The sequence below is a fragment of the Mercurialis annua genome, linkage group LG7 (assembly GCF_937616625.2).
Source record: "Mercurialis annua linkage group LG7, ddMerAnnu1.2, whole genome shotgun sequence".
Taxonomy (NCBI): domain Eukaryota; kingdom Viridiplantae; phylum Streptophyta; class Magnoliopsida; order Malpighiales; family Euphorbiaceae; genus Mercurialis; species Mercurialis annua.
In genome coordinates this window covers 34,029,047-34,101,135 of record NC_065576.1, presented here as the reverse complement: position 1 = coordinate 34,101,135, position 72,089 = coordinate 34,029,047, and the positions used below count along the sequence as shown (strand labels likewise).

General features: G+C 36.1%; 1 protein-coding gene and 2 long non-coding RNA genes across 3 annotated transcripts in view; 2 read left to right on the top strand and 1 right to left on the bottom strand.

Moving 5' to 3' along the window:
* LOC126655422 (uncharacterized) overlaps positions 1-8,955 on the bottom strand; it is a 12,331-nt gene extending 3,376 nt beyond the window's left edge. The window contains exons 1-2 of the long non-coding RNA XR_007633012.2: positions 8,760-8,955; positions 7,190-7,276 (exon numbers count right to left, since the gene is read on the bottom strand). This is a non-coding gene — a long non-coding RNA (uncharacterized LOC126655422). The remainder of the gene's footprint in view (positions 1-7,189; positions 7,277-8,759) is intronic.
* A 19,839-nt stretch (positions 8,956-28,794) lies between these two features.
* On the top strand, positions 28,795-31,320 carry LOC126655425 (uncharacterized). Its single transcript, XR_007633014.2, has 3 exons — positions 28,795-28,946; positions 30,018-30,103; positions 30,969-31,320. It is a non-coding gene; the product is annotated as an uncharacterized LOC126655425 (long non-coding RNA).
* A 4,821-nt stretch (positions 31,321-36,141) lies between these two features.
* LOC126657063 (uncharacterized) lies at positions 36,142-42,775 on the top strand. The gene is made up of 5 exons (XM_050351686.1): positions 36,142-36,195; positions 38,175-38,304; positions 38,613-38,729; positions 40,369-40,714; positions 40,822-42,775. Exons 1-5 carry the CDS (start codon positions 36,142-36,144, stop codon positions 42,773-42,775), a joined length of 2,601 nt encoding a protein of 866 aa, XP_050207643.1.
* The last annotated feature ends 29,314 nt before the right edge of the window (positions 42,776-72,089 follow it).

Here is a 72,089-nt window from a genome sequence, read left to right as displayed (position 1 = left end):
ACCCAACCATAAAATTTGGGCTTGGCTATAGTCACAATCCCTCTTCCTCAAGTGTGACTACTTTTGTGAAAGCTTCTTCATCTCAAACTTCTTCTATAGAAGTTCCTCCTTCTTTGGTCAAACCAAAAGAGGTGAAAAAGAGGTATGCTCAAGCTCTCAAGGCTAAGCCTTTTGTGGCCCCCAAGCCTAAGAGCAAAGTGGGTACAAGACCCCCTAGACATACTCATGCTTCTCAATATAGTCACGAATGGGAAAAGAGAAGTATGAAAAAGAATCATGTTCATTCATATCCTTATGCTCATTCCCATAACCATGCTCATGCATACACTTATGATCACTCTTGTGCACATTGTTATGCCCACACATGTGAGGCTCCTAGAGCCAATACTTATCCATCTTATGCTCACATGTCCCCTAGACTTCAATGCGTTTATTGCATGAGATATGGCCATAAGAATGTTGATTGCTATGTTAGAAAAGTCCAATTGAGGTTAATTCCCTTGGACTATTCTAGTGCTAACTTCCAAGGACCCAATGTGATTTGGGTACCTAAAGTTTGAGTTATTTTGATCTAGGTGCCAAAAGAAACCGGGGTGAATAAAACCAAATGGTATGTCGATAGCGGTTCTTCTAGGCACATGACCGGCCATATCTCCAACTTCACTCAATTGGAACATAAAAAGTTGGGAAATGTCACCTTCGGTGATGATGCCAAAGGTCAAGTTGTGGGGATTGGCAAAATAGGTAACTCCTCTTCTCCTTCTATAGAAAATGTGTGGCTTGTTAATGGTCTAAAACATAACCTTTTGAGTGTAAGTCAATTGTGTGATAAGGGCTATAATGTCAACTTCGATTCCAAAGCTTGCTATGTTATCCAACCAATAGATAATACGGTTATCTTTAAAGGGCATCGAAGGCAAAACACTTACATAATTGACTTGGATACGCTTGAAAACCGAGATGGCAAGTGTTTACTATCACTTAGCGATGAATCTTGGTTGTGGCACCGTAGACTTGGTCATGCTAGCTTAGACCTCTTAAATGAGGTTAGCAAGGATGAACTTGTCAAAGGTTTGCCCAAGCTAAATTTTTCAAAAGACAAAGTGTGTGGACCTTGTCAAATGGAAAAACAACACAAGTCTTCTTTTAAAGCTAAAAATGTTGTTTCTACCACTAGACCATTACAATTACTTCACATGGACTTGTGTGGACCTATGAGAGTTGCTAGCTTGCGTGGCATGTCCTATGCATTTGTTATCGTTGATGATTACTCTAGATTCACTTGGGTTATATTCTTGGCTCATAAGAATGAAGCTTTTAACGGTTTTAAAAGTCTTGCAAAACGTGTTCAAAAAGAAAAAGATTCATCTATTTCAAGTATTCGAAGTGATCATGGAACCGAATTTCAAAATGATTCCTTTAAAACTTTTTGTGAAGAAAATGGTATTTCACATAATTTCTCTTCTCCTCGAACGCCTCAACAAAATGGGGTTGTTGAAAGGAAAAACCGCACTTTGGTTGAAATGGCTCGATCTATGCTTAACGAGTATGACTTACCTCATTACTTGTGGGCCGAAGCTATGAACACCGCTTGTTATGTTTCAAACCGCATCTTTAAAAGACCTATTTTGAATAAAACCTCTTATGAGCTTTGGATGGGAAGAAAACTCAAAATATCGTACTTTAGAGTATTTGGATGCAAGTGCTTCATATTAAATACCAAGGATGCTCTTGGAAAATTTGACTCCAAAACGGATGAAGGTGTGTTCTTGGGTTATGCCTCTAATAGCAAGTCTTTTAGAATCTTTAACAAGCGTACTTTAGTTGTTGAAGAGTCCATGCATGTGGTATTTGATGAGTCCTCCAAGGAATTTCCGGAAAAGGACTCATTTGTTCATGATTTTATAGGTGCATTTGAGGATCTCACGATTGTTGAAAATCAAGAAAATTCAACTACTAATGTAGAAACTCCTCAACAAATTCAAGGAGTGGATAAAGTGGAAACCGCATCCCCTCCTCCGACTCAATCTCATGGTAATACCTATAATCTACCCAAGGATTGGGCTTTCAAGAAAAGTCATCCACAAGAATTGATCATTGGTGATACATCAAAGGGAGTAAGTACTCGCTCTCACTTTCGTACTTTGGGTAATCTAGCTTTCCTATCTCAATTTGAGCCCACTAAAGTTAGTGAAGCTCTAGTTGATGAAAATTGGGTGATTGCTATGCAAGATGAACTCAATGAATTCACTAGGAATAAAGTTTGGGAGTTAGTCCCTCCTCCAAATGGTCAAACCATTATTGGAACAAAATGGGTCTATCGTAACAAGTTAGATGAAAGCGGAGTAATAACTCGGAACAAGGCCCGATTGGTTGCCCAAGGCTATAACCAAGAGGAAGGCATTGATTATGAAGAGACTTTTGCTCCGGTTGCTCGTTTAGAGGCTATTCGCATGCTTTTAGCATATGCATCTTGCATGAATTTTAAACTCTTCCAAATGGATGTTAAAAGTGCATTTTTAAACGGTTTTATTGAGGAGGAAGTTTATGTTAAACAACCTCCCGGTTTTGAAGATTTTAAACATCCCAACTATGTTTACAAACTCCACAAAGCTTTATATGGCTTAAAACAAGCTCCTAGAGCTTGGTATGAAAGATTGAGTGGTTTTTTTACTTAAAAACAGTTTTTCCAAAGGCAAAGTTGACACGACACTCTTTACAAAACATCATAAGCATGATATCCTTTTTGTTCAAATATATGTTGATGATATTATTTTTGGTGCTACTAATGAACAACTTTGTGAGTATTTTGCTAAGTGTATGACTAAGGAGTTTGAGATGAGTCTTATGGGGGAGCTCAAATTCTTTCTCGGACTACAAATCAAACAAGACAAAGATGGAATTTTCATAAATCAATCCAAATACACCAAGGAAATGCTTAAGAAGTTTGGAATGGAAACCTCATCTAGTAGCAAAACACCAATGAGCACCACAACAAAATTGGACAAAGACGAATCGGGTAAATGCATTGATATCACAATGTATCGAGGTATGATCGGATCCCTTCTTTATCTTACCGCTAGTAGGCCCGATATCATGTTTAGTGTGTGTTTGTGTGCTCGTTTTCAATCTTGTCCAAAGGAATCTCATTTGCATGCCGTTAAACATATCTTTAAATATTTGCATGGCACTTTGAATCTATGAATTTGGTACCCTAGAAATGTGGACCCTAGGTTGCTTGCTTACTCCGATGCCGACTATGCGGGTTGTCTTATTGATCGTAAAAGCACCTCCGGGACTTGCCAATTCTTAGGTCATAGTTTGATCTCTTGGAGTAGTAAAAAGCAAGTATCCGTGGCTTTGTCAACCGCGGAGGCCAAATATGTAGCGGCCGGATGTTGTTGTGCTCAAGTCCTTTGTATTAAGCAACAACTTAATGATTACGGTATTGCACTTGCCAACATTCCCATCAAATGTGACAATACAAGTGCAATTAACCTTTCCAAGAACCCCATTCAACACTCTAGGAGTAAACACATAGACATTCGTCATCATTTCATTCGTGATCACGTGCAAAATGGTGATGTTGTGATTGAATTCATCGACACGACTAATCAACTTGCGGACATTTTTACCAAACCTCTAAATGAAGATCGTATGAATTTCATTATTAGAGAAATTGGTATGCTTGATGGTAGCTCTTTACCTTGATCTCTTTTATGTGTTAGTGTTGTTCATGCCTTGTTTGATACTTTTGTTTAATGCTTCGTTTTGCTCATCTTGTCGGAAATTAAATTTGTTCAATATTCAATTTTTTTTGTGAGTATAATATCAACCAAGTCCATATGTTCTCTAAGTTCTTGTGGTGTTTTCTTAATTTTTTTTTAAGTTTTCCTTCATAAAACTCTTTTTTTTAACTTCTATTTTTTATAACGATCGTTCATAGTGATTAAACGATCGTTCATGTAAGAAACGATCGTTTAAAACTTTCAAAATGATCGTTTAAAATTTCTTTTCAGCACACCTCGTTTCTTCAAGTTACAGTCTGTTTAACGATCGTGTAAACGACCGATAAACGATCGTGTAAAACTTTCTAAACGATCGTTTATTTTTTGAACGATCGTTTACCGATGTTTTTCTGGGTTTCAAATAAGAACAGCCCTTCATCTTCTTTTCCACTCCTCTCCGCCGCTCTCTCTCAAGCCACCACTTAATCCTCCTTGTTTCACCATTTTCCTTCAATTTTAAACCTATCTTACTTTCTCATACTCCTCTGTTTCGTTTTTTAACCTTCAATTTCAAGGATTAATTGATTTTTCTTGGGTTTTTGGAAACCCTAGCTTTTGGGGATTTTCGGTTTTTTCTTGATTTCTTGGTCTTCTCCATCTCAATCCGGCTTCCATGGCTCCTAAGAAGCGAAAGACCTCCACACGCGCTCCTCCACCGCCCCGTGGTCCAAACCCGCTCAATCTTGACGCTAATGCCCGTGCACGGTATGAATATCTTTCTAAGCGTCCCTTTCAATGTTCTCGTATCCATTCCATGAATACCATTGAATCTCTAGGTTTTAGGTCTGAGTTTGAATCTTGGGTTGATAATTTAGGGTGGCATACCTTTTTGAATGTTGAAAATGTCCACTTTGATTGTCTCTAAGAGTCCTACATCTACGGGTCTTCCGTATTACACCTTGACTTTTAAGCTCAAAGGCGTTGCCTATACGGTTTCTATGGAAGCTTTTAATGAGATGTTTGGTTTTTCGGATGAGGGTCTATCTATTATGAGTCACACCGTGTTTATTGTTCGTGGTGTTTATCGTAGCTTGATTTCTGCCCCTATTGAATGGGATGAGCGTAAACGTAGTTGCTCTTTGTTCAAATCGCTCTCTCTTTGGTATTTTCAACGTGTAATCTCATACTCTATCAATGCTCGTGGTATGTCGCATGAAAAAATGACTAAGCATGACTTATTTTTTATGCATTGTGCGTTGGAAAATATTAAGGTGCAAAGTGGTTTGTTTTTTATCGATAGACTCCTTAGTATTGCCTTAGAGACCAAAGTAAGTAGTGCGATCACAATTGGTCGATTTGTGACTCGTATTGCTTGCCGTGTTGGAGCCGCATCTCTCAATGATCGGTTTCCGCCTCTTCGGGATCAATCCATTTCCAATCTAGATACAGATTTTCTTCTTAATGCCCATATCATTGTTCTTGATCCTGTGTCTCAAGCTTATGTTTTTCGTGGTACAACGGAGGATAATGATCCGGTTCCTCCTCCCGAACTTCGCGATGAAGAAGCCGCTCATAACGAGGGTTTCCGAGCACCTTCTCCACCTATCTCATTCATGCCAACTCCTCGTCCCTTTGATCCCGCGTCTTCTTCCTCCTCTCAAAATGATCCTTTAAACTTTATCCTTTCGAGTCTTCAATCCTTTCGGTCTTCGGTTGAGTCTAGTTTTCAACTTATGGATACTCGTTTTGAGTCGCTTGGTACGACAATCACCAATGCTCATTCTATGTATGATCGACGCTTTGAGAGTCTTGAACGGGACATGCGTGCTTTACATCTCTTTCACGGTATTGGCTCAACGTCCGCCGCTCCGATAGATGACAAATCCTTGGCACGTGAAGTGGATGATTTTGATGGTGGTGACGCTTGATTTTACTTGGTTTTATGTTTTTGTTTTTGGTGATTTCTCGTTTTGAGACGTATGGACACATGTGTTATTTTGATAGCTTGTTTTTGCTATATCAAGTTTGTTGCCTTTTTGGTCCATGTTTAGACCTTTCCGAGCATTGTTTAGCTCGTGTTTATTTTGCTTCATAGGCGTATTTTCTGGATTTATGTTTCGTGCTTGGCCTATGACTTTTGCCTTATTATATGTTATGATTCTATTTTCTTTTCGTGGCTTATCTATGTTGATGATTTACACCTTGCTTGCTTGCGGCTTTTTCCGTTATTAATTTCGTGCTTTTCCGCCTTTGTTGCATGATTATGTTTTGATTTCCTTTTTGCATATAGCCAATCGGGGGAGAACTTTTAATTGTTTCACTTATTAAAAATGTCTAAAAATGAATTAATTTTTTTTGAAACCCCTAAATTGTTATCATCTAAAGGGGGAGTTCTTTAATATTTCGTATTTAATTCGTTTTTAGGCCAATTGCTTGTCTATATCAAAAAGGGGGAGAATGTTGGACCGTGTGTCTTTTAACCTTATTTTGATATATTCAATCAATTGGCGTTTATTTAAGTCTAACTCATTTCAAGCTTTGTGCAGCGTTTTTCTGATCGTTCCTATGAAATTTTTATTATGAACGATCGTTCAAAATTATAAACGATCGTTTAAAATATTTCACACAACGTTGTCTCTCCGTTTTCAAGACAGTCTAGGGAACGATCGCTTAAACGTTCTATAAACGATCGTTCAAGACATAATGAACGATCGTTTATAATGTTTAAACGATCGTTCACAGGCCAAAATTTCAAATCTTTTCTTGACCGTTATAAACAAACGATCGTACACTTATTTAAACGATCGTTCAGATTTTTCTGGCACTTCATTAATGAAGATTTTTATTGGAAAATAACGGGAAGAAAATGGCTTGGACCAATGGAACATTGACACATCATCAAGAAGCCTTTAAAGACTTGTTCTAACTCTTTGAGCAAAGTTAGAACAATTATTTGCAAAATCTAAAAAGCTCTCAACTACCAAAAACTCTCAAAAACTTATTGTGCATTAATTCTTCATATTGATTGCTTGTTGTTCTAGTTAGTTAGAGCATTTATTGTTTCTATTTGTGGGTTATTGATTAAGCCTAGTAAAAATCAATTAGTTGTAAGTTAGGAGTTTTAGCTTTGGAAAAACTCCAAGTTGGGTGTTTAGCTTTAAAGCACCATTTTTGTATCTTGTAATCAAGTTAATTTTTTAGTGGAAAATCTCAATCTTTAATTGAGTAGTGGATGTAGGATTGGTGTTTAATCCGAACCACTCTAAAATTTCTTTGTGTCTTCTCTTAAACTCTAACTCCAACACTTTCCTTTCTAATCATTTTTAATTAGCCATTAAACCTAATTCACCCCCTCTTAGGGATTTCAATAATAATAATGCTTTATGCGATGCATTTATAATAATGATATTTAAAATAAATAGCCTTTACTAATAACACACAAAAGTAAATTGTAAACTCACCACTTGCTAACCATAATCTTCGAGAATTCGTAAAGCGGTATCGCATTCGTCACGTTCCGAGTCCCGTTAGTAATCGTCTCGCCGGGTCTACGAAAATTTGATAATTGCACTAATTAATAAAAATCTAACTAGACTCACTTATCTAAAAATTGGGTTTGTAGCCAACTTCGGCTATCGAAACCGCTTATTTGAAATAGCCCATACTCAAAACAATTTGGACGTTTCCATAGTCTGTAACATCGTCTACGACTTTCATTTAGATTCAAACTTCATTTGACGTCTTTAATGTTTCCAAAACTTTCCTCAAAGATAGCTCTTTAAATTTTTCCTATTTATTTCGTGTTTTTGGACCATCTTTGAGCTACTAAAACTGTCAATTAAAGTGGTCCAAATTCAAAATAAAATTGACATTCCTAAAGTTCGGAATGTCGTCTAAAACTTTCATCTAGACCTCAGACTGAAACTAGCACCCGAAAGTGTCGGAAATCAGTCCTGAAGTTGGTACCTCAAATCTGGAAATTAAAGCTGTTAAAAACAGCCTTCTAACGCTGTTGTTTCAGTCAGCGGAACAGGGTAGCTACAGCGGATATTTTCTAGAACAAATCTGACATTCTTAAATTTCACACTTACATCTACAATATCCGTGAAGATTTTAACTAATCCCGACTTACCATTTGCTCACAATTTAATTCCAAAGTTGCCCTTTTATTATGTTTTAACACTTAGTTTATTTTTCTAACTTATATTTCAGTTTTTGACTCAACTTCAAACACGGATAATTTTTAATCCGACTTAACAACACCACGTTTATTTTCCTTGAATCTCATATATGCAACACCATTTATTTATTCTACTCACTTTTTGGTTAACATTATTACGGATTGGGGTCCGTTTTCATAGGCGAAGTAGCCTTCGCGACTTGATTCCAGGATTTCCAGATTTTAATATTTTCAACTCACCTCCTATTTCAATCATTCTAATTATTTTTATTTACTCAAATCTTAATCTGATCATCACGTTTTTCTTCCCGTATATCCCTTACGATATACTACTCAAGCTTTCTCAAAAATCATTGCTCGAGGACCTTCGTATCTTAATCCAAACATAGCATCATAAACTGTTTTTAACTTTCATTTTCTGCATTTTACCAAATCAGTTTTAACCCACTTTAAACCATTATTTTAACTCCAATTCAACACGTCATGATTTAGACTCGATGTATATTCGAAATATAACATCTTAGAGGGGTCGGGGACTGCCCAAACAGTCCCCATGGGCTGCTGAACTGCTGCGGGTTGCAGCGGTGTTGCTGCAAAATTGCAGCAGCAACACGCTGCAATTACGGCAGCTAAACGCTGCTGTTCCGGCCCTTAATCCTCACTCCGACATGCTAGCTTCTACTCCTAACAATAACCGAACCTTAAACTCCATTAATCAATCACAAACAACTCAAAACATAACCCAAAACTCAAATTAAATAACAACTAAAAACAGGGCAGCAACTACACCTGATTTTAACTAAGCAAAATACCATCAAACTCACAATCAAATCCAAAACTAAAGAGGTTACCTTGTTCGTGTGTGTGTTAGCTCTCCAACCGAGCTTGAATCGCTGGATTTGGTGGCCGGATTGTGAAGATATTGGTGCCGCCGTGGTGGTTGCGCAAGATGATGAAGATGGAGAAGATGGCTTCGGTGGAGAAGATGAGAATTGGGTTTCTAATTCCTATTTTCTGATTTTTAGATAGCAATTCAAATGATCAAGAGGTGGGGGTTTTGGTGCCCTTTTCTTATTGGTGTTGTGGGAAATAAGTCCATATAAATGCTTAAATTTGGCACTTCTTCCCACTAAATCCTTAGGTTTTCAATTCTTTCAATTTAATCCCGATTCCTTTTATAATTAAACGGATGCTTGACGATTTTCATTTATCGATAAATAATGGACTTCATATTATTTATTTATCCGGGTCCAAATAATTTATATGTATCCTCTTCATTTTTCGATAATCAAATTCCGCTTAATTAAAATACTCGTGTCCAAATTGTATAAAGTTTAATCCTAACTTCTTGATTTTATTTTACGAACTTTATCGTAAAATTTATTAGTTCGGGACTTACCATTTATTTTTCTTAGTCCCGCTAAATTCTAATTTATCAAATAATAAATTCCGCTTAATTTATTATTCTACGATAATGTTAATAGACCCTCTTCGGTCTAAATTCTTATTTCTCAAACTTATTTCTGACGTCCTTGATTAAATTCTCGCACTTACACCTCGTGACACCTTACTTGATACTTTAAAAGTACGGGGTATTACAAGCAAGTCAATCGTAATTGTTTTGAGAGCAAGCAAACATAGTAAATATAGAAAGGAAGTGGAATAAATATGAGCAATTGTTTGAAATATAAGAATATTAATAAAACCAAACGGTTCAATCAGGTTTTCAGTTTCCGGTTTTCACGGTTCGGGCCAGTCTAATCCATTTCGATCGGATTTCCAGTTCAGAGAGGCTAATTGGACTAGACCGATAGTCGGATCCCGGTTGAATCAGTCGATCCGATTTTTAAATCATTTCTTTCAACTATTCCGTTTATCTTTTAAATTTGGTAAAGTCAATTTTTTTTGATAGAATTGAATAAAAGTCTGCCATATAACAGAAAAATTCCATATACATTACGCAGTAAATTATTAATTTATGAAATATTTCTTATTATATAATCACTAAGTTGTAACCCCTTATTAGAAAACAGCTTTTATAGTAACAAATTAGTATATATAAGTGGTAATTCTTAAAAAATTAATCTTATAACTAGTAAAGATGGTTTCTATATAATGAAATGTTTTTTTAATATAAAATGACAAAATACTTACAAGGCATGTAACGTCAAAATAAATGGCTAAAAAATCAAGAACTTGCAGTGATGGTATTTTGATTTCAAAACTATTTTGGAATGAATTCATGCGTCTAATATTTACTACCCATAATTTATGCTTCCTCCATTCCAAAGTTTATGATATTTTGAAAGAAGAGGCACATATTAAAATATAAAAAACGATTTCCTACTTTATCTAAAATATCCTATATTTTTGTAATGTCTAAAAAATTTGAATAGACATTAATTATTTTTAGTTTTTTTATTATTAATTGCTTTTAGTTTGTTTTCGATGTGATCTTTTATCCTTTAAGAGAGTGGACCAGAAAATATCTCATTGGTTTGGTATAAACATCAAACAATTGGTTAATACAGTCCCTGAATTTCTTATTTGCGAGTTTACTTACATCGTTTTGATCAATTTAAGAATAATACTCACAATTTTTATATCAATAAGAAAATATTTGTTATTTTTAGAAAATTTGAAGACAAAACTAAATAAAAAAATGTAAGAGTGAGATTCTAATTATTACATTTTTAATTATATGTGGATAGACCTTATAAATTTCTTCAAGATAACACCATTAATTTCACATAAAAGATTAAGATTAAATCCTCAAATAGTCAATTTCACGTAAATGTTTGTTTTTTTCTTAGCTTATGAAAATGTTAAATAAGTAAAAATATAGCTCAAAGATTTTCAAACAAAATTATGTTAGTGACTCATTCAGTCATGAAATTGGAGTCGTAAATTAATCTTACCGTCTTGACATTGAAGATGATTGATATATTATGAGCTTTCAGTTAGTACGACAGAATATTTTGCTCATCCCTTACTGATAATATATGACCATATCTTGTATGAGGAAAAATATTAAGTATAATAAATTACAATATATAAAGGATAATTTTTTAAAAAAAAAGTATAAACTATATCTACGATAAATATAAGTAGTATAAATTTATATTGAATATTTATTGATATTAATTTTAAAATTTTTATTTTATAATTTTAATTATCAATCAGAAATATCGTAATGAATGTAATAAGAATACGACAAAACTAAACACGCAATTTTAATTTATTATCTGAGTAACTGTAAAAACAACACAACTCTATTGGTTTTTTTAACAAGAGCATTCACAAGAAAATGGTGCTGATTGTCCGGGTCCATTTCCTTTGCAAAACCCTCTTGCTCCTTTAACCCACTTATCGCAGTCGCTCCAACATTGTTCAATAACACATCCTGTTGGATATAACTCGTGAGGGCATTGTTGAGCCTGAACTTGAGGAACTATTGATGCAACTGCAAGATAAATAACCAAAAAAATTATTTCTCTATTTATTATAATTTATAGTCCTTTTTATTTAATTCCAAGTTTTAAGTATATTAAAAATAAAATGAATTAATATAAAAATATATACCTGAAAAAATGAGGAACATGAGGAAAATATGAGCAAATGAAGCCATAATTGATGAGATCTTATCTTTAATATAAAGGAACTAATTGTATGGTTGAATAATATTTTGGTCTGTAATTTTCTTATAACAAAAGGAGATGTGTGTGTGGTATTTATATAGTGTGATTATATTTTTATGAGCATGAATTGAAATTTTTTGAACTTATGAAAATTAATGTAGAATATTTTAATTTAAGGTATTAATGTAAATCTTTTGAATGATCAATATATTTATAGAATGAAATGATTTCCGATATTCTTATTTAGTAAAAATAATTATTACTATTAAATATTTACCTTAATCACAAAGTATTGGTCTAATTATATTAAAAATTATTCTATAGAAATAGTATCAATAAATATGATATCTTTCAACCAGTGTTTTAAAAACCGAACCGGTATGGCCATCGGTTCGCAGTTCAATCTATTCAACCGATTTAACAGCCAGTTGAACCGATTTTGTAAAATTTAGAATGAAAACAAAAAGACAATATAGATTAATACTTTCTATTAAAATATATTAATTTTTTTTTCACATGCATAAAATGGTTGTTCTTCTCCCATTATTTAAAGTAGCAAAAATAATTAAACTAAGATATCAATTTTAGTAAACAAAAAAATATAACTAGCCATTTTGATTTAGTTGACCTTATCATGTTAATTGGGAGAAATTCTTAGGTAGACTCGGTCTACCACGTCATCTGTAGACTAAGCCAATGATATCATAACACCTCATTAAAATGAGGGTATTCTTGTAATATCATTATTCAAAAGTGTATGCAAATAAAAAGCAAAATTACAAGAATACCCTCATTTTAATGAGGTGTTATGATATCATTGGCTTAGTCTACGGATGACGTGGTAGACCGAATCTACATAAGAATTTCTCGTTAATTGGAGGTTTCAGAATAAAAAAAAAGGAAACAATTAGCTGGGAATGTTATTATAAAGAAATAATAAAAAAATATAAAATAACAGTTTTAGTATATAGAACAACATATTGCATTACTTGAAAACATTTAGTTGAATTTTTTTCTGTAATATCCCGTATTTTTAAATTATATATTTTAAAAACAAAAACTATAATTTTTGAATTTCGTCAAGCTTTAACTAATTTATTATTATTGTATATTTTTATTTAATTTTATTTTAGTCGCTCGTTGATTCGATCGTGGTCTGATTCGTGTTTAGTGTGTATTAGTTAGTGTGTATTATTAATTTTTAATAAAAAAAAAACAAAAGAAAAGCATTGTTAAGTGTTGTATGAAAACCCATGAAATGGGCCATTCTTTGTGTCCCACGTTGGTGATCTATTGGGTTAAATAGCCATATTATCCATTCCATATGAAAGCCCATTGGCTTGTAATTTGCCATTACATTCATCCCTTTCACGCCATTCTTCTTTTCTTTTGGTTACAGTATCACTGCTGCTCACGACTTCTTCTTTTTCTAACCTAATATTTTCCATCACTTTAAACTAAACCTAGCCGCCATAGTCACATAATCAAATCTGAAACTTCTTCGATCATTCATTCCTTAATCCTTTCAATTCGAATCCGGTAAGAGTTAACGTCCCTTTTCATTTATTCTTTATTCGATATCGTGTTCGTCGTTGTAACTTGCATTGTTCTTAATGATAGCTTTAATTCTGAGTTGGGAATTGTTCGTTCATCTGTTCCGCTGTTCTTGTTTATTCTAACGCTTCGAAATCAAATTTGGTACGTATATCTTTTTCGTTCTTTTGCCGTTACGATTAGCCGTGTTCTTGATATCATGTTGTTGTCTCGTATATCTTGTTATTGCTGTCGAATTTTGAGACATATTTAAGGTTTGATTCTTGCTGTGTGATGCCTATAATCTAATGTGTTGTTATTTAAAGATTGATTTGTGTAATCTTGTTTTATATTGCGATGAATCGATCCGCTAGTGTTTTCTTTTTGGCTGCCGGAGCTTCTTAACACTGATATTGTTCTTATGGATGTACTGTTCATAAGCTAAGTTATAAACCGAATTATTAAATTGGTTTTGATCTTGTTGAGTTGTTCATTATTTATGGTTAAACTTTGTTGCCATTGGGTTCCATGAAATAGGATTTTGCGTTGGCCATTGTCTTAGTATGGATTGGCTACTGCCATTATTTGAAGTTCTTATTAATGTTGGTTCTGTTGATTAGTTCAAGGATTGTGGCGTGATTGGATGTTCAAATTGTTAGGATTGTCTTAATATTAACATAATGTTGGTCATATTTGATTTCTGTTTATTGATTAATTCATTAGTTAATTAAATGTTACGGTCATTTGGTTTGTTCAAGTTTTAGTTGGTTTTATTTAACTAATCAAATATTTGTGATTTAAATTTTTTCAAACCATCGATTATCGTTTTCATTTCTAATGTGTTAATTCGTTTATAATTAAAGTGTTTTGATAATTTTTAATCGGAAAATGATAATTGTTATATTTTGGAATTATTGACTAGATGTGTCAATTTGACGTTTTTTTTGATTTTAAATGTTCTACTTATTTATTTATTTATTTTAATTAAGTAATTTGTCATTTTAAGTTATTGAGTTCTGCGTTGTTTATAAATAATTATTTAAATTATAATTTGTGGTTTATAATTTAATAAAGTTTTGGTTCGGGTTAGACTTTGGTCGCCCAACAAGTGGGAAGAAGCTTGGTAGTTTTAATAACTCGGCTGACTCACTGATATGGATTTTAACTCGGATTTATTTAATTATTCTATGTACCATTTTAAATATGTTTATATGATTTGTACCTTATAACTTGGGTTATATTAGGAATGCATTTAATATAAGTGTTTATTAAATGTGACTTGGTTTTGTGTTGTGCTAGTCCTATGTGGTGTCTAGTACTCGTTAGAGTTAGGGTCTGATTTTAATTATAATTTTAATATTTTATTTAGACCTGTCGACTGTTCGTACTTCAGAGGCGAACCAGAGTTAGATTGCTTGTCAAGTTTCACGTGGAACAGCAAGCAGTGAGTTTATATCTCTATTTACCTCTTTATTAAGCAAACGTATTATTTTGTATATATATATATATGTATAAACAGCTTTTGAACTGTTTTCGGCATTGTGGATTTGATTTGGAACGTGCTACTCGATGGGCATCATCGGGACTGCGTGCGCACTGGTAATGATTATGGTATTGAGTTAGGTTTGAGATACGTCTCACCTTAGTGAGGGCACCGGTGGAAGATACGTCTCCTGGGCTCACTATTTATTAAGTGATAGTCGGGGATCGGTTTATGAGATACGTCTCACCGACACGACAATGGATTTAGAATTGTGGTTTAGGGTTTCATTGATAATCCATAATGAAAATGTTTTATTAAACGTTTTAAAGGTTTTTAACTTAATAAATGTAAATGGTTATATAAACTCTACTCAGTAAATCTGACCCCGTTGTTTTCCCAAATTTTCCAGGTTTATGATTTGAGCGTTTGGTCGATCTCCGTTTCTTCATTCTCGGAGGTTCTTTATTTTATTTCAGAATAAATGAGTCGAACTATTTTTGAACTCTTAGACCGCAGTAGTAGGATTGGTATTTATGTCTTAGTCTTATACGTTTATATCTTAGACTATTGTTTGTTGGATTGGTCCAACTATTACCTTATCGCTTTGGCATGATTACAGTGTTTATGGCATTTATATTATATTGCCATGTTGGAGTTTATTTGAGATTAAGCGTACTTAAATATATGTTGTTTATATGTACTGCTAGACTAGGTTGGAGTCTCGGTTGCCCCCGAGCATGTGGTTTTATGCAGGTACATTGTTGTGTATGGTATTTATCTGTTATCCGCAAGGCTTGCTACGGGTTTCGGTACGACCATACCCATACCCTAGCGCCGGTCACGATTCATGAAAATGGGTCGTGACAAACTTGGTATCAGAGCTTTGGTTTCAAACCAAGGCCTTTAAATGTTAAGTGTTAATTTAATTGGCATGTTAAGTGATTAAATTGCCCTAGGAACTACTGCGGAATTAGGATTCGAGTCTTGTCTTTGAAACGTCATCTTTTGTTTTCAAAACTTTCTTCCTACTCCTATAGGAATGTCGTGAGTCAGTCGTGTGAATTTATTTGATTTATTGTTTACTATATTGTTATTTTCACTTGGGTGAATAAATTTTATCATTGTTGATTTCTCGGGAAATCTTATTTGGTGTTGTTTTATTTCATGCTTGGGTATGAAATTTGATGTGTTATTTAAATTGTTCTTGTTTCATTCTTAGGAATGAATACTCGCACTCGTGCTGCGGCTCAGTAAAATGCTGTGGCTGATGACGCGATCTCTATGGAGGTGGATCAGAATGAACCAGAGGTTCATGCTGGTAGAGGACTAGCAGGCAGAGGTCCAGCTGGTCGGGGTCGAGCTGGTCGAGGTCGTGGTGGCCGAGGCCAAGCTGGCAGAGGTAGAGGCAGAGGCGTAGGACGCGGTGCTGCAGAAGGTGCTCAAGCACCAGGTGTGGCACAACCTGAGTTGGGCGATTTCGACTTCAACACGTTTTTGGCTGGAGTCGCGGCGTTACAACTCAACCAGGTTCAGCTGCAAGCGGGACAGGTCGCTTTGCAGGATCAGTATGCGGTTTTGGGTCAGATTGCCCAGCAACAACAACCACAGGCTGGTGGTGCAGTAGTTGGTGGTGTTGGAACCACTGACAGGGATCTGGTATTGGCTTACATGAGGCTAAAGCCAACGGAGTTTGACGGTTCCGGAGACGCGCTGGATTTTCTCGAGGAGGTTGAGCAGAATGCTCGGCGACTACAGGCTACGGAGCGTCAGACCGTCGTTCTTGTAGAGATGTCAATGAAGGGTTCAGCTGGGGACTGGTTTCGTAGTTCTGTTCATGCTGACATGGCTACCATCTCTTGGGCTCAGTTTGTGGCGAGATTCAGAGCTTTCTTCTTGCCGTTTTCAGTGACAGAGGGTCACAGAGACAGGTTGCTTACGCTGACTAGGGATGATAGGTCAGTATCCGAGTATACGACAGAGTTCGTGAGGTTGGGTCGGTTCGCGCCGGACTTGCAGACGGATCAGGAAAGGGTGAACAACAGATACGGAAAAGGCTTAGGGCGCGATTTTGTTAGTTTGCTGACCGAGACACGCAGAGATTTTACAGACGTAGTAGACAGTGCTCGGCGTATGGAGAGCTCGTTACTGCAGTTTGGGGATATTTCTGGTCCTTCTCAGACCAAGAAATCTTCTGGCCCTGGACAACAGAGTGGTGGTAGTAGCTACCAATCGGCACCTTCTCAGTACAAGAACAAGAAGAGGGGTGTCAAGAAGAGTTATCAGCCGTACACTTACAGTTCAGGCAACAGCGGTAGCAACCGCAGTTTTGGACGCGGTAATAGCGGAGGTGCTAGTTTTCCTTTCTGTCAGAACTGCAGACGTCGACATCCGGGCGAGTGTCGTTTAGCACCAGGAGGTTGTTTCACTTGTGGCCAGCCGGGTCACTTTTCCAGAGAGTGTCAGGCATTTGGGCAGCAGATGTCGGCAGCTAGTGTCGCTCAGCCATCCTATCAGAGTCAGAGACCAGTGTTCTCTGCACCAGCAGGGTTTTCTCAACCTGCTGCTTCTTTTGGTGGCCAGCGGGGCCGAGGTTCTGGAGGGCGTGGTTTTGGAGGCCGTGGCAACGGCGGTAGAGGTTCTAGCAGCTATGGTACCGGGCAGAGCTCTCAGCAGCAGAGTCAGGGTCAGGCCAGAGTTTTTGCCTTGACTCCTCAGGATGCTCATGCATCTAACGCAGTGGTGCAAGGTACTCTTCAGATTTCTTTCGTAGATGCACTTGTTTTATTTGATGCGGGTGCAACCCATTCTTTTGTGTCTACGTGTTTTGCTGCTAAGTTGGGTGTAACACCAACAAGTCTGAGTGAACCTTTATCTGTTTCTACTCCTTTGTCTGACCGTGTGGTTGTGGACGTTGTGTATCCATCGTGTTCCGTGGTTATCCATGGAAGAGATTTGCGTGCTGACTTAGTTGTTTTGGATGTTCTTTCATTTGACGTGATTTTGGGGATGGATTGGCTGGCACGCCATTATGCTTCGATCGACTGTCGAGGGAAGTCGGTTGAGTTTCGGATTCCAGGTGATCTACCCTTTTCTTTTCAAGGGGAAAAGGCGGAGACACCGAAGAATCTGATTTCTGCGATCAAGGCAAAGCGGATGATGAGTAAGGGTTGTCAAGCTTTCTTAGCTGTGGTTAGAGACATGGATGCTGAGGTGGGCAGTATGAACACTGTCCCTATAGTGAATGAGTTCACTGATGTTTTTCCAGAGGAGTTGCCTGGATTACCACCTGATCGGGATATCGAGTTCTGCATTGACGTTGTTCCTGGAACTGGTCCTATTTCGATACCGCCGTATCGGATGGCTCCTGCTGAGCTGAAGGAGTTGAAGGAGCAGTTACAAGAACTTCTGGACAGTGGCTTCATCAGACCGAGTACTTCTCCATGGGGTGCTCCAGTTCTGTTTGTTAAGAAGAAGGATGGTTCCTTTCGACTTTGTATCGACTACAGACAGTTGAACAAGGCTACCATCAAGAACAGATATCCTCTTCCTCGCATCGACGATTTGTTTGATCAGTTGCAAGGTGCGAAGTGCTTTTCCAAGATTGACTTGAGATCCGGGTATCATCAACTTCGGATTCGGGATGTCGATGTGCCTAAGACTGCTTTCAGAACGCGTTATGGGCATTTCGAGTTTCTGGTCATGTCGTTTGGGTTGACTAACGCACCAGCAGCGTTTATGGACATGATGAATCGGGTTTTCAAGCCGTTTTTGGATCAGTTTGTTATCGTCTTCATTGATGACATCCTGATTTATTCTCGGAGTGAGGAGGAGCATGCTTATCACTTGAGGACTATACTACAGACCTTGCGAGAGCATCAGTTGTATGCTAAGTTCTCAAAGTGCGAGTTTTGGATGGAACAGGTTACCTTCTTAGGACACATGGTGTCGAAGGATGGGATCAAGGTTGATCCGAAGAAGATTGAGGCGGTTATGGATTGGCAGAGGCCGAGGTCAGTTACCGAGATCAGGAGTTTTCTTGGGTTAGCTGGCTACTACCGTCGGTTCGTGCAGGATTTTTCTCGAATATCTGCACCTTTGACTAAGCTGACACAGAAGGGTGTTAAGTTTGAGTGGACCGACAAGTGTGAGGCAAGTTTCGAGAAGCTGAAGAAGATTCTGACTACAGCTCCTGTTTTGGCGTTGCCTTCTGGCATAGAGGGTTTTACTGTGTACTGCGATGCTTCTCGGATTGGCTTGGGTTGCGTGTTGATGCAACATGGCCAGGTGATCGCCTATGCTTCTCGTCAGCTGAAGAAGCATAAGGTGAATTACCCTACACATGACTTGGAGTTAGCTGCTGTGATTTTTGCTCTGAAGATCTGGAGGCACTACTTGTACGGTGCGACCTGTGAGATCTTCACTGATCACAAGAGTCTGAAGTACATATTTGATCAGCGTGAGTTGAATCTGAGACAGAGGAGGTGGCTAGAATTGATAAAAGACTACGACTGTACTATTCAGTACCATCCTGGAAAGGCTAATCTGGTAGCCGATGCGTTGAGTCGCAAGTCTTCGGGCAGTTTGGCTCATGTTTCTGTGGTTGGACGTAGACCCATGGTTAGGGAGTGGCATGGTTTGATAGCTTCGGGCTACGGTTTTCAGGTTTCTCAGAATGGTGGTTTGTTGGCACATCTGCAAGTGCAGCCGGTTTTGATTGATAGGATTAAAGCTTTACAAGCTGAGGATCCACAATTGAAACGAATTATGGACGAGATCCATCTGGATGGGAATTCCGAGTTTGTTTTTGTTGACGGAGTTCTCAGGTTTGGTTCGAGACTGTGCGTTCCGGATTCAGATGGTTTGAGAGACCAGATTCTGGAGGAAGCGCATAGATCAGCCTACAGTGTTCATCCGGGATCTACCAAGATGTACCATGACCTCAAGGGTACGTATTGGTGGAGCGGAATGAAGAAGGATGTTGCAGAGTACGTTTCCAAGTGTCTGACTTGCCAGCAGGTGAAGCTGGAACATCAGAGACCTTTTGGCTATCTACAACCACTACCTATTCCAGAGTGGAAGTGGGAGCGGATTGCCATGGATTTTGTTGTTGGTTTACCACGTACTCGACAGGGGTACGATTCCATCTGGGTGATAGTTGACCGTATGACCAAGTCAGCTCATTTCCTTCCGATCAAGGTTTCGTATCCTGCTTCGAAGTTGGCTCAGTTGTACATCGACAGGATTGTCAGTTTGCATGGTGTACCGGTTTCGATTGTTTCTGACAGAGGGTCGGTTTTCACTTCGAGGTTCTGGAAAGCGTTACAGGAGTCCTTGGGTTCTCGATTGGACTTCAGTACAGCTTTTCATCCTCAGACTGACGGTCAGTCTGAGAGGACTATTCAGACATTGGAGGATATGCTCAGGATGTGCATTCTTGATTTTCAGGATAGCTGGGATACTCATTTGCCGTTGATTGAGTTTTCCTACAACAACAGTTACCATGCGAGCATTGAGATGGCACCTTATGAGGCTTTGTACGGACGTAAGTGTCGATCTCCTATCTGTTGGAAAGAGGTCGGCGAGCGGAAGTTGTCTGGTGCTGAGATTATTCAGATTACCTCAGAGAAGGTACCGTTGATAAAACGGAGGTTGGAGACAGCTTTTAGCCGGCATAAGAGTTATGCTGATCCAAAGAGAAAGGACATCGAGTTTCAGGTGGGAGACTTTGTGTTTCTTCGAGTTTCGCCTATGAAAGGCGTGGTTCGTTTTGGTGTCAAGGGAAAGTTGGCACCGAGGTACATCGGTCCTTATGAGATTTCAGAGAGGATTGGAGCTGTGGCATATCGTCTGGTTCTGCCGCCAGACATGTCGTTAGTGCATCCTGTTTTTCATATTTCTATGCTGAGGAGGTGCATCTCTGATCCTTCACATGTGATTGTGCCTCAGAGCGTTGAGATTGACCAGGAGCTGTCCTATGAGGAACAGCCAGTTGAGATTGTCGATACGCTAGTGCGTAGGTTACGGAATAAGGAGATTCCGATGGTCAAAGTTCTGTGGTGGAATCATTCTGTTGAGGAGTGCACTTGGGAGACAGAGTCAGATATGCGGAAACGTTACCCTTTCCTCTTTCCTTGAGGTACGTGTATCGTTGTTTATGTGTGTTAGTTGATTATTTTTGTACTTCGTTTGCTGTTATGTTATTTGTTTATGTGTTTAAATTCGAGGGTAAATTTTTAATAAGTTGGGGAGAATGTAATATCCCGTATTTTTAAATTATATATTTTAAAAACAAAAACTATAATTTTTGCATTTCGTCAAGCTTTAACTAATTTATTATTATTGTATATTTTTATTTAATTTTATTTTAGTCGCTCGTTGATTCGATCGTGGTCTGATTCGTGTTTAGTGTGTATTAGTTAGTGTGTATTATTAATTTTTAATAAAAAAAAAAAACAAAAGAAAAGCATTGTTAAGTGTTGTATGAAAACCCATGAAATGGGCCATTCTTTGTGTCCCACGTTGGTGATCTATTGGGTTAAATAGCCATATTATCCATTCCATATGAAAGCCCATTGGCTTGTAATTTGCCATTACATTCATCCCTTTCACGCCATTCTTCTTTTCTTTTGGTTACAGTATCACTGCTGCTCACGACTTCTTCTTTTTCTAACCTAATATTTTCCATCACTTTAAACTAAACCTAGCCGCCATAGTCACATAATCAAATTTGAAACTTCTTCGATCATTCATTCCTTAATCCTTTCAATTCGAATCCGGTAAGAGTTAACGTCCCTTTTCATTTATTCTTTATTCGATATCGTGTTCGTCGTTGTAACTTGCATTGTTCTTAATGATAGCTTTAATTCTGAGTTGGGAATTGTTCGTTCATCTGTTCCGCTGTTCTTGTTTATTCTAACGCTTCGAAATCAAATTTGGTACGCATATCTTTTTCGTTCTTTTGCCGTTACGATTAGCCGTGTTCTTGATATCATGTTGTTGTTTCATATATCTTGTTATTGATGTCGAATTTTGAGACATATTTAAGGTTTGATTCTTGCTGTGTGATGCCTATAATCTAATGTGTTGTTATTTAAAGATTGATTTGTGTAATCTTGTTTTATATTGCGATGAATCGATCCGCTAGTGTTTTCTTTTTGGCTGCCGGAGCTTCTTAACACTGATATTGTTCTTATGGATGTACTGTTCATAAGCTAAGTTATAAACCGAATTATTAAATTGGTTTTGATCTTGTTGAGTTGTTCATTATTTATGGTTAAACTTTGTTGCCATTGGGTTCCATGAAATAGGATTTTGCGTTGGCCATTGTCTTAGTATGGATTGGCTACTGCCATTATTTGAAGTTCTTATTAATGTTGGTTCTGTTGATTAGTTCAAGGATTGTGGCGTGATTGGATGTTCAAATTGTTAGGATTGTCTTAATATTAACATAATGTTGGTCATATTTGATTTCTGTTTATTGATTAATTCATTAGTTAATTAAATGTTATGGTCATTTGGTTTGTTCAAGTTTTAGTTGGTTTTATTTAACTAATCAAATATTTGTGATTTAAATTTTTTCAAACCATCGATTATCGTTTTCATTTCTAATGTGTTAATTCGTTTATAATTAAAGTGTTTTGATAATTTTTAATCGGAAAATGATAATTGTTATATTTTGGAATTATTGACTAGATGTGTCAATTTGACGTTTTTTTTGATTTTAAATGTTCTACTTATTTATTTATTTATTTTAATTAAGTAATTTGTCATTTTAAGTTATTGAGTTCTGCGTTGTTTATAAATAATTATTTAAATTATAATTTGTGGTTTATAATTTAATAAAGTTTTGGTTCGGGTTAGACTTTGGTCGCCCAACAAGTGGGAAGAAGCTTGGTAGTTTTAATAACTCGGCTGACTCACTGATATGGATTTTAACTCGGATTTATTTAATTATTCTATGTACCATTTTAAATATGTTTATATGATTTATACCTTATAACTTGGGTTATATTAGGAATGCATTTAATATAAGTGTTTATTAAATGTGACTTGGTTTTGTGTTGTGCTAGTCCTATGTGGTGTCTAGTACTCGTTAGAGTTAGGGTCTGATTTTAATTATAATTTTAATATTTTATTTAGACCTGTCGACTGTTCGTACTTCAGAGGCAAATCAGAGTTAGATTACTTGTCAAGTTTCACGTGGAATAGCAAGCAGTGAGTTTATATCTCTATTTACCTCTTTATTAAGCAAACATATTATTTTGTATATATATATGTATAAACAGCTTTTGAACTGTTTTCGGCATTGTGGATTTGATTTGGAACGTGCTACTCGATGGGCATCATCGGGACTGCGTGCGCACCGGTAATGATTATGGTATTGAGGTAGGTTTGAGATACGTCTCACCTTAGTGAGGGCACCGGTGGAAGATACGTCTCCTGGGCTCACTATTTATTAAGTGATAGTCGGGGATCGGTTTATGAGATACGTCTCACCGACACGACAATGGATTTAGAATTGTGGTTTAGGGTTTCATTGATAATCCATAATGAAAATGTTTTATTAAACGTTTTAAAGGTTTTTAACTTAATAAATGTAAATGGTTGTATAAACTCTACTCAGTAAATCTGACCCCGTTGTTTTCCCAAATTTTTCAGGTTTATGATTTGAGCGTTTGGTCGATCTCCGTTTCTTCATTCTCGGAGGTTCTTTATTTTATTTCAGAATAAATGAGTCGAACTATTTTTGAACTCTTAGACCGCAGTAGTAGGATTGGTATTTATGTCTTAGTCTTATACGTTTATATCTTAGACTATTGTTTGTTGGATTGGTCCAACTATTACCTTATCGCTTTGGCATGATTACAGTGTTTATGGCATTTATATTATATTGCCATGTTGGAGTTTATTTGAGATTAAGCGTACTTAAATATATGTTGTTTATATGTACTGCTAGACTAGGTTGGAGTCTCGGTTGCCCCCGAGCATGTGGTTTTATGCAGGTACATTGTTGTGTATGGTATTTATCTGTTATCCGCAAGGCTTGCTACGGGTTTCGGTACGACCATACCCATACCCTAGCGCCGGTCACGATTCATGAAAATGGGTCGTGACATTTTCTTTCTTTATTCATTTTGGAAATAACCATTGATTTAAAATTTATTTTAGAAGGTGATCAACCTAGCTATTTTATAGATGTCAACATATTATATTTGCTTGATTTTAACTATTGTCTTTCCATATATATTTTAAAATAGCTTTTAATTTACTCTTATTTATGAAAGGGGAATAAATTATAGCAAGTCAATTGTAATTGTTTTGAGAGCAAGCAAACATGGTAAATATAGAAAGGAAGTGGAATAAATATGAGCAATTGTTTGAAATATAAGAATATTAATAAAACCAAACGGTTCAATCAGGTTTTCAGTTTCTGGTTTTCACAGTTCGGGATAGTCTAATCCATTTCGATCGGATTTCCAGTTCAGAGAGGCTAATTGGACTAGACAGATAGTCGGATCCCGGTTGAATCAGTCGATCCGGTTTTTAAATCATTTCTTTCAACTATTCCGTTTATCTTTTAAATTTGGTAAAGTCAATTTTTTTGATAGAATTGAATAAAAGTCTGCCATATAACAGAATAATTCCATATACATTACGCAGTAAATTATTAATTTATGAAATATTTCTTATTATATAATCACTAAGCTGTAACCCCTTATTAGAAAACAGCTAATATAGTAACAAATTAGTATATATCAGTGATAATTCTTAAAAAATTAATCTTATAACTAGTAAAGATGGTTTCTATATAATGAAATGTTTTTTTAATTAAAATGACAAAATACTTATAAGGCATGTAACGTCAAAATAAATGGCTAAAAAATCAAGAACTTGCAGCGATGGTATTTTGATTTCAAAACTATTTTGGAATGAATTCATGCGTCTAATATTTACTACCCATAATTTATCCTTCCTCCATTCCAAAGTTTATGATATTTTGAAAGAAGAGGCACATATTAAAATATAAAAAAGATTTCCTACTTTATCTAAAATATCCTATATTTTTGTAATGTCTAAAAAATTTGAATAGACATTAATTATTTCTAGTCTTTTTATTATTAATTGCTTTTAGTTTGTTCTCGATGTAATCGTTTATCCTTTAAGAGAATGGACCAGAAAATATCTCATTGGCTTGGTATAAACATCAAACAATCGGTTAATACAGTCCCTGAATTTCTTATTTGCGAGTTCACTTACATCCGTTTTGATCAATTTAAGAATAATACTCACAATTTTTATATCAATAAGAAAATATTTGTTACTTTTAGAAAATTTGAAGACAAAACTAAATAAAAAAATTAAAGAGTGAGATTCTAATTATTACATTTTTAATTATATGTGGATAGACCTTATAAATTTCTTCAAGATAACACCATTAATTTCACATAAAAGATTAAGATTAAATCCTCAAATAGTCAATTTCACGTAAATGTTTGTTTTTTTCTTAGCTTATGAAAATGTTAAATAAGTAAAAATATAGCTCAAAGATTTTCAAACAAAATTATGTTAGTGACTCATTCAGTCATGAAATTGGAGTCGTAAATTAATCTTACCGTCTTGACATAGAAGATGATTGATATATTATGAGCTTTCAGTTAGTACGGCCGAATATTTTGCTCATCCTTTACTGATAATATATGACCATATCTTGTATGAGGAAAAATATTAAGTATAATAAACTACAATATATAAAGGATAACTTTTTTAAAAAAAAAAGTATAAACTATATCTACGATATAAATATAAGTAGTATAAATTTATATTGAATATTTATTGATATTAATTTTGAAATGTGTATTTTATAATTTTAATTATCAATCAGAAATATCGTAATGAATGTAATAAGAAGAGGACAAAACTAAACACGCAATTTTAATTTATTATCTGGGTAACTGTAAAAACAACACAACTCTATTGGTTTTTTTAACAAGAGCATTCACAAGAAAATGGTGCTGATTGTCCGGGTCCGTTCCCTTTGCAAAACCCTCTTGCTCCTTTAACCCACTTATCGCAGTCGCTCCAACATTGTTCAATAACACATCCTGTTGGATATAACTCGTGAGGTCATTGTTGAGCCTAAACTTGAGGAACTATTGATGCAACTGCAAGATAAATAACCAAAAAAATTATTTCTCTATTTATTATAATTTATAGTTCTTTTTATTTAATTCCAAGTTTTATGTATATTAAAAATAAAATGAATTCATATAAAAATATATACCTGAAAAAATGAGGAACATGAGGAAAATATGAGCAAATGAAGCCATAATTGATGAGATCTTATCTTTAATATAAAGGAACTAATTGTATGGTTGAATAATATTTTGGTCTGTAATTTTCTTATAACAAAAGGAGATGTCTGTGTGGTATTTATATAGTGTGATTATAGTTTTATGAGCATGAATAGAAATTTTTTGAACTTATGAAAATTAATATAGAATATTTGAATTTAAGGTATTAATGTAAATCTTTTGAATGATCAATATATTTATAGAATGAAATGATTTCCGATATTCTTATTTAGTAAAGATAATTATTACTATTAAATATTTACCTTAATGACAAAATATTGGTCTAATTCTTTTAAAAATTATTCAATAGAAATAGTATCAATAAATTTGATATCTTTCAACCAGTGTTTTAAAAACCGAATCGGTATGGCCACCGGTTCGCAGTTCAACCTGTTCAACCGATTTAACTGCCAGTTGAACCGGTTTTGTAAAATTTTGAATGAAAACAAAAAAAACATTATAGATTAATAATTTCTATTAAAATATATTATTTGTTTTTCACATGCATAAAATGGTTGTTCTTCTCCCATTATTTAAAGTTGCAAAAATGAATTAAACTAAGATATCAATTTTAGTTAACAAAATAATTTAATTAGCCATTTTGATTTAGATGACCTTATCATGTTAATCGGAGGTTTCAAAATAAAAAAAAGGAAACAATTAGCTGGGAATGTTATTATAAAGAAATAATAAAAAAAAAAAAAAAAAAAAATTTAGTATATATAACAACATATTGCATTACTTGAAAAAATTTAGTTGAATTGTTTTCTTTCTTTATTCATTTTGGAAATAACCATTGATTTAAAATTTATTTTAGAAGCTGATCAACCTAGCTATTTTATAGATGTCAACATATTATATTTACTTGATTTTAACGATTGTCTTTCCATATATATTTTAAAATAGCTTTTAATTTACTCTTATTTATGAAAGGGGAATAAATTATATCAAGTCAATTGTAATTGTTTTGAGAGCAAGCAAACATAGTAAATATAGAAAGGAAGTGGAATAAATATGAGCAGTTGTTTGCATTAAGAATATTAATAAAACCAAACGGTTCAATCGGGTTTTTAGTTTCCGGTTTTCACGGTTCGGGCCAGTCTAATCCATTTCGATCGGATTTCCAGTTCAGAGAGGCTAATTGGACTAGACAGATAGTTGGATCCCGGTTGAATCAGTCGATCCGGTTTTTAAATCATTTCTTTCAACTATTCCGTTTATCTTTTAAATTTGGTAAAGTCAATTTTTTTGATAGAATTGAATAAAAGTCTGCCATATAACAGAATAATTCCATATACATTACGCAGTAAATTATTAATTTATGAAATATTTCTTATTATATAATCACTAAGTTGTAACCCCTTATTAGAAAACAGCTAATATAGTAACAAATTAGTATATATCAGTAATAATTCTTAAAAAATTAATCTTATAACTAGTAAAGATGGTTTCTATATAATGAAATGTTTTTTTTAATTAAAATGATAAAATACTTATAAGACATGTAACGTCAAAATAAATGGCTAAAAAATCAAGAACTTGCAGCGATGGTATTTTGATTTCAAAACTATTTTAGAATGAATTCGTGCGTCTAATATTTACTACCAATAATTTATCCTTCCTCCATTCCAAAGTTTATGATATTTTGAAAGAAGAGGCACGTATTAAAATATAAAAAAAGATTTTTTACTTTATCTAAAATATCCTATATTTTTGTAATGTCTAAAAAATTTGAATAGACATTAATTATTTTTAGTCTTTTTATTATTAATTGCTTTTAGTTTGTTCTCGATGTAATCTTTTATCCTTTAAGAGAGTGGACCAGACAATATCTCATTGGCTTGGTATAAACATCAAACAATCGGTTAATACAGTCCCTGAATTTCTTATTTGCGAGTTCACTTACATCCGTTTTGATCAATTTAAGAATAATACTCACAATTTTTATATCAATAAGAAAATATTTGTTATTTTTAGAAAATTTGAAGACAAAACTAAATAAAAATATTTAAGAGTGAGATTCTAATTATTACATTTTTAATTATATGTGGATAGACCTTATAAATTTCTTCAAGATAACACAATTAATTTCACATAAAAAATTAAGATTAAATCCTCAAATAGTCAATTTCACGTAAATGTTTGTTTTTTCTTAGCTTATGAAAATGTTAAATAAATAAAAATTTAGCTCAAAGATTTTCAAACAAAATTATGTTAGTGTAATACCCCGTATGTTTGACGTTTCCAAAGTAGGCATCGTGTCTAAGTTTAAATAGTTAAAGCGACCAAAAGAAGGAATTATCGGAAAATAATTAAATAAAAGAGGACCCGAGTAAGTCGATATTGAGATTCTAGTAAGAAAATTTCAATACCAAGAATTCCATAAAGAAAATGGAATTAGACTTAAAAGAAAAATATGGAAAAGTAGATAAATTGCACTTAACCTCGAAAATTGGAAAATAAGGATTTAATTTCCGGAAAATGGAAATTTAATAGATTATTGACGGGAATTAGACTTATAGAAAATAATATCGAATAATTGGATATCGATATTTGTTAAAGCAAAATTTGAAAGGAAAAAGTGAGAAAAAGTGCATTTTACCTCAAATTAGAATTTGAGCGGTTTTAGCCAAAAATTGCAAAAATAAATTATTGGAGATGGAATTATGAGATATTAAGTTGATATTATTTATTTGGACATAAATAATACAAAATTTATCGAGTTCGAACGATTAAGCGATTAACGGATTAAATTGGACGAAAGAAAAGTTACGAATCAAAGTTTAAGGAGGTGGCAATGTTAGGGATCAAGTGAGACTTTTTCCATAAATATATAAGGCAATTACTTTGAGTCTTAAACTCAGAATTCCATCTGAGTTCAGCAACAAATACTCATCACCTTCAACCTTTGAACTTAAACCATGGAAAATTTTCAAATTAGCATAACTTATTCATTTTAGCTCGGAATTGGACGATTCTTGCGGCCACGGAACGAGGAGGAGGAGCTCTATTGATCTATACCTGTTAATCAAGGTAAGAATCAGTAATTATAGTTAGGGTTTAATTCGAAATTTTCTGGTTTGATGAGCTTAAATGGTGATGATGATTCTAATGGTGTAGATGATGGTTATGATGAGTAAATTGATGGTTTATGCAAAGTTTAATGATTGAATTGGTGAGACTTGAGAGTTGTGAATTATGTGTGATGTATGTTAAGGGTTAGAGATTAATTTGCTGTTTTGAATAATAATGGTGACCATAATGATTTGAGGCTTAAAAATGAAGTTTACGTGTTGTAATTGATCGGTTTTGATAGGTTTATTAGTTAATTGTTTGTGAGCGATGAGGGATGGCCATGATCAGCTCCTCCCCTTATCAAAACAGGGGAGGGAAGCAAAGGAGGAAGGGGCTGAAGTCACCCCTTCTCCAAAGTCCAATTACGCTCATAATTAACGAAAACGCTAAGCGTTATGAGCTAATTCGATTTGGACGTAAAGATAGTTTGAAAATAAATAATGAGTTAAGGTTTTCATTTGATAAAATGATTTGATATAGCATGTTTAAGGACTGAATTTAATGGATATAAAAATATGCTATCGATATGTTTAGTTCCGTCACGTAATAGTTTCAATCCGAATGTATAAACGATAATTGGACATTTTGCAAGAATTTTCTGTGCAAAACAGCCATAGTGCGCGGGTCATATCTTGAGTTGTATACGTCCAAATTGAGTTCCGTTTATTGGTACGGAAACTTAATGATGTTATCTACGAATGTCTAAGTTTAACTTTTTGTCGAATCGGACTCTAAACTGCTCGTATAAGGCAGAACATTAAGTCGCGTAGAGCAGTTCTATAATTTTATAACAGCCCAAGGTCTTAACTTCGGAGCCAAATTCCGACAACTTCGGGTGCTAATCTCAGTCCGAGACCTAAATGAAAGTTGTAGGCGACGTTCTTAACTTTAAGAATGTCAATTTTGTTTAGGGGTCGGACTGTTTTAAGTGAACGGTTTCAATAGCCGAAGTTGGCTAGAAACCTAGTTTTGGATTAACTAATTATAGTTAGATTGTTATTGATTCAAGCTATTATCGGCTTTGCGTAGACTTGACGAGGCGACTACCAATGGAACCCGGAACTTACAAAACGCGACATCGCTAAGCTATTATCGAAGGTTATGGATAGCAAGCGGTGAGTATATTTTACTCACTCTTATTATCGTATTAAAAACTATTTTATATATACTATATATTATTATTATTAAATGCATCGCACTGGTTATTTGAATTGAATTGTTTGATTTGGATTGTTGGTATATGATTGAATTATATTCAACTTGTTTGTTTATGGATTGAACTACATTGTATTGGATTGACTTGTTTGATATATGAATTGTATTACTTTGCTTATGACTTGTCGATTATTTGCGAATGTGAATTTGTATACGATCCGAAGAAACGAGCTACCTATTGGGCGTCAATAGGCCGTGTGATCACCGGTGTTTATAAGAGTCTAGATATTCGTACATTGAAACGTTTGATATGAGCTCATTAAATGTTGATCATATTTATGATTATGAAATGGAATATGTTTGGGTATCGGAAAGGAGGATTATAATTTTGGCATATACGAGGTAACTCGGTCGAACTATCTCGGGACCCGTATCTGGTGGGTAACTCGGTCGAACTATCTCGGGACCCACAACTTGGGATTAAGCAGTGGCATGAGTAACTCGGTCGAACTATCTCGGGACTATGCCACGTGGTAGCGGTAACTCGGTCGAACTATCTCGGGACCGTACCACTTGGATTAAAATGATCTGATTCGAATATGTTACGGATTAGGAGAGGTTAAGAAGTTTAAGATTAAGGTTTCGTTCGGATCAAATACTTGTATTTAGTGAATTGTTTGCAATTGCTGTGATTGTATATGTTGGAATTGTTTAAAAATATGATTGTATAAATATTTTAAAAATGTTTTTAAAATACGATGCTTATTTTGATAATATGGTAAGTAAAGTATAACTCACTCAGCTTATTAGCTGACCCCCCAATAGTGTGTTTTTCAGGTACCTAGATTCTAGACGTGGCTAGAAGTCCTTCTTTGACCAGAGGTTCCTTTGGGCTATGTACAGTCCCGACTTTCGTAGTTGCTGCAGTAGTGTGATTCTGACCGGTGTCGTGGCCTAGCATATTAATATGTTTTTATGATGTCTGTAGTTGTTGTCATTAAATATACGCTTTGTTGGCTACGATTATTGTATTTGTTCCACGGAGGTAGATACCCGTGAAGTGACTTTGACACTAGTAGTTTATGCCGGGCTAGTACGTACCTGATACGGAAACGATAAGCCCGAGCAAGTTGTAAGACTTTACTAGTGTATATAAATGTATCTTTGTTTTGTTAAATGCTTCCGTTTGTAAGGTCAAGGTTTATATGATAATTGCGAAAACGTTTTAGTAAATTTCAGGCTTGCTACGGGTTTCGGAACTACAATTCCCATTCCCTACCGCCGGTCGCGGCTCGAGAAATCGGGTCGTGACAGTTAGTGACTCATTCAGTCATGAAATTGGAGTCGTAAATTAATCCTACTGTAATACCCCGTATCTCTGACGTTTCCAAAGTAGGCAGCGTATCTAAATTTAAACAGTTAAAACGGCCAAAAAGGGAATTATCGGAAAATAATTAAATAAAAGAGAACTCGAGTAGGTCGATATTGAGATTTAAATAAGAAAATTTCAATATCAATAACTCCATAAAGGAAATGGAATTAGACTTAAAAAGAAAAATAAAGAAAAGTATAGAAAAGTGGATAAAGTGCACTTAAACTCAAAAATTGGAAAATAAGCGTTTAATTCCCGGAAAATATAAATTATATAGATTATTGATGGGAATTAGTATTTATAAAAATAATATCGATATATATTGGTTATCGATAATTATTAAAATGAGAATTGGACGAAAAAGTTGGAAAAAGTGCATTTTAGCTCAAAATGGAATTTGAGCGTTTTTAGCCGAAAATTGCTAAAATAAATTATCGGAAATAGAAAAATGAGATATTAAGGTGATATTATTTATTTGAAAATAAATAATATGAAATTTGTTAAGACCGAATGATTAAGTAATTGACGGACTAAATTGGACGTAAGAAAAGTTTGAAAGTCAAACTTGAAGATGTGGCAACTTCATGGGTCAATTGTAACCTTTGCCATAAATATATATACTTAGTGGAGTGAATTTTCATAGCATCCAACACATAATCTCAGCTCAAGGAGAAAAATTCGGCCATCATCTTCTTCCTTTGAAGAACCTTCATGTAAAAATTTCAAAGTAGCATAACTTCCTCAATTCAACTCCAAATCGATTGATTCTCGCGGCTACGGAAAGAGGAAAACGATACCTACTGATTGAGATCATCAAATAAAGGTAAAAATATCAGATATTGATTAGGGTTTTGGCTGTAAATTTCTGTTTTAGTAAGCTTGATGTTGATGATGAGTTTTAATGATAGAATTGATGTATTTGGCATGTTATTAATTGATTTAAGTTGAATTGAAGGGTGGTTTGAGTGAGCATATGAGAGTTGTGTTTGGGGTATTTGATTCTAGGGTTTGATGGAAATTAGTATGGTTGATGATGGTGTCTATTGGAGGCCTTGGAGGCCGGCGGACTTGAACCACCATGCTTCGCACGGTGGGGCTGCGTCGTTGCAGCCATGGTGCGTTGCACCATGGCTAGAGCAGCCCCTCTCCTTGTAATATCCCGTGTTTTTAAATTATTATTTTTTTTTAAAAAAAAGTTAATTTTTAATTTTTAATTTTATATTCCGTCAAGTCTTAGATAATTTATTATTATTATTATTATTAACTAAATGTGTTAAGTATGTAATTTTTTTCAAAAGTAAAAAAAAAATAATATAAAAATGCCATGCATATAAAGAAAGCCATGCATGGGCTTTACTTACTTATCTCTCCACGTAAAACCATTCCATGCTATTTTGGCATGAAAAGCCCAACCTATTATTTGCTTCAATTTGAAGTAGGAAATATCTCTTGTGTAGCAGCAGCTCTGGCTACGTTTTCCTTCCCTTATATGTAGTTTACTGCCCACACGTTTCTTCTATTCCTAACCTAATTTCATTCTCTGTTTCACAAACTCAGCCGCCATTCATTACATTAAACAATCTGAACTTCATCTTCAATCATCATTCATTCCTTTAGTTCACTCAATCCGGTAAGCTTCTTTGCTCTTAAAATTTCAGTTTTTAGTTTGGACGACTTTCAGTGTTTTGATCCGTGTGTATTCGTTTCTAGATCGAAACTGAAACCGATTGATCTCAGGCGTTCTAGACTCGTATACCTTAGATTCTACTCGTTCGCTTCGCTTAACGGTACGCCGTTGATCTCATTCTTTTGCCGTTCGTTTTATCATATTTGAATGCTATCTAAATTCTGTTTCCTATTGATGTCTTCTGCCGTTGTTCTTGAGCTAAGCCTTGATTCCTTTTTATTGTTAATTAACTTATTTGTGTTTTGGGTTAATGAAATTGCTTGAGTTGTGATTACTCCGTCATGTGATGCCGTCGTCGGATTCAATCGATTTTAAAGTCTTCGTTGTGATGTTGGCTTGCAATTTGTTTTACTGTGATTGCTTTTTCATGTTTAACATGATAATTATTATGTTTTTGATCTTACTTAGTGAAATGGTTAAGAGTTTGTAAGTTTGATTGCTTGGTAAGGTTTGGTTTTGGGTTACAGTATAGGAGTTTGATTCTTGGCTTTGCTTATTGAAGAAGATGGTGAATTGTCCACTTTGGTCACCACTTTGTTTGATATTTTCAATTTGGCTCACGTGGATATGGGGTGCATGGAGGGAATGATTCTTTTGAAATAAAGGAGAGGGCTAAATGTCATTTTGATCATAAAAATTGTTTTGTTAAATCAATGGAATACTTCAAGTTAGCTTTAACTATTGAACTAGTTTTAAAAATAACTTGAACTCGTTTAAATTTAAATAGACAATTTGATTACGTCAAATATTTTATAATTTAATTTAATTACTCGGGTAATTATATTTGTTTTCAAATATCAAGAAAATTGGTTAAAATACAATTTAGTCCCTAAACTTTTATAGACTTAAAATATCTAAGTTTTGGTTGTAACCTGGGTTACTTGAATTTATAAGATATTAAATTCTATTTTTATATAGATAATGCTTTATCAAGTATTTTAATTTATAAACTCGGGTTTATAATTTAATAAAATTTTGGTTTGGGTTAGACTGTGGTCGCCCAACAAGTGGGAAGAAGCTTGGTAGTTTTTAATAACTCGGCTGACTCACTAATATGGATTTTAACTCGGATTTATTTAAATTAATTTATGTACCATTTTTAATATGTTTATTTGATTTGTACCTTATAACTTGGGTTATATTTTGAATGCATTTAATATAAGTGTATATTAAATGTGACTTGGTTTCGTGTTATGCTGGTCCTATGTGGTGTCTAGTACTCTTTAGAGTTAGGGTCTGATTTTAATGATGACTTTAATATTTTATTTAGACCCGTCGACTGTTCGTACTTCAGAGGCGAACCAGAGTTAGATTGCTTGTCAAGTTTCACGTGGAATAGCAAGCAGTGAGTTTATATCTCTATTTACCTCTTTATTAAGCAAATGTATTATTTTTTATATATATATATGTATAAGCAGCTTTTGAACTGTTTTCGGCATTGTGGATTTGATTTGGAACGTGCTACTCGATGGGCATCATCGGGACTGCGTGCGCACCGGTAATGATTATGGTATTGAGGTAGGTTTGAGATACGTCTCACCTTAGTGAGGGCACCGGTGGAAGATACGTCTCCTGAGCTCACTATTTATTAAGTGATAGTCGGGGATCGGTTCTTGAGATACGTCTCACCGACACGACAATGGATTTAGAATTGTGGTTTAGGGTTTCATTGATAATCCATAATGAAAATGTTTTATTAAACGTTTTAAAGGTTTTTAACTTAATAAATGTAAATGGTTATATAAACTCTACTCAGTAAATCTGACCCCGTTGTTTTCCCAAATTTTCCAGGTTTATGATTTGAGCATTGGTCGATCTCCGTTTCTTCATTCTCGGAGGTTCCTTATTTTATTTTCAGAATAAAAGAGTCGTACTGTTTTAAACTCTTAGACCGCAGTAGTAGTATTAGATTACTTATGATTAGTCTTGTACTTATATTTTTAGACTGTTGATTGTTGGTGATTATTTTATTGCTTTTGGCATGATTACAGTATTTATGGTATTTATATTATGTTGCCATACTGTTGGAGTTATAATTTCAGATAAGTATACTTTGAATATATGTTGCTTATTGTACTGCTAGACTAGGCTGAAGTCTCGGTTGCCCCCGAGCATGTGATCTTCTGCAGGTACATTGTTTTAAATGATATAAGTTGGTTATCCGCAAGGCTAGCTACGGGCTTTGGTAAAACCATACCCATACCCTAGCGCCGGTCACGATTCATGAAAATGGGTCGTGACAAACTTGGTATCAGAGCTTTGGTTTTAAACCAAGGCCTTTTTTAAATGTTAATTGTTTAATTGTTTTGGCATGCTAAGTGGTTAATTTACCCTAGGAACTACTGCGGAATTAGGATTCGAGTCTTGTCTTTGAAACGTCATCTTTTGTTTTCAAAAACTTTCTGCCTACACCTATTGGAATGTCGTGAGTCAGTCGTGTGGATTTAATTGCTTATTGCTTATTATGTGGTTGTTTTCACTTGGGTGAATAAAATTTTTTATCGTTGTTGATTTCTCGGGAAATCTTAATTGGTGCTTGTTCTATTTCATGCTCGGGTATGAAATTTGCTGTGTTATTTAAAATTGTTCTTGTTTCATTCTTAGGAATGAATACTCGTACTCGTGCTGCGGCTCAGCAAAATGCTGAGGTTGATGACGCGATCTCTATGGAGGTGGATCAGAATGAACCAGAGGTTCATGCTGGTAGAGGACTAGCAGGCAGAGGCCCAGCTGGTCGGGGTTGAGCTGGTCGAGGTCGTGGTGGCCGAGGCCAAGCTGGCAGAGGTAGAGGCAGAGGCATAGGACGCGGTGCTGCAGGGGGTGCTCAAGCACCAGGTGCGGCACAACCTGAGTTGGAGGACTTTGACTTCAACACATTTTTGGCTGGAGTTGCTGCTTTACAACTCAACCAAGTTCAGCTGTAGGCGGGACAAGTCGCCATGCAGGATCAATATGCAGTGTTGGGTCAGATTGTTCAGCAGCAGCAACCACAGGCTGGTGGTGCAGCAGTTGGTGGTGTTGGAACCACTGACAGAGATTTGGTTTTGGCTTACATGAGGCTGAAGCCAACTGAGTTTGACGGTTCTGGAGACGCGCTGGATTTTCTCGAGGAGGTTGAGCAGAATGCTCGGCGACTTCAGGCTACTGAGCGTCAGACCGTCGTTCTAGTCGAGATATCCATGAAGGGTTCAGCTGGTGACTGGTTTCGTGGATATGTTCATGCTGACATGGCTACCATCTCTTGGGCTCAGTTTGTGGCGAGATTCAGAGCTTTCTTCTTGCCGTTTTCAGTGACAGAGTGTCACAGAGACAGGTTGCTCTCACTTACTAGGGATGATAGGTCAGTATCCGAGTATACGACAGAGTTTGTGAGGTTGGGTCGGTTCGCGCCGGACTTGCAGACAGATCAGGAAAGGGTGAACAACAGATACGTAAAAGGCTTAGGGCGCGATTTTGTGAGTTTGCTGACCGAGACACGCAGAGATTTTACAGACGTAGTAGACAGTGCTCGGCGTATGGAGAGCTCGTTACTGCAGTTTGGGGATATTTCTGGTCCTTCTCAGACCAAGAAGTCTTCTGGCCCTGGACAGCAGAGTGGTGGTGGTAGCTACCAATCGGCACCTTCTCAGTACAAGAACAAGAAGAGGGGTGTCAAGAAAAGTTATCAGCCGTACACCTACAGTTCAGGCAACAGCGGTAGCAGCCGCAGTTTTGGGCGCGGTAACAGCGGAGGTGCTAGTTTTCCTTTCTGCCAGAACTGCAGACGTCGACATCCAGGCGAGTGTCGTTTAGCACCAGGGGGTTGTTTTACTTGTGGCCAGCCGGGTCACTTCGCAAGAGAGTGTCAGGCATCTGGGCAGCAGATGTCTGCAGCTAGCGTTGCTCAGCCATCCTATCAGAGTCAGAGACCAGTGTTCTCTGCACCAGCAGGGTTTTCTCAACCTGCTGCTTCTTTTGGTGGCCAGCGGGGCCGAGGTTCTGGAGGGCGTGGTTTTGGAGGCCGTGGCAACGGCGGTAGAGGTTCTAGCAGCTATGGTACCGGGCAGAGCTCTCAGCAGCAGAGTCAGGGTCAGGCCAGAGTTTTTGCCTTGACTCCTCAGGATGCTCATGCATCTAACGCAGTGGTGCAAGGTACTCTTCAGATCTCTTTCATAGATGCACTTGTTTTATTTGATGCGGGTGCAACCCATTCTTTCGTGTCTTCGTGTTTTGCTGCTAAGTTGGGTGTAACACCAACAAGTTTGAGTGAACCTTTATCTGTTTCTACTCCCTTATCTGACTGTGTGGTGGTGGACGTGGTGTATCCATCGTGTTCCGTGGTTATCCATGTACTACTCTAAATGGAGAGTTTAAGATTTCGGACAAAACCCCGAAATTAAAATGTCGAAATTCGGAAAGCTCGACGAGTTATGGACGAATATACGTTAAGATATATATAAATATATATATTAAAAAATAAAGAAAATAAAAAGAATAAGAATAGTGGAGGCGGTGGCTAATAAGGAAAAAGGCTTTCTTTAGTCCCTGAATTCTTTACTTTAATTAGTTTTAATTATAAACTAATTAAATGGTATTAGATTTTCTAAATTGAAAATAAAATAATATATAAGTCTCGAGCGAATAATTTTGGTGTCATTATTCGCGAAATAATTCGAAAAAGCTACGGTCCAATTTTTATTAAATTTGGACGTAGTAATTTTATTTAAGTGAGACTGATTTGGACCTAATAAATCTTTGGAGATTTATTAAAAATAAAATATAAGTCAGATGCGAATAAAAATTATATTTTTATTCGTTTTATATTTTATTGGATTTTTGGTTATAGTTTCGTAAAATTTGGAATTAGTCTCTATTTGGACTACGGACGACTAATTAAAATTAGAGTTAAAGTGAATGATTGATCTAACAGTACTTTAGCCAAATCAACCTCTATATATAGAAGTGAGGCCGCAGCCTCATTTCATTTTTGCAGGAAAGAGAGACCTGCTTGCTTAAGCAAGCAGAGGTAAGGGGCGCACCGCGCGAGAGTGACGGTTCCGGTGCGGCGCGATCCATTTCGCGATTCCGACTCCAATTTTTCAACGAATCAAGTAGTAATCGAGGTATTAATCTCGTATACGATATTTATTTCGATATATATTAATTATATATTCGATGTTAAACATTAAACGTATTGAATCGATCGTGTGCGTATCGATTCAACGTTTTAATTATATAATTGGATGTTTTGGACTGTGTTTAAGTGTTAGGGACGAGAAAAGCGAGTTAGCACGTCGGAATACAGCCCAGGGATCGTTCCCGAGCAGCACGTCGTGCAGCCAGGATGCTACACGAACGTGCAGCGAGATACACGAACGTGTATCTTGCTGCACGAACGTGCAAGCAAGATACACGAACGTGTATCTTGCAGGCTGCACGAACGTGAAGCCTATCGCTGCACGAACATGCAGTGCTTCCGACTTGAACAATAGGGCTTCTTCGGAGGTCCACACACGCGACACTGAAACTCGAATTCAGACAGTTTCAAGTAGTGAAATCAATCGTCATTGGATTGAAGTTCAGAATGTGAACTAAAAAGTTTAAAAGGTTTAAAAGAATCTAGATGTTTGAGGGTAGTTGGTTTATTAAAACGATGTGATGTTTTAATAAAGCCATACATTAATCAAGTGGATTAATGTTAAAAGTGACTATAAGTTTATACCAAGAGTGGTATTACGATTTTAACGAGAAGTTCAACTTCAAGATTAATTTATATGTTCTGTTTATAGAGTCGTCTATAAATAGAAATGGTATTTGAGTCTATCGTTTATACGATACGACTAGAGTTAGAAATTCAATGTCTGATGTGTTTTGACATTTGAATTTTAATTAGATCCGACGAGTGATCGATCTAGCGAGCCAAACACCAACGTGTTTGACTGACGAGCTTGATGGGAGCTTACGTTTTTAAAATGGGGGCATCGGTTCTGTGAGTTTTACTTTGTGGTTTTTACTTTTGAATATTTATATTTAAACTGTTTTAAATAACAAATCGCACTAGTATAACATAACCATGAAAGATCCATTGGAACAAGCTTCCTATTGGTTGTCAATAGGACTGTGTGATCACCAGTAGTGTTTCTCGATACGAGCCTGTGTCTGACATAGAGGTCAGTTAATGTCATTGGGCGTTGGAAGTGCTAGCGACCCTGACTTAACAGTCTGAGACGGCAGTAACGGTTACGGTCACAGGCAATACTGTGATGGCAGTTTCACGGTTACGGTCCAGACACCCGGCTTAGACGACAGTGATTCAGTTCACGGTCTAAGGCCTATATTGTGTAGGTTGATACCCATACAATAGTCTGTCTTGTAGGGTTTCATCTGGATCGACTAATTGGTAATATTTTACACATACAAATGTTTATGTATTTGCGATTTGAATATTCAATTGTAAAATTGTAGACTCACTCAGAAATATTTATATTTCTGACCCTCCCCAATGTTTACCTTTCAGGTAATCAAGTACGAGGTCGGACTTCCACAATAATTCTGGAAGTCAATGTCAGCCATACCTCTAGAGCTGCAAGTAGTCGGGTACTAGGAAGTCTGTCTTTTTATTTACAACAGTTCAACCTTATTTTGATATACTCTGATTTGAACTACTGTATATGTATATGATTGAAAAGCTGCGTGTTTTCTAAAATGCTAGGACCAGGTGTTTGAGTGACATACTGGTTTCATGTGTTTAGCATTTTAGGATTGTATTGGAAACAGAGTAGGTGCGTCCACTGAGATTGATGTTTGCGCTCTGATTTCTTTAAATACAATCAGGGTCTTAAGACTCATTTTTCAGAAATGTGTTTTCGTTAAACGAGAGATATGTTTTAACGATGTTTTCTGAAAAAAGATCATATGTGATATATGATCTTGAATTGCGATCGCGTTTTTAATAAAGGTGTTAAAGTGTTTTCGCAACGAGGTTGCAAACCTTTTTATGTTTTAAAACGCGAAAAATTTATAAAGGTTTTTAGGCTTGCTACGGGTTTCGTAGCAACCACTCCCATTCCTTAGCGCTGGTCGCGATCCATAAATTTGGGTCGTGACACTGGAGGAAATTAAATCCAATATTCAGCTATTCTATAAGAATTTGTTTAAACCTCCTACTCATGTTATTTTTTCACTAGATGATTTATCTTTCAAGTGTCTATCTTTAGAGCAAGCTGATTTTCTTTCCGCGACTTTTACAGAGGAGGAGATTTACCTAACACTCTTAGGGTGTGATGATAATAAAGCGCCCGGGCCTGATGGGTTTAATTATTTTTTCTACAAAAAGGCTTGGAAGATATTGAAGCATGATATTATTGATTTGTATATCAGTTTCCATCAGTCAGGTTATTTTTCTGCTGGTCTCAACACTGCTTTCCTGGTCCTTATTCCGAAAATGAGGGGTGCTTCGGACATTAAAGACTTCTGCCCTATTAGTCTGATTAATGGGATTTTCAAGCTTCTTTCTAAGGTTTTGGAAAACAGGTTAGCTACTTTCCTCCCTTTTGTTATCTCGGAAAATCAGTTTGGCTTCATTAAGGGGAGAAATATTCATGATTGCCATATGATTGCTTCTGATTTAATTCACCTAGTTCACAGGAGGAAGAGCAAATTTTTCTGGTGAAACTGGACTTTAGAAAAGCATTTGATTCTATTTCTTGGGATTTTATTCTAAAAATGCTTGCTAGATTGAATTTTGATATTACTTGGATCAATTGGATTGCATCTTTTTTCAAATCATCCCAGCTATCTGTTCTAGTTAATGGAAGTCCAGGTAAAAATTTCAGTATGAAAAGAGGGGTAAGACAAGGCGATCCTATCTCCCCTATGCTTTTTGTTCTAGCGGTTGAATGCCTCAAGTCTCTATTTGTGAAAGCTGCTTATTTGGGTTTGATTGATGGTATTCATGTGGATGATTTTGCGGAGCCTATTTCTATTCTGCAATTTGCAGATGACACGCTTCTTTTTATCCTTAATAACATGGAGATGATAAGAAATCTTTTGAGAATTCTTAGATGTTTCGAGCTTGTTTCTGGCCTGGAAATAAACTATCACAAATCTGCTATTTTTGGTATTAATGTCGATGATGATTCTCTTTCTGAAGCTTCTAGCATTCTCAAATGCAAAATTGATAAATTTCCGACTTCTTATCTTGGGCTTCCTCTTTCTCTGAAGCCAGTTAAGGCCAAGCAATGGGATCCTATTATTAGTAATTTTTCATCTCAATTGGCGGGATGGAAAGGAAATCTTTTATCTCCAGCAGGTCGTCTGGTTTTGATCAAGTCAGTCCTTTGCAGTATTCCGGTATATTTTCTTTCATCTTTTTGCATCCCTAATTCGGTGGTTCTATCTCTGGAGCAATCAATGCGTCGATTTTTATGGAGTGGTTCGGCTGTTACCACTGGTTTCAGTAAAATCACTTGGACTGATGTTTGCATGTCGTTTGCGGAAGGGGGTTTGAATATTACTCCCTTGAAAATAAGGAATCAAAGCTTACTTTTGAAGTGGATTTGGAAGTTAATTGTTGCGGATAAACTTTCTCTTTGGTTCAAGGTTATTTCTTGTAGCTCGGGTTTGAATTTTTGGTTCGATATTGAAGTTTTACATGCCCGTAGATTATCCCATTTGTGGAAAGGGATTCAATCTGTCTGTATTAAAAATCATATTATTTGGCACAACGTCAAATCAGGAATTCAAATCAGCATGGGAACAGGTCTTTCAACTCGTTTTTGGGTTGATTCATGGGCTGCTAATGAACCTCTTAAACTGCTCTATCCAGGCTTATTTACTCTTAATAGATTTCAGCAGCAGTTTGTGGCAGATTTATTTGATTATGAGCAGCAGGTCTTCCTCTTCTCTTGGAAGCGTCGGCTTCGTCTGGGTGAGCAGACTCAGCTAAGTTCTTTAGCGTCTTTGATTGAAGCAAATTTACCTACTTCCAGACCTGACCAATTTTATTGGAATGGTAAGCTTTTCTCTCCTTCTGCTTTTGTTCGAACTGGGCAGCGTCTTGTGCAGAATCATAACTGCAACTTTGGCAGATTTTGGAAGTACAAAATTGCCCCTCGCATCAACTTTTTCATGTGGCTTTTAAATCGAGATAGGATTTCATCTAATGCAATGCTGGTTCGTCGTGGAGTTCTTACGGCTTCTAATTCTTCTTGTTTGTTTTGTTCGGAAGAGGAGACGAGCAGTCACATTATTCTTCACTGTAGGTTTGCTTGGAATACTTGGAATTTAATCCTGAAATCATGTAATCTCCAATGGGCAGCTCCGGTTTCGGTTCATCATTTTTTTCATATGTGGAGTTACTTTGGTAGCAAGCGTTATCGTTCTCTCTGGCAGACTATATGGTTCTTTGGTATTTGGGAGTTGTGGAAAGCGAGAAATGCTAGAGTTTTCAGGCATGAAATAGTGGACATCAACTCTTTGGTGTATTCTATTATTTGCAAAGCGGTAATCTTCTACAAGGATAACAACGCGGGTTTTGATTATTCGGCTAATGACGTTTTTAGAAATTTGAATTTATTTTGTAACTTCTTGTAGCCTGTCTTTTCTCGGTCTTTTGCCTTCCACTGCTTTGTGGTTGTGCTAATAAATTAATCATTTAACCAAAAAAAAAATTTAAAAGTGAGATTCTAATTATTACATTTTTAATTATATGTGGATAGACCTTATAAATTTCTTCAAGATAACACCATTAATTTCACATAAAAGATTAAGATTAAATCCTCAAATAGTCAATTTCACGTAAATGTTTGTTTTTTTCTTAGCTTATGAAAATGTTAAATAAATAAAAATTTAGCTCAAAGATTTTCAAACAAAATTATATTAGTGACTCATTCAGTCATGAAAGTGGAGTCGTAAATTAATCCTACCGTCTTGACATTGAAGATGATTGATATATTAGGAGCTTTCAGTTAGTACGGCCGTCATCCCTTACTGATAATATATGACCATATCTTGTATGAGGAAAAAATATTAAGTATAATAAATTACAATATATAAAGGATAACTTTTAAAAAAAAAAAGTATAAACTATATCTACGATATAAATATAAATAGTATAAATTTATATTGAATATTTACTGATATTAATTTTGAAATGTGTGTTTTATAATTTTAATTATCAATCAGAAATATCGTAATGAATGTAATAAGAAGAGGACAAAACTAAACACGCAATTTTAATTTATTATCTGGGTAACTGTAAAAACAACACAACTCTATTGGTTTTTTTAACAAGAGCATTCACAAGAAAATGGTGCTGATTGTCCGGATCCGTTCCCTTTGCAAAACCCTCTTGCTCCTTAAACCCACTTATCGCAGTCGCTCCAACATTGTTCAATAACACATCCTGTTGGATATAACTCGTGAGGGCATTGTTGAGCCTGAACTTGAGGAACTATTGATGCAGCTGCAAGATAAATAACCAAAAAAATTATTTCTCTATTTATTATAATTTATAGTTCTTTTTATTTAATTCCAAGTTTTATGTATATTAAAAACAAAATGAATTAATATAAAAATATATACCTGAAAAAATAAGGAACATGAGGAAAATATGAGCAAATGAAGCTATAATTGATGAGATCCTATCTTTAATATAAAGAAACTAATTGTATGGTAATAATATTTTGGTTTGTAATTTTTTTATAACAAAAGGAGATGTCTGTGTGGTATTTATATAGTGTGATTATAGTTTTATGAGAATGAATTGAAATTTTTTGAACTTATGAAAATTAATATAGAATATTTGAATTTAAGGTATTAATGTAAATCTTTTGAATGATCAATATATTTATAGAATAAAATGATTTCCGATATTCTTATTTAGTAAAGATAATTATTACTATTAAATATTTACCTTAATGACAAAATTTTGGTCTAATTTTTTTAAAAATTATTCAATAGAAATAGTATCAATAAATATGATATCTTTCAACCAGTGTTTTAAAAATCGAACCGGTATGGCCACCGGTTCGCAGTTCAACCTGTTCAACCGATTTAACTGCCAGTTGAACCGGTTTTGTAAAATTTTGAATGAAAACAAAAAAAACAATATAGATTAATAATTTCTATTAAATTATATTATTTGTTTTTCACATGCATAAAATGGTTGTTCTTCTCCCATTATTTAAAGTTGCAAAAATGAATTAAACTAAGATATCAATTTTAGTTAACAAAATAATTTAATTAGCCATTTTTATTTAGATGACCTTATCAATTCTTATTTAGTAAAGATAATTAATACTATTAAATATTTACCTTAATGACAAAATATTGGTCTAATTCTTTTAAAAATTATTCAATAGAAATAGTATCAATAAATATGATATCTTTCAATCAGTGTTTTAAAAACCGAACCGGTATGGCCACCGGTTTGCAGTTCAACCTGTTCAATCGATTTAACTGCCAGTTAAACCGATTTTGTAAAATTTTGAATGAAAACAAAAAAACAATATAGATTAATACTTTCTATTAAAATATATTATTTGTTTTTCACATGCATAAAATGGTTGTTCTTCTCCCATTATTTAAAGTTGCAAAAATGAATTAAACTAAGATATCAATTTTAGTTAAATAAATAATTTAATTAGCCATTTTGATTTAGATGACCTTATCATGTTAATTGGAGGTTTCAGAATAAAAAAAAGGAAACAATTAGCTGGGAATGTTTTTATAAAGAAATAATAAAAAAAATAACAATTTTAGTATATATAACAACATATTGCATTACTTGAAAAAATTTAGTTGAATTTTTTTCTTTTTTTCTTCATTTTGGAAATAACCATTGATTTAAAATTTATTTTAGAAGGTGATCAACCTAGCTATTTTATAGATGTCAACATATTATATTTACTTGATTTTAACTATTGTCTTTCCATATATATTTTAAAATAGCTTTTAATTTACTCTTATTTATGAAAGTGGAATAAATTATAGGAAGTCAATCGTAATTGTTTAGAGAGCAAGCAAACATAGTAAATATAGAAAGGAAGTGGAATAAATATGAGCAGTTGTTTGAAATATAAGAATATTAATAAAACCAAACGGTTCAATCGGGTTTTCAGTTTCCGGTTTTCACGGTTCGGGCCAGTTGTCACAACCCATTTTCATGAATCTTGACCGGCGCTAGGGTATGGATAATGTAGTACCAAAACCCGTAGCTAGTCTTTCAATTAACATACAAACACATAAACCTGCAGAAAACCAATGCTCGGGGGCAACCTAGACTTCACCCTAAATCTAGCAGTTGTAATATTCAACATTAAAATAACATGTTTTCCAATAATGTTATTAAACAGGCGTAACATAAGTAATCCGAAATAATTATATATCTTGCCAGAGCAATAATAATTCAGTTATACCAATTTGACAACAACCAGAATAAAGTAAAGATGTCTAGTTACTACTGCGGTCTAAGAATAAAACTATTTTGCAGATTATCTAAAATAAATGAAACTTCCGAGGAAAAGTAAATGCGGAGATCACCAGACTCTCTCAGATCATAACCCTGGGAAAATTGGGAAAACAATGGGGTCAGATATACTGAGATGAGTTTATACCACTATCTACATTTATTAAGTGGAAAACCTTTAAAACCGTTTAAAATATTTAATAATGATACTACAAATAATAGTTGAAACCCTAATCCATAATTCTAAATAATAAACATAATCCAATAGGCCTGGTCCCGAGAGCTGAGCTACACCGAGTTACCACCGACCACACTTTACCATATCTAGAGTCACGAGAGCTATGCTACACCGAGTTACTCTATTTGGTCCCGAGAGCTATACTCACACTGAGTTACCACATTACCATAATTACCTTACCCAGATTATTATCGGTGCGCACGCAGTCCTAATGATGCCCATTATGTAGCATGTTCCAACTAAGAGCCATAATATAAAAACAGTTCGAAATATACGTACAGTATATATATTTAATATTAAAATAACAATTTACTTAATGAAGCGGTAAATAGTAAGTACAAACTCACTGCTTGCTAATCCACGTGATAACCGGCAAGCAACTGATCCTGGTTCGCCTCTGAAGCACGAACATTAGACGAGTCTAGGCAAATAAAATAATTATTAAAAACAGACCCTAACTCTATAGAGTACTAGACACCACATAGGACTAGCACAAATAACACATCAGAATCAAATAATCCAGAACAACACAAAAATACCCATAAGGTAACAATGCATAACTATTACAAGTCTATTGAGTTCTTATTTTAAATCCAATTAATAAACATTATTTAATAACTTTAAATAATAAATAGTTTCCAAATAGTGGGTTAGCCGAGTTACCAATAACTACCAAGCTATCCTCACTTGTCGGGTGACCCAAGTCTAACTTGACCCAAAACGTTTATCAAATATAAACCCGAGTTTATATTTATAAAATAATTGGTAAAATAATAAACCATTAAAACAGAACTCAATAACTTCAAATTTAAGTAACCCAAGTTACAAATCAAAAACTTGATTAAATAGTCTTATAAAAGTTTAGGGACTAGAGTTAGGGTCTGTTTTTAATAATTATTTTATTTGTCTAGACCCGTTTACTGTTCATGCTTCAGAGGCGAACCAGGATTAGTTGCTTGCCGGTTATCATGTGGATTAGCAAGCAGTGAGTTTGTACTTACTATTTACCGCTTTATTAAGTAAATTATTATTTTAATATTAAATATATATACTGTACGTATATTTTGAACTGTTTTTATATTATGGCTCTTAGTTGGAACATGCTACCTAATGGGCATCATTAGGACTGCGTGCGCACCGGTAATGATCTGGGTAAGGTATTTATGGTAATGTGGTAACTCGGTGTGAGCATAGCTCTCGGGATCAAATAGAGTAACTCGGTGTAGCACAGCTCTCGGGACTCTGGATATGGTAAAGTGTGGTCAGTGGTAACTCGGTGTAGCTCAGCTCTCGGGACCAGACCTATTGGATTATGTTTATATTTAGAATTGTGGATTAGGGTTCCAACTATTATTCGTAATATCGTTATTAAATGTTTTAAACGGTTTTAAAGGTTTTCCACTTAATAAATGTAGATAGTGGTATAAACTCATCTCAGTATATCTGACCCCGTTGTTTTCTCAATTTTTCCCTAGGTTATGATCTGAGAGAGTCTGGTGATCTCCGCATTTATTTTTCCTCGGAGGTTCCATTTATTTTTGATAAACTGTAAAACTGTTTTATTCTTAGACCGCAGTAGTTAACTAGACGTCTTTATTTTATTCTAGTTGTTGTTAGATTGGTCTGACTGAATTATTATTGCTCTGGCAAGATATATGATTATTCCAGATTATTTATGTTATGCATATTTAATAAAATTATTGGAAAGTATGTTATTTAAATGTTGAATATTATAACTGCTAGATTTAGGTTGAAGTCTCGGTTGCCCCCGAGCATTGGTTTTCTGCAGGTTTACGTGTTTGTATGTTAATTGAAAGGCTAGCTACGGGTTTGGGTACTACATTACCCATACCCTAGCGCCGGTCGCGATTCATGAAAATGGGTCGTGACAAACTTGGTATCAGAGCTTTGGTTTCAAACCAAGGCCATTTTATCAAATATAAGTAAAATAATAAACCATTAAAACAGAACTCAATAACTTCAAATTTAAGTAACCCAAGTCACAAATCAAAAACTTGATTAAATAGTCTTATAAAAGTTTAGAGATTAAATTGTATTTTAGCCAATTAGGGACTAAACTGTACTCTAGCCAATTAGGGACTAAACTGTACTCTAGCCAATTTGATATTTGAAATCAAATTAATTATTCGATCTCAATTTACTAATTCATAATTTAATCAAAACTCCAAAAGTTATCCAATAGATAAAATTTAACTTAAATAAGTCTTTTAGAAACTTTAGTGGCTAAACCGCAATTTAGCCAAATTGACATTACAATTAAAATTACATATAATTACCCGAGTAATTATATTAATTTAAGTTATAAAAAATTTAACGTATACAAATTGTCTATTGAAATCAAAGTTATTATCGAAACAAAATGGAATAACTTAAAGGATTTATAAAGATTAAGCAAAAAGGAATGGTGACCATATTTGCTATTTAACCATCCCTCTTGATTTGATAACAGATTATCAAAACCAAAACCTACCTTCTACTGCAATTTCAATTCCTCATACACGGCAACTTCTTGACAGAACCAAAATCTTGAATTCTTAATCACAAACACATCAATGACTCTCAAACAATAAACACCTATTCAAGGCCTAATAATCAACTACAATATCAAGAACTTCAATTTAAAGTAATGGCAGCAAACGGAGGTAAGGTTACGAAGAACCGTACGGCCTCGAATGGGACAACTCAAGCTTAAGCAAAGTTTAAATCCATTCACAATGAAGGAAATCATGGTTTCAGATCATTTAAAACACATAAAACATAACCAAGAATCATATAGAAATCGGCAGCAAACACCCCAACCAAGAACACTGAACAACAAATTCAAAACGATAAACCGTACGGCGATTGAAACGAGGTCGATTACGTACCGTTTTGCAAAAACGAGATAGGGAATCGAAGATACGCGAGTCTAGAACGTCTGAGATCGAACGGAATCAATTTCGATCTAGAAATGAAGAAGAACGAATCAATTTACTGAATGTGGTTTATAAACAAAAATTTGAAATCAAAAGAATATCACAGCTTACCGGGGAAGCAAGTTTGGATGATGATTTCGGCTTCGTTTCTTAGCGAATGAACAAAGGAATGGAGGCTAGGGTTTGTTTGTAGTATGGAGAAGAGATTAGGGTAAAAAGTTACGTATTTAAGGGATCAGAACATAAAGAGAATAAAGTCCAAAGTGCCCACCTCGCAAGGGTTCTGCTGGTCTCGAACGAGACCAGCAGAACAGGCTGCATTCTCGTTCGAGAATGGTCATTCTCGAACGAGACTCATCTCAAAATGCTGAGGTCTCGTTCGAGAATCACAATTCTCGAACGAGACTTTCACCAATTGAGTCAGGTCTCTTTCGAGACCTGATTCAAGGGTGGTGGTTCAACCATTTTGGTTGAACCACCAAAATAAAAGACCACACAAAAATTCTGAAATTTGAACCGAACCAAAAATTAAACTACGAATCGAACCGCCACCCGAAAAACTCAATTTATTTCCGAAAACACATTTAAAAAAATTGAAAAATTTTCCGGGATATTACATTCTCCCCAACTAATTATAAATTCGTCCTCGAATTTTAACACGACAACCAATTAACACCAGAATAACACGTACACAAACAACAACTATAGAAATTACGTAAAACAAGGCATCGTACCTCACGGAAAAAGAAAAGGATAGCGATTCCGCATATCCGACTCGGTCTCCCAAGTGCACTCTTCTACAAAATGATTGCGCCAGAGAACTTTGACCATCAGATCTTCTTGTTCCGCAATTTACGCACTTGCGTATCAACAATCTCAACTGGCTGTTCCTCATATGACATCTCATGGTCAATCTCAACACTCTGAGGCACAATCATGTGCGAAGGATCAGAAATGCACTTCCTCAACATAGACATATGAAATACAGGATGCACTAAAGACATGTTTGGCGGCAGAACCAGACGATAAGCCACAGCTCCAATCCTCTCTTAAATCTCGTAAGGACTAATATACCTCAGTGCCAAATTTCCCTTGACACCAAAACGAACCACGCCTTTCATAGGCAAAACCCGAAGAAACACAAAATCACCAACATGAAACTCAATGTCTTTTCTCTTCGGATCAGCATAACTCTTATGCCGACTAAAAGCAGTCTCTAACCTCCGTTTGGTCAGCGGTACCTTCTCTGAGGTAATCTAAATAATCTCTGCTCCCGAGAGTTTACGTTCTCCAACCTCCTCCCAACAGATAGGAGATCTACACTTGCGCCCGTATAAAGCCTCATACGGCGCCATCGCGATACTCGCGTGGTAACTGTTGTTGTAAGAAAACTCAATCAACGGAAAATGAGCATCCCAGCTACCCTGAAAATTTAGAACACACATCCTGAGCATATCCTCCAATGTCTGAATAGTCCTCTCAGACTGACCGTCAGTCTGAGGATGAAAAGCTGTACTGAAATCCAACTGAGAACCCAAGGATTCCTGCAACGCTTTCCAGAACCTCGAAGTAAACACAAAACCTCTGTCTGAAACAATAGAAACTGGTATACCATGCAAACTGACAATTCTGTCGATGTACAACTGAGCCAACCTCGAAGCACTATAAACCTTGATCGGAAGGAAATGAGCTGACTTGGTCATACGGTCAACTATCACCCAGATGGAATCATACTGTCACGACCCGATTTCCGCCTCGAAACTCGAGCCGAGACCGGCGCTAGGGAATGGGAATGGTTTTTCCGAAACCCGTAGCAAGCCTAAAACCTCTATAAATTTTTCGCCTCCTAAATATAAATATATATAAATCTAGATCGCACCTCGCGTACGACCCGTTTTCAGAAAACACAGTTAAAACATTTTTCCGTTTAACATGGAAAACACATTCTGAAAATATTCATATAGGCGAAATCGCATTTTCAGAAATGCTGGTTGAATAACCCTAGTTATTCCGACCCACGTGCATTTCTGAAAACCGGTGCGGTGGTACAGGGACTTAGCTCACGTGCCTTGCCTCGCAGGCAGCCCTGTCTCAAACCGCGCACCCGAATAATATGTTTAATACAATAAATCGAACACTTTCCTTTTCAAAGCGTTATATCAAATATATTAAAAACATGCACAGCAGGCACACAAACGTAAGGCCAGCTAAAACTACACACAGTGTCTTTGCAGACCAAAGACACGAAGCTAGGCCCACCCGTAGGGGACACCATAAAACACCATATGCCTATTGAGTAGCCACTTATTAGAGCTAGACAAAGTCAGGTTCCTATCAGAGTATATAGACAGAGGAACCATGATGTGGCCACAGGCATATCAAACATATATACACTATTGTAGCATCTAAGAGTTTAAAGTGTTATTTACATAACAACAGAATAAGCTTCCCTGGTGGAAAAGGGTGGAAGCTCGACCAGACCCGGTAGCTAGGTACCTGAAAATGATAAACAACAAAGAGGTCAGAAATATAAAATATTTCTGAGTGAGTAGATAGGTTTACAGTTAAATACCAAAATCGCATATATACAAAATATCGGTATATAAAAATATTACCAGTCCTCGATCCAAATGAAACCCTAGTCCTGATTATGTTATAGTGCTATCACATATATAATGCATATGCACAACTCTTGTTTAATACAGGATGAGCTGTATACATATGTATCACAGCCATCTTGACTCTGTATAGGGTTGCTGGGCCGGAACTTAAATCACTGCCACCTCAGGACTACCCATTAGGTTTAAGCGGCTTAGCAAGCATCTGGCTTAAAACCTAATCTCAATATGTATGCTTATAATATTTACCTCTCATCTAGTTTATTAACACCGGTGATCACACAGTCCTATTGTTGCCCAATCGATAGCTCGTTTCAGTGGATCTTCCTTGGCTAAGTTTCATACTTAGTGCGATTTATGGAGTTAAAACAATTGAATACTAATATTCAAAAGTAAACAAATGAACTCACAAACACCGCTAGGTCTGGAACTTAATCCTGTGGTTGTGGTCAGACTGCTGGCTAGCTGATCGGACTAAACACACAAAGCAAACAGGATAAAACACATCAATATATGTTTCCTATAAAATTTCTAGGTCCATAAACCCAGATCTAGGTCAAACATATAATCTTTTAAACACATAGCACTTATGGTCTCTTTTTAAAACCATATTACAAATTCTCATTTTGAGAAAACGTTCTAACTTCTCTCTGGAAGTTATTTTAGGTATCACAATACCTAAAGAAAACCATTTATAGTATAGACCTAATTGTCAAAACAATTCTTGGTCATATACTAAGTATTTAGCAAAACTGATTGCTAAATCATTAAAATCGTTTAAACGTTGACTTTAACTCTTTTAAAGTCCATTATAAACGTTTAACTTTACTTTTAAAATCTCCTTTTAAAAGTCTTTAGGTTTAGTATATAAAACCTTTTCACTTTCTTCTATCACAAGTTATCATTTTAAAATATCTAACTTTAGTTTAAAAACATTTATTAAAAATGTTTTAGGTTCGGTTGGAAAACACCTCGGGTTATTAGGCGAAAGCACGTCGGAATCGCCCCCGGAAAGTCCCCCGAAAAGCCCGAAAGAAACGAACCCCGACTGCCCGTCGGGGCAGCTGTGCGCCCGCACAGCAGTACTGTGCAGTCGCACATTACAAACTGTGCGGTCGCACAGTTTGGCTGTGCGGTCGCACAGCATTTTCATGCTGTGCGGTCGCACAGCATTTTCATGTTGTGCGTCCGCACAGCTGATGTTGTGCGCCCGCACAGCGGGCTGCGCACCCGCACAGTCCCGGAAACGAATTTCCGGGACCTCCCGTCCTACATAAAACGTCCATATACACTATTATAACGTCCACAATCACGTATACACAATTCAAAATCAGTACGAACGTTTAAAACAATAATTCGATACGGTAACCGTTTATAAACGAGTTTATATTCGAAATAAATCAAAATAAACGTTTAATACGGATATAATACCTCCATTACGTGAGTAATCGTTGAAGAAATTGAGTTAGAATTGAGAAACGGACGAAACGAATCGGAACCGCCCAAAACCCTAGCTTCGTCGCACTGCAGAGAGCTTAGCAGCTCAACATTTCATTAAGAAATGTGAAAATGAGTAATCTGTACTCATTTTGTACATGGGCCAACATATATATACTAATTGGTCAAAGTGCCATTTAGTACTAGCTCAATCATGCACTTTAAACCAACTTCTAAACTAGTCGTTCGTAGCCTAAACGCAAACGATTTCCAAATTTCGTGAAAATTTTACCAAAAATAAAATAAAATATAGAAAGAATAAAAATATTATTTTTATTCTCATCCGACTTATATTTTATTCTTAATAAATCATTTTTGATTTATTAAGCCCGCATTGACTGCGCTTGATAAAATTTCTGCTTCCAAATTTTATCAAATTTTCACGATAACCTTTTTAAAATATTTCGAGAATATTAGCACCAAAAATATTCGCTGGGGACTTATGAATTATTCTGCACCCAATTCATAAATCCATATTCTCTCTGTTAACTATATAACTAATCAAATTTAAATTCTAAAAATTTAAATTTGCAATCCTATAGCCATATTAAAAATTTAGGGACACTTGTAAATTAAATTTATCCTTAAATTTAATTTACCTACTCCCGTCTAATAAAATATTAGACACTTGGCTATATTTTAACTTTTAAATTTCCGGGTTATTACATTCTCTCCCCCTTATATAAATTCGTCCTCGAATTTACATATACTTTCTTTTCACTTATAATCCAAATTTTACTCATACTTAATCTTACTTCATGCTTCGGAAAGCATAGCACCACTTTGACTGGCATCTTCAATCATATCCCTCTTCCTTACTGTTGTTCTTATCATCTGTTTGAACTTTCCGTTCAGCAACAGATTATCCACTTTGTATACTCTTCTTGATTCTATAGCTTGTATAGAATACTTTTTACTCCTTAGCTTAGTATCCTGCAACGCATTCCAAGGACTAATCTCTAGTCTTTTTCTTCCTAAGCAACCCAAGCAGGTAGGTATAAGTTAATACCATTTAACTTACTCCAGGGTTACCATAAAACTAGGTTACCTTTGCTAGCTTCTGATAACCCCACTTTTATATACCACCTTTGTCGCACATACTCATTTTTTTTTCTTTCTTTTGTTCTCTTTTTAACCTTAGTTGTTTGTTTATGGCTCATCTTATTATTGAGATGACTTTTAGTATGTTTTTTAATTACTATTTCATAAACTAACTACTTATCTTTTACTTTTCTTACATTTCTATACCTTGTATAGAATGTCCTTTTTATTTACTCCTCAATCTATAGTAACTTCCTGTTACAGATTGGGTAACTGATCTCCTCCCTTGACAGAATGTGGTTGTATAGGTGTGGGTGTGGTTATAATCTAACTACCTCACTATGAAACACCTTTTAACGTCCTTTACAATCACCGCAAAACTATATTTCCATTACTAGTTTTCGGGATATCCAATGTTAATTAGACTTCTTAACTTCTTCTCCATATACATATCTTCCTTGTTCACAGCTAACAGTTTTTTTTTTCATAACTGTACTATAGCTGTTACTATCGCGTTTAATTAACTGACTATCAACTTTAGCTCCATTTTTCAAAACATTTTCACATTTAAACAAAATGTTAATTAAATATTTTCCACTTTTTGTCGGCCATGCATTATGCATTTCTAACCCGACACTCAAAATACATGTACGCTACATGTATATTCCATTACCAGTCAGCCTAGACTTCACAGTCATATGGCCCGGTTCTCGGAATTTATCTTTTGAAATTTCTGTCTCAATACAGTTTTCAAATTCTTTTTATACATATATGGAGCTTATGTTGATAATTCCAAGTTAATTAAAATTTACACTTATTATCGTGATCACTTGCGCTTTTGGCTCACTGCCAAAATTCACGCAAGTTTCACAGCATCACCTCCATCATCGAACACCTTGTAACGCTCCATTCAACGATCGTAACGGTTAAAACTTAGATAACCGTCCTGGGATTATCCTATCCCAATATCAAACCGATCTAACGGTTCGATTACTAGTTACTAGGGTTTTACTACTCTTTGTTAGTTTCCAGATAATATCTGAAACTTAATCCTTCAGTTCACTATTTTTATCTCTTTCTCACCTTGATAACATTTCCATTTATGTTAATCCAAGGTTTATTATACTATTTAAGTATATTGTTTATTCATTAAATAATTAATAATCCTTTATTAATGAATACCTTGTTTGACACGACTTCACAAAGTCTGTCAGTCGTCAACATAATCAACGACTCTCTTTATTCAGATCAGAACTAGTAGTGTAACTACTTGGTTCTAAAAATTATTTTCCTTTTCATCATCTTTCTTTTAGTTGTTTCGTTGTTTATTGGTTAAGTGCTGAGGTTTACTCCTCTCAGACTTATGAGTTTTGGTTCATCTAACCACTCGTTTGGAGTCAAGAGATATGTCTATTACTGACATCTGCTTGTTCTGTAAGACCAATCTCAGATCCACTTTAATTAAACACACACTTATGACTCTGTTCACCGACAGTTACTTGAAGTCAAACTAACCGAGTTGTGTTTAATTAGATCCTACTCTCTCTTATCTTAATCGCAGTTATCTTCTATTATCTACTCTTGAACTTTTATTTATCATAAAAGTCTATCACTAGACTTATCTCTTAGTCTATCTTAGAGTAAGAATGTAAATTCTCACTTCCTACTCTTCTCAATCTTTAGTAATTTCTGATGTTTCGGAATGAAACATTAGAATTCAGATCTTTATTGTTTATTATGAACAATAAAAATCACAACATCTATCTTCGCTATCTTGTATCCTACCTTGACTTTATTACAGAGTTTTCGTTTAAATACGCTTACATTTTAAAACAAATACAGTTTGTTTTATAAACAAATTGTTTCTCAACAATTTATTTCGCAAAATTTTGTTTTATAAACAAATGGTTTCTCAAACCAATCGTTTCAAACATATGTGCATATACACATATTCACCCACATACACAAATATATGTGTGTACCAGCTGGATTTTCTTTAAAATTTATCTCTTTAAAATTGTGAATCTAACAATTCACATTTTAAAATTTTTGTACAATTGTGGCTCAGGGTGATGACATCTCTCATCCCCAAAGAGTTGCTATACAATCCTCTTTCTCTTTGATATACAAATATACATGATGCATGTCCTATCAAAAATCATTTTGTATAAGTATATGGAATTCAAGTATTCCTTTTTCTATAGTGATTGTTGCAATATGTATTCATGATGCATCTGAGCACAATAATACATTCTTTTAAAACAAAACTGCAATACTCACTTTGTAAGCTTCTTTCAAACTACTTCTCCGTAATATTTCAAGTTTCTTAATCCTAATAATTTATCCTCACATTAGGATTATTATTGCTTTACATCATTTGGTTGATTATCAATAGTTATTGATTTCTATTTTTTTTAAGGATGCACGTTTCTAACATCCCTAACTTATCAATTCTCATTTCTCATTTACTTTTAATGTTTACTTATATGTGTATTTCTTTTTGTTTAAGGATATAATTTATATCTGTAGTTTATGTTTTCCAATTCTAACGTGATATTGAAAACACATAAACAGACTAACTTAAACATTAAATACATAACTAAACATTACCTGACGATGATCGCGAAGACGGAAACGCCTCACGAATCATCGGGCCTTTACCTCGCCCTCCGCGGAATTTCAGTTTTCCTTTATCCTTTCCCCCTCGCGGAACAAAATAGGGGTTGTAGTTCCTCGCGAGTCCAGAGTTTCCTACCCTAGGAAATGTAGCAGTAGGTTCTTCAGGTTTGGTGTAATAGTACGGCTGGAGGGGTATGTCGTTCCTCCTCAACGTACTCTCTATCTGCTTCGCACGCCCAGCCAGATATGCTACAGAATCAGACTTTACCGCCATGAGTTCCTCGAACTCAGGCCCTAAACCTTTGACGTACCTACTTGCAACTTCCTCACCATCACGAACTAACTCAGGTACTTCTTCACATAAACGCATAAACTCAACAGTATATGCCTCCACATTCAAATCTTCCCTAGTATACTTGTCCATATAATCCCTCAACCTATCCAAACTTTGGTTCTCTTGCACCTCCCACTCGCTCACGTATTCCCATGACTGATTCGGCGAGTGTCTTATTTGCTGTTGAACCCTCCTTAGATGGTCCACCTCAGCTAAGAACTCTTTTACCTTAAATCCCAGATAAGCTGACGTAGCAGTCGATTCAGACACAGAGCTATGACTATTTCCAGTACTGTTTATGTCTTCATTCAACATTCTCTCTAATTCCTCTACTCCAATAGCATCCTCCCATATGTCCATGTCACATGCTGATGTTGAGTCAACAGCCTCTATGGGAACAGATGTATCAGGTATAACAGGCAAACTGGTACATTATGTGGATCAGACCCCACATGCGTATGAGCTCTACTAGGCCCAGACATACTGAAACACATGAAATTTCAGCATAAGTACCGTATGTAATAGTTATAGAAAAAATCACATTTTCATATAACAGGTATCAACTATTAAACCCATATAAGAAAAACATATAACAATCAAACACAATTCAGAGAAAATCTAACTATTTTCTCGAACAAAATTCAGAAGAAATCTTCGCTTTGTCCTGTGTTTAAACAGAACCATTCTCCTCGAATACTGGTCATCTGCTCTGACCATTTCACTCCATGATTGTAACGTGTTTCCAACTTAGGAACATTTCCCATGTTCCATCAGTTGTAACGTGTCTCGAACACAAGAACAACTCATGTGTTCCTGATCATAACATCAATACACACTACACACATGTATAGTTGCTATCAATAGTTGATTGTATTCAATAACTGACAACTGATCAAGACATGACTCGAATCCTATGTTGCTGCAATAGTTTACTAGGAATTCTTATGACTTCTAGTACCTCTACTTAACAAATATCAGCAACAATACTTCAGACATTCAAGTCCTAAAACATTGCTCTGATACCACAATTGTCACGACCCGATTTCCGCCTCGAAACTCGAGCCGAGACCGGCGCTAGGGAATGGGAATGGTTTTTCCGAAACCCGTAGCAAGCCTAAAACCTCTATAAATTTTTCGCCTCCTAAATATAAATATATATAAATCTAGATCGCACCTCGCGTACGACCCGTTTTCAGAAAACACAGTTAAAACATTTTTCCGTTTAACATGGAAAACACATTCTGAAAATATTCCTATAGGCGAAATCGCCTTTTCAGAAATGCTGGTTGAATAACCCTAGTTATTCCGACCCACTTGCATTTCTGAAAACCGGTGCGGTGGTACAGGGACTTAGCTCACGTGCCTTGCCTCGCAGGCAGCCCTGTCTCAAACCGCGCACCCGAATAATATGTTTAATACAATAAATCGAACACTTTGCTTTTCAAAGCGTTATATCAAACATATTAAAAACATGCACAGCAGGCACACAAACGTAAGGCCAGCTAAAACTACACACAGTGTCTTTGCAGACCAAAGACACGAAGCTAGGCCCACCCGTAGGGGACACCATAAAACACCATATGCCTATTGAGTAGCCACTTATTAGAGCTAGACAAAGTCAGGTTCCTATCAGAGTATATAGACAGAGGAACCATGACGTGGCCACAGGCATATCAAACATATATACACTATTGCAGCATCTAAGAGTTTAAAGTGTTATTTACATAACAACAGAATAAGCTTCCCTGGTGGAAAAGGGTGGAAGCTCGACCAGACCCGGTAGCTAGGTACCTGAAAATGATAAACAACAACGAGGTCAGAAATATAAAATATTTCTAGTGAGTAGATAGGTTTACAGTTAAATACCAAAATCGCATATATACAAAATATCGGTATATAAAAATATTACCAGTCCTCGATCCAAATGAAACCCTAGTCCTGATTACGTTATAGTGCTATCACATATATAATGCATATGCACAACTCTTGTTTAATACAGGATGAGCTGTATACATATGTATCACAGCCATCTTGACTCTGTATAGGGTTGCTGGGCCGGAACTTAAATCACTGCCACCTCAGGACTACCCATTAGGTTTAAGCCGCTTAGCAAGCATCTGGCTTAAAACCTAATCTCAATATGTATGCTTATAATATTTACCTCTCATCTAGTTCATTAACACTGGTGATCACACAGTCCTATTGTTGCCCAATAGATAGCTCGTTTCAGTGGATCTTCCTTGGCTAAGTTTCATACTTAGTGCGATTTATGGAGTTAAAACAATTGAATACTAATATTCAAAAGTAAACAAATGAACTCACAAACACCGATAGGTCTGGAACTTAATCCTGTGGTTGTGGTCAGACTGCTGGCTAGCTGATCGGACTAAACACACAAAGCAAACAGGATAAAACACATCAATATATGTTTCCTATAAAATTTCTAGGTCCATAAACCCAGATCTAGGTCAAACATATAATCTTTTAAACACATAGCACTTATGGTCTCTTTTTAAAACCATATTACAAATTCTCATTTTGAGAAAACGTTCTAACTTCTCTCTGGAAGTTATTTTAGGTATCACAATACCTAAAGAAAACCATTTATAGTATAGACCTAATTGTCAAAACAATTCTCGGTCATATACTAAGTATTTAGCAAAACTGATTGCTAAATCTTTAAAATCGTTAAACGTTGACTTTAACTCTTTTAAAGTCCATTATAAACGTTTAACTTTACTTTTAAAATCTCCTTTTAAAAGTCTTTAGGTTTAGTATATAAAACCTTTTCACTTTCTTCTATCACAAGTTATCATTTTAAAATATCTAACTTTAGTTTAAAAACATTTATTAAAAATGTTTTAGGTTCGGTTGGAAAACACCTCGGGTTATTAGGCGAAAGCACGTCGGAATCGCCCCCGGAAAGTCCCCCGGAAAGCCCGAAAGAAACGAACCCCGACTGCCCGTCGGGGCAGCTGTGCGCCCGCACAGCAGTACTGTGCGGTCGCACAGTACAAACTGTGCGGTCGCACAGCATTTTCATGCTGTGCGTCCGCCCAGCTGATGCTGTGCGCCCGCACAGTCCCGGAAACGAATTTCCGGGACCTCCCGTCCTACTTAAAACGTCCATATACACTATTATAACGTCCACAATCACGTATACACAATTCAAAATCAATACGGACGTTTAAAACGATAATTCGATACGGTAACCGATTATAAACGAGTTTATATTCGAAATAAATCAAAATAAACGTTTAATACGGATATAATACCTCGATTACGTGAGTAATCGTTGAAGAAATTGAGTTAGAATTGAGAAACGGACGAAACGAATCGGAACCGCCCAAAACCCTAGCTTCGTCGCACTGCAGAGAGCTTAGCAGCTCAACATTTCATTAAGAAATGTGAAAATGAGTAATCTGTACTCATTTTGTACATGGGCCAACATATATATACTAATTGGTCAAAGTGCCATTTAGTACTAGCTCAATCATGCACTTTAAACCAACTTCTAAACTAGTCGTTCGTAGCCTAAACGCAAACGATTTCCAAATTTCCTGAAAATTTTACCAAAAATAAAATAAAATATAGAAAGAATAAAAATATTATTTTTATTCCCATCCGACTTATATTTTATTCTTAATAAATCATTTTTGATTTATTAAGCCCGCATTGACTGCGCTTGATAAAATTTCTGCTTCCAAATTTTATCAAATTTTCACGATAACCTTTTAAAATATTTCGCGAATATTAGCACCAAAAATATTCGCTGGGGACTTATGAATTATTCTGCACCCAATTCATAAATCCATATTCTCTCCGTTAACTATATAACTAATCAAATTTAAATTCTAAAAATTTAAATTTGCAATCCTATAGCCATATTAAAAATTTAGGGATACTTGTAAATTAATTTATCCTTAAATTTAATTTACCTACTCCCGTCTAATAAAATATTAGACACTTGGCTATATTTTAACTTTTAAATTTCCGGGTTATTACACATACCCCTATCAAGTACGTGGTAATCCAACCATAAAATCCATGGCAATCCGCTCCCACTTCCACTCTAGAATAGGTAGTGGCTGCAGATAGCCAAAAGGTCTCTGATGCTCCAGCTTAACCTGCTGGCAAGTCAGACACTTAGAAACGTACTCAGCTACATCTTTCTTCATCCCGCTCCACCAGTAGGTACCCTTAAGATCATGGTACATCTTAGTAGAACCCGGATGAACACTCTAAGCAGACTTGTGCGCTTCTTCCAGAATCTGGTCCCTCAAACCATCTGAATCCGTAACACACAATCTCAAACCATGTCTTAGAACACCATCCACAAAAGTAAACTCAGTGTTACCGTCCTGCTGAAGCTCCTCAATAATCCGTCTCAACTGTGGATCCTCAACTTGTAAAGTTTTGATCCGATCAATCAAAACAGGTTGCACTTGCAACTGTGCCAATAAATAACCGGCGTGCAAAATCTGAAAACCATAGCCTGAAGCTATCAAATCGTGCCATTCTCTAACCATGGGTCTACGCCCAACCTTAGTGATATGAGCTAAATTGCCCAAAGACTTGCGACTCAACGCATCGGCTACCACATTAGCCTTACCAGGATTGTACTGAATAGTACAGTCGTAGTCTTTCAGCAACTCTAGCCACCTCCTCTGTCTTAAGTTCAACTCTCTCTGATCAAAGATATACTTCAGCCTCTTATGATCAGTGAAAATGTCACAAGTAGCACCATACAAGTAATGCCTCCAAATTTTCAGCCTAAAAACCACAGCTGCCAACTCTATATCGTGAGTAGGGTAATTTACCTCATGCTTCTTCAACTGACGGGAAGCATACGCAATCACCTGTCTATGTTACATCATAACGCAACCCAAACCAATCCGAGACGCATCACAATACACTGTGAAACCATCAATGCCAGAAGGCAATGCCAAAACCGGAGCTGTAGTCAAAATCTCCTTGAGCTTCTCAAAGCTCGCCTCGCACTTGCCAGTCCACTCAAACTTAACACCCTTCTGTGTCAGTTTAGTCAACGGTGCAGATATTCTGGAGAAATCTTGCACGAACCGAAGATAGTAGCCAGCTAAACCCAGAAAACTTCTGATCTCGGTAAATGACCTCGACCTCTGCCAATCCATAACCGCCTCAATCTTCTTCGGATTAACTTTGATCCCATCTTTCAACACTACGTGTCCTAGAAAGGTAACCTGATCCAACCAGAACTCACATTTTGAGAACTTAGCATACAACTGATGCTCACGCAACGTCTGTAGTATAGTCCTCAAATGATAAGCATGCTCCTCCTCACTCCGAGAATAGATCAAAATGTCATCAATGAAGACGATAACAAATTGATCCAAAAACGGCTTGAACACTCTGTTCATCATATCCATAGACGCTGCCGGTGCGTTCGTCAGACCAAAGGACATAACCAGAAACTCAAGATGTCCATAACGCGTTCGAAAAGCAGTCTTAGGCACATCTATATCACGGATCCGAAGTTGATGATACCCAAACCTCAAATCAATCTTGGAGAAACACTTTGCACCCTGCAACTGGTCAAAAAAATCATCGATGCGAGGAAGAGGATATCTGTTCTTGACAGTAGCCTTGAACTGTCTGTAGTCGATACAAAGTCAAAAAGAAACGGTATTTCTTCTTCAAAAATAGAACTGGAGCACCCCACGGAGAAGTACTCGGTCTGATGAACCCGCTATCCAACAACTCTTTTAACTGGTCCTTCAACTCCTTCAGCTCTGCAGGAGCCATCCGATACGGCGGTATCGAAATCGGAGCTGTACCAAAAACCACATCAATGCAAAAATCAATCTCACGGTCAGGTGGTAATCCAGGCAATTCATCTGGAAACACATAAGTGAACTCATTCACTATCGGAACACTATGCATATCACCACTATCAGCCTCCAAATCATGAACCACAGCAAGAAAACCCTAGAAACCCTGGCCCAACATCCGCTTCGCCATGATGGCGGAAATCAGATTCTTAGGTGTCTCCGCCTTTTCTCCCAGAAAGGAAAAAGGTAGTTCACCTGGAATCCTAAACTCGACTGACTTCCCTCGACAGTCATTAGAAGCATAATGGCGCGACAGCCAATCCATCCCTAAAATCACGTCAAAAGAAAGCACGTCAAGCAAAATCAAATATGCACATAATTCTCTACCCTGAATAACCACTGGACAAGAAGGATAAACGACATCCACTACTACACCTTCAGACATAGGTGTAGACACTGCTAGAGGCTCACTCAAAACAGATGGTGCAATACCCAATTTCCCAGCAAAGCAAGTAGACACAAAAGAATGGGTTGCACCCGCATCAAATAATACCAAAGCACCAGTAAAAGAAATCAGAATGGTACCTTGAACCACAGCATTTGATGCACGCGCATCCTGAGGAGTAAGTGCGAACACTCTAGCCTGGCCCTGCGGCTGCTGCTGCAAACTCTACCCAGTACCATAACCGTTGGAACCTCTGGCACCGTTACCACGGCCACCAAAACCTCTACCACCAGAACCACGGCCCCGGTGGCCACCAAAAGATGATGCAGGTTGAGAGTACCCTACAAACTGTGTAAACGCAGGTCTTTGCTGCTGGTAAGACGACTGCGCCACACTAGAGTTAGACATCTGCTGCCCAGATGTCAGACACTCCCTGAAAAAATGACCCGGCTGGCCACAAGAGAAACAACCTCCAGGAGCTAACTGGCACTGACCATAGTGCCTGCGTCTGCAATTATGGCAGAACGGGATGTTCGATCCACCACTGTACCCGCGTCCTGAACCACGGTTACTCCCACTGCTACTAGAACTGTACGGAGCACTCCTAGTACTATGCCTCCCCTTGTTGTGTCAACTCCCCCTATTGGCCTGGGAAGAGCCACTGTAATAGTTTCCACTACCATGCTGCGCTGGGGCCTGTTGCCCCCCACTAGGAAGATCACTCTTTCCTTTCTGATTCTGGAAAGGGTCAGAGATTGTCCCAAACTCAATCAACGAATTCTCCATCCGAAGAGCACTATCCACTACTCGAGCGAACTCCATGTCTGTCCCTATCAGCAAAGGAAGAAACTCCGAGCCTAAACCCCTAACATAGCGGTCGTTCACTCGCCCTCGATCACCCTGTAGATCTGTAGCAAACTGCCCCAAACGGACAAACTCTGTAGTGTAGTATGTCACTGATCTATCCCCTTTCTTCAAATTTAGCAGCTTTTCTCTGAAATTCTCAGTAACAGAGAAGGGTAGATAGTAACCTCTGAACATGTTCACAAACTCATCCCAAGTCAATGTAGCCATCTCTGGCCTGATGTTATCGCGAAACCAGTCCTTAGCTGGACCCTTCAGCGACATCTCCACAAGCATCACTGATTGGCGATCAGTAGCCTGAATCCTCTGACTGTTGTACTCAAACTCCTCCAAAAAGTCAAGAGCATCCCTAGTGCCATCAAATGAAGTCGGAGTCAACTTCGTGTAGGTCATCACCACCTCTCTGTCTGTCAGAATGTGATCGACACCAACAAGTCCACCCATACCAGCTACACCACCACCCTGAGGTTGCTGTTGCTGCGCTAACTGACCCAATACAATACACTGATTCTGCAGAAGAGCATGGTTGTTCTGCATCTCGACAATGCCAGCCAAGAAAGTAGTGAAGTCAAACGCCTGCATGTTCGGTGCCTGTTGCACATTCGGTGCCTGCTGCACATTCGGTGCCTGAACACCTGCTGCACCACGTCCTCTAGCTCCACCTCTACCAGCACCAGCTCCTCTGCCTCTACCAGCACCTCTACCTCTGCTAGCACCTCTACCTCTACCACGTCCAGCATTTGCCTGAACTGGTGGTACGTTCAGATCGACTTCCATGGAAATTGCATCATCAGCCTCAGCTTCTTGCTCTGCCGCAGCTTAATGTGGTGTTTAGCGACGGATTTTAGATCCGTCGCTAAATCCGTCGCTAATCAAAAAAATAGCGACGGATTTTAGGTCCGTCACTAAAATCCGTCGCTAAAACGCTGTTTTCTATTAGTGACGAGTACGAACAACGTTGTCCATATCCTAAGGATTGAACAAAAACAATTTAAATAACACATAATTCACAGCCAAGTATGAAACAAACAAGTAACAATTAAGATTTCCCGAGAAATCAACAGCATTAAAATGTTCACCCAAGTGAAATAACAGCAACTATCAAAAGCATTAAATCAACATATAATGACCGTGCAATATCCCGTAAAATTTTAAATTATTCTTTTAATTCTTCAGGTAATTTTTGGTCATTCCGATTTTGCGGTTCGATTCGTGAATAGTTAGAATTTGGGGATACTCGGTTCGGTTTGTGGTTCAACCAAAAAGGTTGAACCACACTTTTGAATCAGGTCTCAAAAGAGACCTGATTTCAGCGAAGTTAAGTGAGGTCTCGTACGAGAACCCGTTTGGTGCCTGGTCTCGTACGAGACCAGGCATTCTCGAACGAGAACCAGGCCATTTTGGCTGTTCTCGTTCGAGACTTGCATCACCAAGGGAGGGGGGCAGTTTCGTCCTTTGTTCTAACCTATTTCGACCTACTTAAATACGTAACTTTTTACCCTAATCTATTCTCCATTCTACAAAGAAACCGTAGCCACCATTCCTTTCCGTTTTCGCTGAGAATTCGCTGATCAAAACCCTCTCAAAGTGTCACGACCCATTTTCATGAATCGCGACTGGCGCTAGGGTATGGGTAATGTAGTACCAAAACCCGTAGCTAGCCTTTCATTTAACATATAAACACGTAAACCTGCAGAAAACCAATGCTCGGGGGAAACCGAGACTTCAGCCTAAATCTAGCAGTTATAATATTCAACAATTTAGAGAACATGCTTTCCAATAATAATATTCATCGGCTAAACATAAATAATCCGAATAATCGTTTAACATGCCAGAGCAATAAATAATTAGTCAGACCAATCTGACAACAACTAGAATAAAATAAAGACGTCTAGTTACTACTGCGGTCTAAGAATAAAACAGTTTTACAGTTTATCAAAAATAAATAGAACCTCCGAAGAAAAGTAAATGCTGAGATCACCAGACTCTCTCAAATCATAACCCTGGGAAAAATTGGGAAAACAACGGGGTCAGATATACTGAGATGAGTTTATACCACTATCTACATTTATTAAGTGGAAAACCTTTAAAACCGTTTAAAACATTTAATAACGATATTACGAATAATAGTTGGAACCCTAATCCACAATTCTAAATAAATAACATAATCCAATAGGCCTGGTCCCGAGAGTTGAGCTACACCGAGTTACCACTGACCACACTTTACCATATCCAGAGTCCCGAGAGCTGTGGTACACCGAGTTACTCCATTTGGTCCCGAGAGCTATGCTCACACCGAGTTACCACATTACCATAAATACCTTACCCATATCATTACCGGTGCGCACGCAGTCCTAATGATGCCCATTAGGTAGCATGTTCCAACTAGAAGCCATAATATAAAAACAGTTCGAAATATACGTACAGTATATATATTTAATATTAAAATAACAATCTACTTAATAAAGCGGTAAATAGTAAGTACAAACTCACTGCTTGCTAATCCACGTGAATACCGGCAAGCAAGTAATCCTGGTTCGCCTCTGGAGCACGAACAACAGACGGATCTAGACAAATAAATAATTATTAAAACAGACCCTAACTCTAGAGAGTACTACACACCACATAGGACTAGTACAAATAGCACGTCGGAATAAAACAATCCAAAGCAACACACAAAAATACCCAATAGGTAATAAAGTCCAATTAATTTAAGTCTATTGAGTTCTCGCTTTAAAATCCAATTTATAAATATTATTTAATAATCTTTAAATAATAACAAATTTTCAAATAGTGGATTAGCCAAGTTATCATTAACTAACAAGCTAACCTCACTTGTCGGGGTGACCCAAGTCTAACCGACTCAAACTGTTTATCAATATAAACCCGAGTTTATATTTATAAAATAATTCAATAAATTAATAATCCATTTTAAAAGCGGAACTCAATAACTTCAATTCCAAGTAACCCAAGTTACATCCCAAAATCTAACCATTTTAAGTTTATAAAAGTTTAGGGACTAAACTGCACTTTAGCCAATTAGGGATTAAATTGTACTTTAGCCAATTAGGGACTAAACTGTACTTTTGCCAATTTGATATTTAAAATCAAATTAATTACTTTTGTTCATAATCAATGCAAAATATAACGTTACTAATTAATTAACTTACTTAAGTAGGTTATAAAATAAGTTCAGGGGATAAATTGTAATTTAGCCAATGTCATGCCAAATTGATATTCTTAACTAAATAGAATTACCCGAGTAATTATATTAACTCAATTTATAATTAATTATCGTTTTCAATATTTAATTTATAAATCAAATAAAATCCAAGTTATTAGTTTAAGTTTAACATAAAGGATTTGTTTGATTAAACCAAAACAATTTAGTGACTAAACTGGCGAATTAGCCTTCTCTTTTCTTTTGAATAAGAATCATCCCCGCCAACCTATTCCTCAAGTTGCAGAATATTAACAACCAAATTCAATAATCCAAATTTACCATAGAAGCATGAAATAGGTATTAATCATAGCTTAAACCTAAATCAACCCACATCCTATCCCTAAAGCAAAGTGAAGAACCAAAACAACATGAAGAATGAACAACACGGCAGTGAACAAAGATCCATAAACCAAACGACGATTTAAATACCACGGCACAATAACTCAAGCAATTCAATTATGAATCATTAGCAATTCCAAAGATCTAATATGAAGGACAATAACAAAATCAAAGCCATTGGAAGAGAATGGTTTCGGCAGTAATGAATCCCACATGAAAACAGGTTATACAAGCTTAAAACGGAAACCGTACGGCTATTGAAACGAGGTCGACTACGTACCGTTCAACGAAAACGAGGTGGGGGATCGAAGGTACGCGAGTCTAGATTGTCCGGAAATAAACGGTATTGATTTCGATCTAGAAACGAAAGAAAACGAATCAAATTACGGAAGTGCCGCTTTAAACATAAACTGAAATTTCAAACAAACTTACCGATGATTTTCCTTGAACTTTGAGAGGGATTTTGATCAATGAATTTTCAGAGGAAAAACGAGATGATGGAGGCTATGGATTGTTTGCAGCGTGGGGAATGATTTAGGGTTAGAAAATTTCGTAAAATTAGGGTGTAGCTAGGTTAGAACAAGTGACGAATGTGCCCCCATGGACTGATATGGTAAGTCCTGAACGAGAACAGCCAAACTGGCTTGATTCTCGTTCGAGAATGCCTGGTCTCGTACGAGACCAGGCATCAAATGAGGTTCTCGTTCGAGAACCAACAAGTTCTCGAACGAGAACTTGTTGTTGAACCTCAGGTCTCGTTCGAGACCTGGCTTGGCAGCAAGTGGTTCAACCACTTGGTTGAACCACACCTTTATGTATTTCCTTTTTTTTATTTGAACCTAAACCGAACTGAACCAAAATTTAAACTACGAATCGAACCGCCTCCCGAAAAACTCAATTTATTTCCGAAAACACATTTAGAAAAATTTAAAAAATTTCCGGGATATCACATTCTCCCCAACTAATTATAAATTCGTCCTCGAATTTAACACAATAAACAATTTATACCAGAATAACACGTACACAAATAAAAACTCATAAAATCACATTATATCAAAATATCGTACCTCACGGGAAAAGAAAAGGATAGTGATTCCGCATATCCGACTCGGTCTCCCAAGTACATTCTTCAACAGAATGATTGCGCCAGAGGACTTTGACCATCGGAATCTCCTTGTTCCGCAACTTACGCACCTGCGTATCAACAATCTCAACTGGTTGTTCCTCATAGGACATCTCCTGGTCAATCTCAACACTCTGAGGCACAATCACGTGCGAAGGATCAGAAATACACTTTCTCAACATAAAAACACAGGATGCACTAAAGACATGTCTGGCGGCAAAACCAGACAATAAGCCACAGCTCCAATCCTCTCTGAAATCTCATAAGGACCAATATACCTCAGTGCCAACTTTCCCTTGACACCAAAAACGAACCACGCCTTTCATAGGCGAAACCCGAAGAAACACGAAATCACCAACATGAAACTCAATGTCTTTCCTCTTCGGATCAGCATAACTCTTATGCCGACTAAAAGCATTCTCTAACCTCCGTTTGATCAACGGTACCTTCTCTAAGGTAATCTGAATAATCTCTGCTCCTGAGAGTTTATGCTCTCCAACCTCCTCCCAACAGATAGGAGATCTACACTTGCGCCCGTACAAAGCCTCATACGGCACCATCTCGATATTCGCGCGGTAACTGTTGTTGTAAGAAAACTCATTCAACGGCAAATGAGCATCCCAACTAGAGACCGGTACACCATGCAAACTGACAATTCTGTCGATGTACAACTGAGCCAACCTCGAAGAAGTATACGAAACCTTAATCTGAAGGAAATGAGCTGACTTAGTCATACGGTCAACTATAACCCAAATGGAATCGTACCCCTGTCGCGTACGTGGTAAACCAACCACAAAATCCATGGCAATCCGCTCCCACTTCCACTCTGGAATAAGTAGTGGCTGCAGATAACCAAAAGGTCTCTGATGCTCCAGCTTCACCTGCTGGCAAGTCAGACACTTAGAAACATACTCAGCGACATCCTTTTTCATCCCGCTCCACCAGTAGGTACCCTTAAGATCATGGTACATCTTAGTAGAACCCGGATGAACACTATAAGCAGACTTGTGCGCTTCCTTCAGAATCTGGTCCCTCAAACAACTGAAATAAACTAAAGACATCTAGTCAACTACTGCGGTCTAAGAATAAAATAGTTTTGTAGTTCTACTAAAATAAATGGAACCTCCAAAGAAAAGTAAATGTGGAGATCACCAGACTCTCTCAGATCATAACCCTGGGAAAAATTGGGAAAACAACGGGGTCAGATATACTAAGATGAGTTTATACCACTATCTATATTTATTAAGTGAAAACCTTTAAAACCGTTTAAAACATTTAATAACGATATTACGAATAATAGTTGGAACCCTAATCCAAAATTCTAAATGATAGACATAATCCAATAGGTCTGGTCCCGAGAGCTGAGCTACACCGAGTTACCACTTACCGCACTTATACCAGAGTCCCGAGAGCTGAGCTACACCGAGTTACTCTACCTGGTCCTGAGAGCTATGCTCACACCGAGTTACCACATTTCCATATATAACTTACCCAGATCAATAACGGTGCGCACGCAGTCCTAATGATGCCCATTAGGTAGCATGTTCCAACTAGAAGCCATAATATAAAAACAGTTCGAAAAATACGTACAATATATATATTTAATATTAAAATAACAATTTACTTAATAAAGCGGTAAATAGTAAGTACAAACTCACTGCTTGCTAATCCACGTGATAACCGGCAAGCAACTAATCCTGGTTCGCCTCTGGAGCACGAACAACACACGGATCTAGATAAATAAAATAATTATTAAAACAGACCCTAACTCTAGAGAGTACTTGACACCACATAGGACTAGCACAATTAACACGTCGGAATTAAATAATCCAGAACAACACGAAAATACCCAAAAAGTAATAAAGTCCAATTAATATAAGTCTATTGAATTCTCGCTTAAAATCCAATTTATAAATATTATTTAATAATCTTTAAATAATAATTAATTTCCAAATAGTGGGTTAGTCGAGTTATCATTAACTACCAAGCTAACCTCACTTGTCGGGTGACCCAAGTCTAACCCGACTCAAAACATTTATCAAATATAAACCCGAGTTTATATTTATAAAATAATTCAATAAAATAATAATCCATTTTAAAAGCAGAACTCAATAACTTCAATTTCAAGTAACCCAAGTTACAACCCAAAAACTTAATTAAATAAGTCTTATATAAGTTCAGGGACTAAATTGTACTTTAGTCAATTATGGACTAAATTGTACTTTTTCGAATCAGGGACTAAATTGTACTTTAGCCAATTTGATATCCGGAATCAAATTAATTTCTTTTGTTTATAATTAAAACCGAATATAAAGTTACTAATCAAAAATCCACTTAATTAAGTTATAAAATAAGTTCAGGGGGCTAAATTGTAATTTAGCCAATCTCATGCCAAATTGATATTCTTAATTAAATAGAATTACCCGAGTAATTATATTAACTCAATTTATAATTAATTATCGTTTTCAATATTTAATTTATAAATCAAAATAAAATCCAAGTTATTAGTTAATAGTTTAACCTTAAGGATTTGTTTGGTTCAAACAAAACAATTAGATGATCAAAAAGGACATTTGTCCATCATCTCCATTTCAAAAGAAAAGAACCCCGCCTAAGCCTCATGAACATCAACTTGTAACAAAACTCCATTGTTTATCTACTGAACCTATAACTTTAATCACAATTCATACTTAGATCTTTAAACAACTTAGAGGGATGATCCTAGGGCATTAATCATCGACTAACGGCGGCAACTTGAGAACAAAATCAACATCCACATAACAATTTCATTTCGACGAGAGAAACGAGAGAAACCAATTCAATCCTTATTGATTCCTTCACAATTTCATAAGTTAAAAGCCAAACGTTTAACAATCAGTAAGCCACAAGATTATAAACACTAAGGATGACAAAATCAAGCCCAAAGAGAATGAAAGAATCACGACAGAAACCATAATCTCAAGAACAGTTAAAGAAATTTCAAAAACGGAAACCGTACGGCGAATGGAACGAGATCGATAGCGTACCGTTCAACGAAAACGAGGAGGGGGATCGAAGGCACACAAGTCTAGAACGTCTGGAAACAAACGGTATTGATTTCGATCTAGAAACGAATGAGAACGATCAAAATTACGTAATGCCATTCAAACGTAAAAACTGGATTCAATGAGTTAAAGAACCTTACCGGACAGCAAACTTTGGAAAGGATTTTGAACAGCGATTTATCAGCGAAAATGGAAGGGAACGACGGCTACGGATTGTCTGAAGTGTGGAGAATAGATTAGGGTAAAAAGTTTCATATTTAACTAGGTCGATATAGGTTAGAATAAGTGAAGAAACTGCCCCCACGCAA

Excerpts from the sequence above, each read along its gene's own strand:
- LOC126657063 (XM_050351686.1), top strand. The coding sequence starts at position 36,142 with ATGCAGGATCAATATGCAGTGTTGGGTCAGATTGTTCAGCAGCAGCAA. Across the intron at positions 38,730-40,368 it reads TCGAATTCAGACAGTTTCAA|ATGATTTATCTTTCAAGTGT; the intron begins GTAGTGAAATCA and ends TTTTTTCACTAG. Across the intron at positions 40,715-40,821 it reads TCTAAGGTTTTGGAAAACAG|TTCACAGGAGGAAGAGCAAA; the intron begins GTTAGCTACTTT and ends TAATTCACCTAG.